Genomic DNA, 67006 nt, shown 5'->3' with positions numbered 1-67006 from the left:
CCTTGCCGCTTTGCTCGCCAGTTCGGCTATGACCAACTGTATGTCGGGAATCCGAGCCGTAGCCTGCGGGTTGAGGGAGGCTTGATTGATGGCGTACGAGCGTGGCTATGGACGATGGTGGGCTGCACTGGAGCCCATTTTGCTCTCCCTTCATATAGGCGTAAGCCGCTGTCCACTTTCCTCAGCTGCAAGTGGTTCCTTTCCGCCTATGAATCCATCAGTGTTAAGAGCCTCTCAGAATTACAGTTCGAGTACGCGGTCCGAGCTGCTATGATGGCTGGTCGCAGGGCTGAGCTTGCTCAGAAGCGGAGAAAAGGGCACACCAAATCTCTTCTCACAGACGAGGAAGAGCTCCTCCCTACGGGTGACGATGACGGGACCTCCGAGGAAGAATATGTGGATGCAGATACCGACAGAGGGGATCTCGATACTGGTTTGTCCTGCCTCTTTGATTTTCCTTTTTCATTAATGACAGCTCTTTTTCATTGAAATGGCTATTGTCGCTTTAGGTAGGACATCCGACGATCATGAGCCACCAGCTCCTACACACGTTGAAACGTGTGATAGGCCTGCGCATGCTCGACCCGTTGGTCCTCGGAGGGTTGGTGCCCCGAAGAGGAAGAAGACCGCCCATAAGCCCCACGACGATCATCGTCTCTATGGAGTGGACTTAGGGAGCACCGCCGATGGAGGAGAAGGTAACATTTAATTGCTCTTGCTTCAAGGTTGTTCACCTTTTGGGATTTGTAACCATGTTTTACGCTCCAGGGTTCTTCGAAGAAGGCGAACTCCCACCGAGTCCGGCATCTCCTGGCGTTGATAACATGGATTGCTTTATGCAACAGATGTGTGACGCCCTTCATGACGGGTCTTTGGGCATCGACCTAAACATCGATCTTGAGCAGATGAATAATGTCGAGCCCACAGTCCCTTATTCAGGTACATCTACATCCAATGTCATTTTCCTCAATCATGGGGAAGGAAGATCTCCCGTTTTTGCAGAAAGTATTTTCTCGAGCTTTCCTCATCTTTCAACATTCAGGTTACCCAGCAGATGTTGCGATGGAGGGGCCAAGCTTCTCGAAGCCCGATGCCGGCTTATTAGCTGACATGCTAGCTGAGCAGACTTCCAGGGGGATCGAGAGACCATTCTTCGGGAACGATTCATCCACTGGTATATATCTGATTCCCTTCCTCTTGCCTGATCTTTTTATCTGACTAATGAACGATTAATTATTGCAGTGCCAACCATTGGGATTAGCCCGATATCGATCCCTGGCATATCCAGCTTGCCTCAGAGTGACGGGCTTGCAGGTACGTATACGCTTGAGGGATATCGTGCTTTTCTATGTTCATCTGACTTTTGACTAATATATGAGTGCAATCATAGGACCAGCCACTGGGACCGATTCTCATATGACTCCTGGCGTTTCTCATATGCCTACGGATGATGGACCTGCAGGTATGCAAATGACCTTATCATCCCAATCTTCCTCATTTATCCAAACATCCATTTGGCTAATGTAAAGGTGTCATTATAGGACCAGCCGCTTGGGCCGATACTCTTATGACTCTTGGCATTCCGGCTGCATCTGAGGACAGGGAGGTTACAGGTATGCACACGATCTTCTTGTCCCGATTCTCCTTATTTGTCCAAATTTCCCTTTGACTGACATAGAAGTTGTAGGCATATAAAATTGCTTATAGGTCCCTTAGCTCAGCTCAGTACAAACCGACAAACCAACGAGGCGACGAGATCGACGAATCGCATCAAGCGACGGAATGCATCCATACACGTGCGGGATCAAGCCAAGTGTTCGAGCTCAGCTCGGCACAAATCGACGAACCAACGAGGCGACGAGATCGACGAATCGCATCAAGCGACGGAATGCATCCATACACGTGCGGGATCAAGCCAAGTGTTCGAAGAGTCAACGAGTCATCCAACCAAAGGCGGACTCGAACGAATTACGATCGAATCAAGATCGGTTTCGGACTCCAACTCAGAAGCGGATTTACTGCCTAATCGGGATCCGGATTTACTGCCAAATCAGATCAGCAAATCGAATCCGAACCAATCAACCGCAGAACCGGAAAACGGGCACAAAGAGGCAAAACGACAAACACCTGGAGGTCGGCTCACCGAGCCAACAAGGAGGCTCGGTGGCCGAGCCACCAAGTGGTGGCTCGGCCGAGCCACCTAGGTGGCTCGGTGGCCGAGCCACCTTGGGGTAAGCCGAGCCACCTTGGGGTGGCTCGGTGGCCGAGCCACCTCAAGGTGGCTCGGCCCAGAGCCGAGCCACCCTGAGGTGGCCGGCCCAGATCTGTGCCTAGGCACAGATCTGAGTGCCTATAAATAGGCTAGGCCTTGGTTCATTTGAGGGGTTGGAAATTTTGGAGAGGCGAAGCCCTGCTGGATTGGAGACTCAGAACTTAACAAGATTCAAGCTTTGGGACTTCGAGGACTTGCACATCCAGATCTGGTGCTCGACGATCATCAACGCCAAATAAGGCAGGAGTTCGAGAGGACCGTATCTCAGATCTACGTTGCTACACTCCGGATCTAAGCTTGGTCTTAGATCCCGAGACTTGAGCGATTGTTTCCTTGGTGAATCAATCCCTCCCGGCTATTATTTCCTTCGTGGAATAATACCCGTCGTACTGCGTAGATCCGACCGGATCTAGATCTCGCGGTGGTCCACGGCAAACAACCCCGGCGCAGGCAAAGAACCCACAAAGCGAGCGACCGCAAAACAGGAGCTCGTGATTCGTTCGACAAACAAGGAAACAAAGTTGTAATTTTTCATTTCTTTTTTATTTGATTTTCGTTGTAACCGGATCTTATAAAAAGACCGGATCTTTGTAATCGATAAACTGTTACAAGAGTGTACAATGGAATCATTAATGAAGAAAGCAACGGTTTTTCCCGCGAACAGAAGTGTCACTGTAGGACCGGGCGTTAGGCCTGATACCGCTACAGCTCCCGGGGCTGAAAGCCTTCATAGCAATAGTGCCTCCCCACCTTTGCCGAGTGGTGCGAGTAATCCGCCTGCAGGGGCTGATATACCCTCTTCTGTCTCAGAGCCTGTCGGACCTCAACCCGATGGGACGTCTGTTGACGTTGGTATGCTCAGAACTTGCCTTTTGACTTTCCTTATCGTATTCGATAATCCGCTGAGCTTCTATGTAGTTCGAGGAATACCTTTCATCCTCGTCTAGATCAACCTCCCCCTGCAAGTCCAAGAAGTCCAAGTTCTCCTCCAGGAGAAAGGTTCGTTGGTATGAAGAAGTCGAAACTACCAACGAAGATCTCGCCCCATTTGATGCCAAAGTCGCATCGGGTGAGATCCCTCCAGTTTCCAACCGCTTCTTCATCGCCTTTTATAATGGCCTGATCGAGAAACTTCTTCACCGAGGAGGCGGCTTTGATCAGTTCAGGCGTTCCTTCTCTCGCCACATGATGATGATGAGGGAAGAAGGATACCCAGAGTTGGCCGATTCCTTCACAGCTGATTTCACTGCCCTGGAGTCAGAGATACGAGAGTTGAAGGAATTGGAGGTTACCGGGGCTTCTTCTTTCGTGTCCTCTCAGTTGGAGCATAGGATGGCACAGTGGCGTGACCTGAGATCTTCCATCGGGTGCGAGCTTCAGTCACACGAGAACTCCATTGTGCAGCTAATGGCTAATGTGGCGAGGAAAGATATGGAGAGAGCTGAGTTACTCCGCTCTTTGGACTCGAATCACGAGGAGGCGACTAGGTTGAAAGAGGCCTTGAAGCGTGCCAAGGAATCCGCCGTTCTTATTGCAGATGACCTGGTTGGACTAGAGCGTTCTCGTGACCAGGTACTCGAGGAGCTCGGATCTACCCAGGAGAGACTGATGAAGTTGAAGATTGAAGCTGCGGAGATTTTAAGCAGTTCTGAAGAATCTGCTCGAGCTGATTTGCAAGCAGAACTCGAGCGGAGTTATGTAGATAGACTCTTTAGCTTAAAGTCTCATATTCTCAGCCGCCAGCTGCCTTCGGGCTAACGAGCTTTTGTTGTATGCTTTTGACTCAGTCTATCAATAGAAACTCCGCATTTGCTTCTTTTGTGATTTCTCTGTATATATTTTTTTTTGAATAACAGATTTATGGGATTTTTGGCAAACCCCCAGCCATCAACGGGTTTGATGTGCCTTTACCGATTACCGTTCCCTAACTTTTATAGGATTGGTCATTTGAACCCAAAGAACTCCTCATTCATTGAGGAGAAAACCCAATTAAAAGGAAAATTAAGAACTTTAATATGAATACAATCTAAAATATGAATACACGAAATTTAAAAGGAAAATTAAGAACTTTAATTAAAATCCTATACATAAATAGGATTTCATAATTGAAGACTAGTTAAACCTACAAATTTCATGCACGCGAAATAATGATTGTCATTTTTCGCGGTGAATTTTGGTGAAATACCCAAAATACCCCCCGTGTTCAAGGCCAAATTCGGGTCAGGGACACGTTCGTTTTGGGTCATGGTCGTCATATTCGATCATCTAGCACCCCAATACCCCCGATTTTGGTTAATTTTGCAAATAACCCCTTTTTGTAAAATTTAGCCGATTTTTGCAAATAAACCCCTCAAACTTTCGGCCAAATGAGCATGTAATCTAGGTCCTAACTTCAGTCCTCTATTACATGAACACCACCCCAATTCTTTGGCCAATTTTGCAAATAAGCCCCCACGAATTTCAGTTCGGCCATATTGCCTCTTTTGCACAAAACCCCCCAAAGCATGGTGCATACACAACCCCTTTGCCTACTATAAGAGTAAAGATGCAATCTTTATCAAAAAATGAGAGGATTGTGAAGGGGAGCTTACCCAAATCAAGAGGTTTGAGAACCCTAATTCCAAGGGCCAAGACTTGAGCTTGAAGGAGGAGTAAGAAACCCTAGCTTAGGAGGAGAATTTCGGCCAAGAGGAAGCACCAAGAAGAATCCGAAATTGTGGAATGGGTTTTGAGTTTTGAAAACAATGGTGTATGGAAGAAGGAGGAAGAAGATGAATTCTCTTTTGAAAAGAGGGGGGAAAACAAAAGGGGAAACAAATTCAAACAAGAAAGAAAACAAAGAGGGGGAAAACAAAATGAAGAAAAAGACAAAACCAAGGGGGGGGACCACGGCTTTGCCAAAGACACCCCAAGGGGTGTCTCGGCAAAACCGAGACACCCCAAGGGTGTCTCGGCAATGCCGAGACACCCCAAGGGTGTCTCGGTGTTGTGGAGACACCCCCTGGGTTGTCTCAATCTAATTTGTACCCCCGAACTCCTTTTGGACTCCGATTTCGCCGATTTTCCGACGGTTCTTGGATATTTCGACGAGTCCCACATTAATCAACGTTTGACGATCCAAAACCCTAGGGTCAACGCCGGTCAACGCGTAACCCTAAGGGTCAACGCCGGTCAACGCGTAACCCCTAGGTCAACGCCGGCCAACGCGTTGCAACCAAAGTCAACGTTCGACGATTCGAAACCCTAAGGGTCAACGCCGGTCAACGCGTAACCCTAGGTCAACGCCAGTCAACGCGTTGCAACCAAAGTCAACGTTCGACGATTCGAAACCCTAAGGGTCAACGCCGGTTAACGCGTAACCCTAGGTCAACGCCAATCAATGCGTTGCGATCAAAGTCAACGTTCGAAGATCCAAAATCCGCACCAATCAACATTCGACGATTCAAAGCCCTAGGGTCAACGCCGGTCAACGCGTAACCCTAGGTCAACGCCGGTCAACGCGTTGTGACAAAAAGTCAACACACGGTGGTCCGAAGCCCTAAGCCAGCACAATGTGGCAGAGGTAGTTCAAAGTCAACTCAATGACACGAGCCAAACTCAATTCATCAGCTGCAGACTCGAGACTCCGACGACGGCCAAGCGATAAACGCAGTGCCGGAAGAACTTCGGCTATTCGTCAAAGCATCGAATAGACTGAAAATCGAAGGAGCCAAGAGTTGAAGCTAACTACAGGTCCTTACGCCGACTGAAGGCTAGACCAATCACATCCAAAGTATTCCAGCCTCTTCTATAAAAGAAACGAGTCCGGAACACTTTGGAGGGGGTATCTGTAGGCATTGAAAATTGCCTATAGGTCTCCACGAACGGTTCAGTGTTAAAGAGCGACGATGAACGTCACTATCCGAGCCACAGGAGTCCAATTGACGTCGATGAATGACTGAAGTGAATCGACGAGCTACGTGAGCGGATAGGATTTCAGAACAACGAAGACCCGGATCAATCGGGAACCCGGCGGTGTTCACAAAAAGGACAACACCATCCATGCCTCGATCACTCTATAGATAATCCAATCACCAGAACAGATCGAACTCTTCGTCAAGCATCCAACGCACTTGGAATCACTCAAATCCGAGTTCGGACGAAGAATCTACGGGGAAAACAATCGAATGCACCTCAACGGGTCTCAGGAATTCCAAAACACCCCCAGGGGTGTCTCAGAAATTCCGAGACACCCCAGGGGTGTCTCGGAATTTCCGAGACACCCCAAGGGTGTCTCGGAAATCCCGAGACACCCTAGGGGTGTCTCGGAAATTCCGAGACACCCCAAGGTGTCTCGGAATTTCCGAGACACCCCTAGGGGTGTCTCGGAAATTCCGAGACACCCCAAGGGTGTCTCGGAATTTCCGAGACACCCAAGGGTGTCTCGGAAAATCCGAGACACCCCTAGGGGTGTCTCGGATTTCTAGAGACACCCCAGGGGTGTCTCGGATTTCTGGAGACACCCCAGGGGTGTCTAAGCCCTCTAGGTGCCCCATTGCCTATAAATAGCAACCCCTTTGCCTCATTTTAAATGATCTGGATTTTTGGAGAGCCTTGGCGAAGCCCTGCTGCAGTGAAGAGTGGTCGAGCGCTTCAACCGAGGAAGAGAGGTCCACATCAGATTCTTCATCACCCATTCTCCCTTTGCCTTAGTATTACCCTTCGCCGGTAATCACTAAGAAGAGCCGATATCTCGTTTTAGCCGAGATAGACGCTTAAAGCTTCTAGATCTCACGCGGATCGACGAAGTTCTGTCCGATTTTCTCGGAGCAGATTTGAGTGCCCGGTGGTCCACGGATATCAACGTCCCCGTCACAGGCAAAAGACCCACGCAAGCAAGAGACCGCAAAACAAGATCTTGCGTTTGTTTGAAGGGAGTTGTAATTTTTTTTTTGTTTTCATTGTGTAAGAGTCTTATAAAAAGACTATCTTTTTTCTGTTCCATTGTAACGATTGAAGTTGTAATGAGTACAGCAATGAATACAACAACTTTCTCCGCAAACAGTGAAGACTGTCTTTCTCAATGGAGACATCACAGAAGAGATCTACATAGAGAAACGAGAAGGACTTGATGCTCCAGCTGGTAAAGTTTATAAACTTATTAAGTCTCTATATGGACTTAAGCAGGCACCAAAACTCTGACGTGAGAAATTCGATGGGGTTGTTCGCAACAATGGGTATCAAGTCAATGAGTCTGACAAGTGCCTATACATCAAGGTCGCTGAAGGAAAGGTGGTGGTTATCTGCCTCTATGTGGATGATATGATCATCGTCGGGAGAAATTTGGAGATAGTAACATCTACCAAGAAATTTTTATCAGCTCAGTTCAGCATGAATGACCTTGGAACTATGGACGTGATTCTCGGAATCAAAATCATATACTCTGAAGAGGGTATTGGATTGTCCCAATCTTATTATGTCGAGAGCATGCTAAGGAAGTATGACTACTATGACCTGTCAGAGATGTCAGTGTCGTATGATTACAACAAGAAGCTTCGACCGAACACTGGAAGATCAGTAGAGCAGCTAAGGTACTCAAAGATAATTAGAAGTCTTATGTACGCGATGAGCTACACAAGGCCAGATATAGCATTCGCTGTAAGAATGCTTAGTAGGTTCACAAGTAATCCTGGAAAGCTTCATTGGGATACTGTTTAGAAATTGATGAGATACTTGAAAGGAACTATAGGTCTGGGCCTATTCTACACTGGATATCCGGCTATAATCGAAGGCTATTCAGATACGAGCTGGTGCTCAGAATCAGATGAGTGCAGATCTACTAGAGGTTTTATCTTCACCATGGGCGGCGGAGTTGCCATCTCGTGGAAATCTAAGAAGCAAACTATAATTGCACAATCATCGATGGAATCTGAGTTCTTCGCATTCTGTGCAATTACAATCAGTTATTGTAGTGTGGTCGAAGCTCAAAAGTTGTTCCATTTGCTTCAGGGAGCTTAATGCAAGAAGGGATTGTATTCCTAGTGGGGTAACACATGTCTTGAAGAACCGGTGGATTATTGTAGGCTATTTCTTGAATTTGTTCAAAACGAATTAAACGATTTGTGTTGTCCCTAATCCACGTTCGCATACACTAAAACAATTTCTTTTTATAATTTTTTTAAGAAAAATAAAAGTTAGTTTTTTAAGTTTTTTTAAAGATTATGAGAAGAAAATGAGAAAAAGGAAAAAGTAAAACAAATAAACAACAATCATTTTTCAATCACTCTAAATTCTAGGGTTAAGCTTAACTCAGCTAGACCAGCTCCTAATCAAAAAATCATTAAGTGAAAAGATTAAAGTTTACTCGGTCAGTTAGCTAGATAAGAATAGTACTAGAGGGAGATTAAAGATCAATTAAGTATCTCATTCCTTACGGAGTGCTTTACACAACCCCTAAATCTTGTCTTAGACACCAACTAATCAAGCTAAGTGGCTCAGCTGTATTCTCTGAGACCTTCTATTGATAGAATTGCAAGGTGCAATTACAATCTATTGTGATAATCAGGTAACGGGTGTTGTGGCAGCGAACTCATTGTTCAATGGAAAGAAGAGGATCATTCCTCTGAAGCATGTCTATTTGAGAGAACTCATTTGCCAAGGAGTCATCTCAGTGATTGACGTTCGGTCTTCAGAGAATGTGGCTGATCCTTTGACTAAAGGTCTGAAAAAGGACATAGTCGAAAGAACGTCTGCTGCAATGAGTCTCAAAGTTTTGTGAGTCTTACAAATACTTACCATGTTCATCCAATTATTAGTTCAAAGCTTACGCTACTAATAATAAAGATAACTGGTTCAAAAGTCAAGTAATATTTGTAAAGTTTGGTGAGTCTTACAAATACTTACCATTTCGTCAAGTTATTAGTTCAAGGCTTACGCTACTAATGACAAGATGATTGGTTCAATAGTCAAGTAAGATTTACAAGTGAAATCCTATCATGTAAAGAGGTTGGCTGTTAAGCCTTAATGAGTCCAAAGCATTTTAGATGCGGGATGTTGGATATGTAACATGCTTAAAGGACTCACCGATAATCCTATCATGTAAAGAGGTTGGCTGTTAAGCCTTAATGGGTCCAAAGCATTTCAGATGTGGGGTGTTAGATAGGAAACACGCCTAAAGGACTCACGTAGAATCTTATCATGAGAGAGGATGGCTCTTAATCCTTAATGAGTTCAAAGCATTTCGGATGCAGGATGTTTGATAGGAAACATGCCTAAAGAACTCACTTATGGCTGGGTGGAGATTTGGTCATCTCCTATGGTGTCTTGTGGAAAAATACCTATAGTCCTAGCAGAAACCAGGACAAACACAGGGCCATAGATGTGCAAAGGCAAAGGCAATTGTGGTTCAAAGTGATAACTACCACAGATGAGTTTGATCATGTGTGATCGCTGGATTTTAGACATGTGCTGGATCAAGTCTCTACGACATCATGCATCTATCTTCTATTCAGTTGATCTAAGGGGAATTCAAGTCCTTGCGACATCTACCTTATGCACAACGATTGAAACAATTGCACCATAAGCACTGTAGGCATATAAAATTGCTTATAGGTCCCTTAGCACAGCTCGGCACAAACCGACGAACCAACGAGGCGACGAGATCGACGAATCGCACGCAAGCAATGGAATACATCCATTCGCGTTCGGAATCAAGCCAAGTGTTGAAGAGTCAACGAGTCATCCAACCAAGGGCATACTCGGACGAATCACGATCGAATCAAGATCGGTTTCGGACTCGAACTCAGAAGTGGATTTACTGCCTAATCAGGAGCCAGATTTACTGCCAAATCAGGTCAACGAGTCAATCAACCGCACAACCGAATCACGGACAAGACCGAAAGGCGGAAAATGACAAACCCACACACCCGGAGGGGCTCGGCTCAAACCGAGCCACCTCAAGGTGGCTCAGGGCCCAAGCCGAGCCACCCTGAGGTAAGCTCGGTGGCCGAGCCACCCTGGGGTGTCGGCCAAGGCCGAGCCACCTATGGGTGGCTCGGCCAGTGCTGGCCACCCTGTGAGGTTGGCCGACCTTCTGACACGTGTGCCACGGGCACAGGTTCGAGTGCTATAATAGGCGACGGCAGTTGGTTCATTTTGCAAGGGTTGAATTTTTGGAGGCGAATGCTCTGCTGAATTCAAGACTCCGAACATTAAAAAAGAATCGAGCTTTGGTGACTCGGGATTCACTCTTACTCCAGATCTGGTGCTCAGCGATCGTCAACGTCAAAAGCAGTGTGTTCGAGAGGACCGGATCTCAGATCTACGGCAGACGTACTCCGGATCAAAGCTTGGTCTTTGATCCCGAGATTTGGGCGATTGTTTCCTTGGTGAACCAATCCCCCCCTCCCCCGGCTATTATTTCCTTGGTGAAATAATACCTGTCGTACTGCTTAGATCTGATCGGATCTAGATTTCGCGGTGGTCCACGGATAAACCCCGGCGCAGGCAAAGAACCCACACAAGCGAGCGACCGCAAAACAGGAGCTCGTGATTTGTTCGACACAAAAGGAGAAAGTTGTAATCTTTTTCTTTATTTTTGATTTTTATTGTAACCGGATCTTATAAAAAGACTGGATCTTTGTAACCGATAAACTGTTAACAAGAATTTGCAATGGAATCAATCACAAAGAAAGCAACGATTTTTTCCGCGAACAATCTGGCGACCACAGTGGGAGCCGACGATCTCGCTGACGAGATCGATGCGTCGCAGCCGCGGATTCCGATCCCGGTCGAGGAGGAGGTCGAGTATGAGTTCGACCAAGCCAAGTTTGAGGAGTACGTGTCCTCGTCTGGATCTACCTCCCCCCGCAAGTCCAAGAAGTCCAAGTTCTCCTCCAGGAGAAAGGTTCGTTGGTATGAAGAACTCGAAGACACCAACGAAGATCTCGCCCCGTTTGATGCCAAAGTCGCATCGGGTGAGATTCCTCCAGTTTCCAACCTGGTCAGATCTGCTCTGGCCAACTCTTCTGCCACAGAGGGCGTGGTGACTCTCTCAAAGAGAGCCCGCCAAAGGCAACACCAACGCCTCGCGAAACAATTCGCCAAAGCGATGGAGTCCACCGACGGAGTCCGCTACAACGCGGATCTGAAGAACAGAAGAAGAGGCAAGCAGCCTCAACAATCAACGAATGGTGGTTCCTCCAAGCCGCCAACAATGGGATGGGTCCGTGTCAAACGGAACCGATCAACGCTGGAGGAGCACATTCGCAAGCGCCGCGCACTATCAGCGCAGGCACGGGCTCAAGCTGAAGAAGCCCGTAGAAAGCTGCAGAAAGAGGTAGCCAAGAAGCCGCCACCAACTCGCAAAGTTTGGAGGCCGAAGTTTGAAGCGGCGATTCAGACCAAAAAGCAGCAACTGCAGCCTCCAACCAAAATTCAACCTTCGGCGAACCAAGCTAAGTCGCTGAGAATTCCCATAGCTACTCCGGGAGATCATGCAGAATCCTCTCGAAGGAGAAAGCCAGTCTTGGAGCGCCTCGGTCCAATTCCCGACGAGAGAGGCAAAGCTCCAGTTCATGAGCAGAACGACTCAACATACTGGGGGTCGCCATCACCTCCAGCATGACAAAGAGCTCAAGGCAGCTGCGCGCACCAATTTGCGCATTGAAGTCCAAGATCACGCCGAAAATTCACGCCCAAAAAGGCATGTTTTGAGGCGGGTAACTTTTGAAAGCCTAAAGAAGGCAAGTCACCCTCAGATGGAAACATTATCATCTGATAGTGATAGTGTTATACCTGAGAAGTCGTGCCCGCACACGATAGGTTACTCCGACTGTCAAAATGACGAGTTATACTATCGTGCTGGGGGTACGAATAGAACCAGGAAGAGGAGTCCCCGAGAACAGGAAACTCAATGCCCCTGTTCCAAACTCATTCGGGCGGTATTGTCTGAATGCAACTGCATTAAGGCAGTCCCCGAAAGAGTTTCAGTTTTTGAGAGACTTAGTGCGGAGACGCCAAACCAAGGCCTAGGCGTTCCCAACGAAGAAGAAGGATGGTTGAAGACGGAGAATTTTCGAGGGTCACCACCAATATGACCAGCAAGGGGACATCGGCACGGGATGAATTCATAACTGAGTGCTTTCTTTTATTAGTGTGATAAGTGTTCAGAATTGTATTTTGATTAAGAATATAGATGCCATTGCACAATGTTCCATAAGCAATCAACTTTTGATTAAATATGATATTCATAACATTGTTCTCCAACTTAAATACATATCCATCTTTATCTAATAAAGATATGGATATTATATTACACATCATAGTTGGTACAAAATAGCAGCTATTTAAAATCAAAACGTTTCCATTTGGTAAAGCTAGATGAAAATCCCCTACTGCAAGTGCTGCAACTATTGCACCATTACCAACTTGCATAGTCATCTCTCCAGCTCCAAGTTTTCTATAACTTTTAAGTCCCTGTAACAAATTACAGATGTGAGATCCTGATCCGGTATCTAATACCCAGGATGTATGATTTATAGAAAAACAATTCTGAGTAACAAACACACCTGTAGATGAAGCAACAACTTGCTTATTCTTGGTGAGTGAGGCTAGGTATTCTGGGCAGTTCCTTTTCCAATGTCCTGACTTATGACAATGGAAGCATTCTGCTGTCATCATTTTTGCCTTTCCTTTATCCTTCTTGACAGCCTTCTTAACACCTTTCCTTGGTTTAGTAGTTTTCTTCATTCCTTTTTTCTTAGCAACCAATTTGCCAGAAGAGGAAGAAGATTGCCCTATAGCCAAGACTGGTGTTTGTCCCTTTTTCAAAGAACTTTCTTCCTGTCTTAACAAATTAAGCAAGGCAGGAAGAGTGGGCTCCAGATCCATCATCAAAAACTGTGATATGAATCGGGAGTATGCTGGTGTCAAGGACTGCAGAATGATATCTGTATATCTATCTGCATCTAGGCCTACGTTCAAAAGTTCAAGCTCATTGACATAGGCGATCATTTTGAGGACATGATCCCCAACAGAAGATCCCACAGTCATTTTCGTCTGGAACAGATTCCTAGACGCCGCGTACTTCATTTGTCGCGGTTGCTCGCCATACAGTTCTTCTGTATTACGAAATATGGATCTGATATCCATATTCTCATGTTGTCTCTGATGGACCAAATCCATAGAGGCAATGGTGAGGCATTGAGCAAGTGAACAATCTTTATCCCATGTATTGCGGATTTCAGTTTCCGCTATAGTGGGTTCTAGGCCTAGAACAGGTTCGGGCGCAGTGAGGACATATGCTACTTTGTCATAAGTTAGGGCAATTTTAACATTCCTCAACCAGTCTTTGTAATTAGGACCGGTTAACTTGTTCTGTTCCAATATGAGTTTTAAACCAGACATAATGGCCTGAAAGAGAGAGAAAAGGTATTTTAGCAGATGTTCAATACATAAAATAGATTTGGTTTATTTTTATCTAAGTTATGCCTCCCACTATTTTTCGAGTCCCTCAAAACCTTATAATAGGTGATCGGAAAACAACTCATTGTTTTCAAGTGGGATCAAGATCCAATTATCATTGAATGCATCAACCTTGGCGTATGTCAACAAATTAACACATTCAATAATTGGTAGACAACTTTTGTCTTTTACACTCTTGTAATTCTTGATATGATTTTACCCCTAGTCTTTTATGACCTTGACGTATGCCAACAAATCATAAAATGCTAGTCAAGTTTGTACCCATCATTTCTTGACTGGCTTAAATTTAACTTATGCAAACTCTTGACGTATGCCAACAAAGTTGCATAACCAACTTAAGCTATCCTTATATCTTATATACAGATGAATACTATTTAGCCATAGAATAGTTATGCCTTGACGTATGCCAACAAACATAGTATTTATAAGCTTAATAGTATTTAACTAAAATGATGGAGGGCTACGGACGATTTCTCAAATCTTTTACCGTAATCGAACTTGATATAGTTTAAAGATGCTCTATATTTATACTTGCAACAATTAAACTAGCCAGGAAAGCGCAAGATTGGTGGGAGGGTTCCGAGCTATTCACCGGGAATATTTATCGGACCTTAATTAAGTAACCACTTCTCTTTAAGACTATAGCGCGAAAGATTGGGCATCACCCCTAATCTTAAGTTGGGCATCACCCCATGAGCTATATCTCATAATTACTTTCCTTGACACTAGTTAAAAGCTCATTCTAAATACATCTCTTTTAACTGCTTTAGGTTTATTTATCTTTCACACTAACACTATGTTAATGTCGATCTCACCACTCTATGGTCAATAAACTCTTATTGCCATGTCTCACAAAGTTTTAAAAAATAAGTTTTTATAATAAAAACTATTCTCTAGTGAGATAGAGATATAAACTTTGCAAAAAATAGCACCCAATTGTATTGACATCTACAATTTGGGGCACAACCAACATATCAACATATGTAATGTAAAACTTATATAGAATGGTAGTGGACAACTAAAGAAAATAAAATGCAACTACACTAATTACATTTTAGCAAGCCATATGCAACTCCTTGCGGTGCTTGTTCCCTTGCAAACTCTGTATTATTACAATCATATAAACATAGGACGTGCAAGCCCCATTTATAATGGAAAAACCATCTCGTAGGATGGGTAATAATATTGCATTAAATATAAAGCAAAAGCTATAAATGAAATAACTAAACTAAGCAACCATACCCCCCCACACCCGAACAAGGGCCTATACCCGTAGGCGTAGCCCATGATCGGTGAGCAAGTGCCTAAACCCGTAGGCGTAGCCCATGCTCGGGGAGGGAAGAGGTCGTAAATAATTATTACATTTCTAACTTTATTACATCAATACAAAACATACAAGAGAATAGTTGTCCACTACCATCCATAAACATAACATCCATACAAGATGATAAATCATATAACTTAATCAACATTAAGAAATATGCATCTATCTAGTTATGCAACATATTGGAAACTAGATAGCATAAGGATTATCCAAACTCAAAAAAGACTAACAAGCTTCTAACATACAACTACACTAGTTGTAATTAATTATTTTATAAAATAACTTGAATTAATTAACTAGTTTCATGTAAACTAGAAATTAGAAGCAAGAACAAGGTCCTCCATGAGTTAGATGTACATGTTAAGATTCAATTAGATAGAACCATAGCTCTGATACCATGAAGGAAATCGTGCTATGTCTACATGCATAATACACAGCGGAAGACATGTATGTACAAAAATACTAAGCATGTAGAGAGCATGAAATATTCATATGGATCGTCTAATTAAATCTAACATGATCCTTATTATTAAGTGAGCATACAAGAGTTAGAAAGTCATACTTTCGTAGCGTGATTCGATGGAAGATCGAATAACCCCTAGCTCTTGCTCCTTGTAGTAGAAAATCTCCTTGTAGTGGATCTCCAAGTCTTCAAGTGAGCTTGATAAAATGGGAGTCTTCTTAAGACACAAGGCAAGATATCCACCCCGGGGTTCTTAAAATCCTACTACTTCCTCTTGCTCAAAGATTGCTAAAGTTTAGTAAGAGGAGAGCTCTCTTTTATTCTCTTATGGAAAAAACACTTAGCCAATTTTTCATTAACCTTTCCATAAGAAAAAGAGCTCATATTTATAGAGTGAAATGTGTTCATGATATGAATGACTCATCCTATGAGTCATGCAATGAATCATCAAAAATTAATGATTAATCAAGTGAGTCATGCAATGAATCATCTTATGAATCATTACATTTCAAAACCATGTGCTAATAAACCATGTGCTCAAACCATACCACTAAGTGACTCATCTCATGACTCATTATACATGGTATGTGTATTTCATAAATGAGAATACCAAATTATTATCACTAATACAGTATTTCATAAATACGGTATATAGTATTATTCCAATCTTTAACTAATTAGTCACTATATGACCAAATAAATCAAGAGTTGACCAAAAGTCAACTGTTGACCAAAAAGTCAACTAGTTGACTAAAAGTTAACTTTATGGGAAAAATACTGGAATTCATTTCCTAAGCACATAGCATTCCGATTTTACCGATATACATAACCGTTTATGTGTATCCGGAAGAAATCATATATGCGTATCAATCATACGCATCACTCCATAAATTGTGTTTCATAGGATTCAAGTACGCGCTTGGTGTGACTCTAGGGCCCAACTTAAAAAACTCGGTAGTGGATCATATCCATAAGTACAACAGAGGTGCTAGCTACACATGAAGACCACCCGGGTATAAGTTGTGATAAAGGTCTGCAAGATGCTTATCCAATTTTATCAGGACCACTCAATGATAATACCGTACAGTCCGGTCTCTTCGTCAAACCATGTCAAACTATTGAGCCTAGGGTATGGCAAACTGTCAAACCCTAATAGCTTGATTAGTGTTTATTGATATTAAACTCATAACCTATAAGATCAAACTGACACTCAGTTTATCTTATTCACCTTGGCCAAGGATTTCCAGGCTATAGTTATATCAAACAATCTTATGACATCAACCCCTATACTGGGAGAGACGAATCCCTTCTTGGCATCTCAATATCTACTTATGTCTCGGGATGTACCCAACAAGAACCGTTATGCACAATTCAATAAGAACTGTGGTTAGGTAAAAGTCTAAATACATCTTTACTGACATATAAGATATTGCACTCATGCCTCAGGTCAAGAGACTACTATGTACTATATCACTTGAGAACTTCTATTTGACAGTTAAGTATATTACCAACTAGATGTTCTCGGCGAGTCGTTCAGTCAACTCATTCACTAATGAGTCACCTGTATACTGTATCTTGATGTCTCACATCAATGATCTAAGAGATTGATCATCTCCTTCAAAAGGAGAAATAAAGCATACACTAGTCTAAACCAAAGTGATGATGTCCTATCTCAACACTTCATCAACTAGGAACATTTTAGAATATACGTTACCGACTAATCAGATCTCTTCATTACGATCACTATCCGAAATGTCTGATAGTCTAGTATTTATTCTAAGGACATTATCTGTATATTTAGAACATCAGATAAATCTGACCAAAATAGCATACTATCATTTTGAACAAGGATGTTATATACATATAGGTCCTGTTACAATATACAATAATTGCCTGCAGGGCACCTATATCTAACAAACTCCCACTTGCACTAAGGCCAATTATAGTATCTAATACCCAATAGCTCAACAAGTTTCTCAAATTGTGAACGAGCAATTGCCTTTGTGAATGGATCTGCTATATTATCTTTTGTGTCTACTCTTTCAATCTTGATCTCCCGGCGATCAACTATCTCCCTGATCAAGTGATACTTCCTCAGAATGTGTCTGGACTTATGGTGAGATCGGGGTGACCCCTAAATCCGCTCCTAAGTGGGCAAAAATCCCTCAGAACGTGGGATAACGGTTTTGAGGCCGTTTGGCTTGCGTTTGAACAAGTCAAAATGCCTCAGATGGCGTTCTGGGCTTTAACTCTGCGTCCAAGGCTTAGGACGCAAAGTTAAATCTCTGTTGGGGATTTGAGACGCACAGGCCGCATGCACTCTGAAATTAGAAACGCACATGTCGCTGGTGCGTTGAAGTTCAACTCTGCATCCAGAGTTTGGGGCACATAGTTGAGTCTGTCGAAGAACGCACGTTACGTGTGCGTTTTGTGCTTCAACTCTGCGTTACAGAGTTAGATGGTTGCTGGAGAACGCACAGGTTGTGTGCGTTTCGAATTTGAGAAACGCAGAAGTGAATTTCTGCGTTTGAGAGAGGTTGTTGACTTGTAACCTCGTCTAATATGACATTGCAAAGGCCATTGCTTATTGATCTTTGCCTGTTATAAGATATGAGAGTCGTCAGATTGTAACTCTCACCATCGATTGTGAAGGCCACTAAATAGAGTTTTCATCAGCTGTCGGAAGTGTCGTCGAATTGTAACTCTTCTCGATATGTATGAAAAGTCTCCCATTTGCCGCTTTCGATTGTCGGCGTGAAAGCTATTTGATTGTAGCTTCCGTTGTTGGAGCTTGACGGGAATCAACATCCATAGTGTCTTCTGGACGAATATTTGCCCACAGCTCTCTACCAAGCAACTCACCAACTAAGTCCAACCTTTTATTTCTGAAATCATTACACTGCTCATCAGCATCTCTCATAGTTGCTAATATAATATTAGTCACGCTGTTGTCACAACCATCAAGATCAATCATCTCAGAGATGAGGCCGTGTTTATAGCGGTTACAAAGTTGCGGATGCCATGATTAGAAAATCATCTGATTGTAACTTCCATTATCAGGGCTTGATAGGGATCGGCTATCTATTGTGATTTTTAGACAGCCTATTGTAACTTCCATTATCAGGGCTTGATAGGGATCGGCTATCTATTGTGATTTTTAGACAGCCTACATACCTATCGACTAAAGAAGCGGAAGAAGTCCTTAAAGAGACGCATGAAGGAGTTTGTGGTGCACACCTACCTGGCCCCAAACTTTATGACCGCATCAGAAGGATAAGATATTTCTGGCCCACTATGATCAACGATGCAGTCGCGTACGCCCGAAAGTGTCATGCGTGTCAAGTACACACGAATTATATACACCAACCCCCGGAGCATCTATACCCTTCGGCTACATCATGGCCCTTCGAGACTTGGGGAATGGACGTTGTTGGTCCTATTTTTCCCCCGTCGACCAAAGACGATCGGTTCATCCTGGCGATTACTGATTACTTCTCCAAATAGACAGAAGTGATTCCGCTCAAAGAAGTGAAGACAAACAACGTCGTTGCATTCATTAAGCATCATATTATCTATCGATATGGCGTCCCTAGGAGAATCAGACATGACAACGGTCCTCAGTTTGTCAGTAATACCTTCATCAAATTTTATGAGAAGTTCAAAATTCAAGACGTCTCGTTGACAGCTTACAATCCTATAACAAACGGATTGGCTAAAGCCTTTAACAAGACTATCATAAAACTTTTGTCAAAACTTGTGAAGAATAATAAACGAGATTGGGACGATAAACTCGGCAAAGCTCTATGGGCCTATCACAACACAGTTCGCATGCCTACCGGAGCAACCCCGTATTCTCTGGTGTACGAGTGCGGAGCGATTCTTCCATTGGAAATCCAAATTCCATCTCTTCGGATCGCTCTTGCTGTGGAGATGACGACCGAAGAACAACATCAGAAACGTCTCGAAGAACTCGAGATGCTCAATGAAAAGCGCTTGTAAGCCCAACAGCACATTGAATTCTACCAAGCCAGAATTTCCAGAGCTTTTGATAACAATGTTCGACAATGGAGTTTTAAAGAAGAAGACTTGGTTTTAGCCGTCCGACGACCAATGATCCTTAATTCTAAGAAGAAGGGCAAGTTCGAACTTAAATTAGAAGGACCATTTGTGGTAGAGATAGTCTATTCAAATGGCGCATATTGCCTTATTACCAAAGAAGGCGCCCGACTTATGAGGCTGATAAACGGGAAGTTCTTGAAAAAGTATTACCCTTAGGGGGGGTTATTCATTGGTGTAATTTGGGGTAAATTAGGGTAAATTGTTCCAATGGGGTAATTTTACCCAATGAGATAATTTGAGTGAGATAAAGTGGGGTAAAATAAGATAATGGGACAATTTGAGTGGGACAATTGGTATGACATATTTTTATAATATTATATTTATAGCTCAATTAAGTTCAAGTTTAACTTGATATAACATTAAATGATTAAATAAATAATAGTTATAATATACAATAATATTATTTTTTTAAGATTATTTTAATATAAAATATTAAAAATAATATAATAATATTAATAATATTAATATTAATCAATTTTTAAATATGTGGCAACACGTTTTGAGTGATGGTATATTTCTTGAAGTTGCCATTATCCATCTTGTTGCCATTCTTCACCTCCTCCACTAAAAGTCTCAGTAGCTCTCTATTCTCTTGCTCTGACCATATTACATAGTCACACCTAGCTTTTTTGGCCCTCTCACCGTCTTGAGAGTCCTCTTCCATAGTTTGAGATTCCGAAGTAAAATTCATCCTACAACGCAAGAGGAATCACTTATAACAAACAACTTTAGCACTTATAACAACATTTATGTTCATGATAACAAACAACGTTCAGACTGTAACAATCATGCAAAACATCATGATAACAAACAAATATAACATCATGTTCATCCATTTATAGCCTATATAGCCTATATAGCCTATATTCAAAATATTTGAACTAAGAGGATTAAACTACGACGAGCCGATCCTGGTGCATGCTGGCTTGAGCCTGATGTCTGATCTTCCTAGTTTAAGATTTTAACTAGTATCAAAGGCCAATTTCTACTGAAGGAGAGAAATGGTTTAATTTCCAAAACTAAAAATGGCTTTGATAGTATATTAATTAGTAAGGAGTGAATCTCATGATATGATCTGGGCTTCCTCACAATAAACTATAAGGTCCTGGTCTTTTGCTAACCAAATCAAGTCAAGAATCAAAAGGAAAATTTGTAAATTTTAGTAACTTGCATTTAGGTATATCCGTATAAGGTCCTGGCTCTTTCACTTGGAGCAAATTTTGTCTCCAGGATCAAGTTATGTTTGCACATTCAACTTTTACTTGGTGTTGTTTTCTTTTTCTTCTCTTTTCTATCTTTCGATTACACAAAACTTTTGGCCATATTGAATAGTTGCATGTGTACTTACATAGTGTACGCTGGTGCACATGCTGCTCTGCCTGATTTTTGTGGGATCAGAATGAGGATGAAATAGATCCTAAAGACAAAGGAACTTGATGGACGGTTGAGTTGATAACATATTCAGGATATATATTTACTTTTACATAAAAAAACCACTCTACTTGCTAAGAAAGAATCCTGATTGCCTATTAATTTGTCTGCTTCTAGCTCCTGGTGTATAGTAGTTTTTACATATAAAAAATCACTCTTCTTGCTAAGAAAGAATTCTGAGAGCCTGTTAATTTGTCTCCTTGTAGCTGCATGTATAAGTATTAACATATTCACACAACAATCCTCTGCAGCTCTACCTTTGCATGAATACAATAATTGATGAAGCAATAGTCACACTCCTGACAAAACTAAGAGATTATGTATTTAGCTGTTGTTTATTAATGAACTCACTAGATAATGAACTCACCCAATAAAGTGCAGCTGCTGTTTATATATCAGAATCATCAAGCTGGAGATGTATTGACTTAAATTTCTCAAACTTTGTGGTGATTTTTTCATCCACAGAGACAAATATTGAAGGCAAATTGACTAAAGATGCAAATTTAAAAGTCACCTTGAGATCGCCGGAGAGGAAAACGAGAAACCCTTGAGATCGCCGAAGAGGAAAACGAGAAACCCTAGCTAGGGTTCGACGATTAGGGGAAAACGAGAAAGGGCGACGGAGCTCGTGAACGGCGACGGAGCGGGCCCATGACCTCCAGAACGACGACGGAGCAAGGGAAAGGACCTCGAGAACGGCGACGGCCCTGCGGGAGTTCGAGCTCGAGAACGATTTTCGTGAGAAAATTTTCCCCCTCTTGTTCCAGGAAACGAAATGGAGTAATTTTGGGGGTGGGGGCTGAAAACTCTTTATATACTTGGGGTAATTTGGGGGGAAGTGGAGTATTTGTCCCACAATTACCCCAACAAACCAATAACACCACAAAGTTGGCTCCAGTTCTAATTACACCAATGAATAACACCAAAAAGTGGTGTTCCAAAAATTATCCCATTATCCCAATAATTACACCAATGAATAACCCCCCTAAGAGTGGGTGGAGCCGAAACGCCTAGTTTTAGCCTGTGCGTCCATGCTAGGCGTTCGGACCACCTAGGGCTAGGCGGTCTGCTTTTTAAGTTAAAAAAAAAAGTGTTAAAACCGGCCCAGCCTAACTCAAAAATCGGGTAAACAAAAGTTTTTAATAAATACCCGACCCACCAAACCCGACCCGCTACAGATTAAAACCCAAACCCTAAGCCCGATCTTTTTTCCTCCCCGTCTTCTTCGTCGCCGCGGCGCCCCACGCCTCCTCTCCTTCGACGCTGCCGGCTCCTTTTCTTCGCCTCGTCTTCTTCGTCGCCGCTGCTCTGCCGGCTCCTCTTTTGAAGGTAAAATTTTCATTTTTTCCGCTGTTTTAATTTTTTTTTCACTGTGATTGGTAAACAAATATAATCAAGACACAAATTGAGCTCTTTACTGCCAACAAATTGTTATTTTACAGTTCAATTGAAACAAATCTTCACGCTATTTACGTCACTATATTGGCTATTTAGTATTTATGCATGGTTGGTTGTGGATCTAAGATTGCTATTTATGTTTTTTGCAATTTTATATGAATTTAATACATGTTTTGTCTATGATTATAATTAAATAATTTAATAAATAACCAAATGCCTAGGCGTTAGGTGCTGGGTCAAACGCCTAGTCAATGTTACATTAAACATTGGACGCTTCTAGGCGTCGGACTTGACGCCCAGCGCTTCGTCGTCTAAGCGGGCGCCTAAGCGGTTTCTGGGCGTTTTTTTTCTTTTTTCTTTTTTTAATTGTGATACTTAAAAATAAATATATATATACTCAATCAAAGATGCATAAATACTAAAATACCAACACTATTAATAAAATTACTTAGTTTACCAATTACAATAGCTCTTTGTATGTTTATACTTCTCAACTCAAATTATAAGTTCATCTCAACAGTAAAAAACTCATTTTTAACTCAAATTACTGTTAACTTATAAGTTACTGTTAAGTTTAAGTTAACAATAAACTTAAACTTAAGTTAACTGTTAACTAAAATATTGTTAACTTAATTTTACTGTTTACTTAAACTCAAGTTTACCATCAACAAAAAACTTAATATTAACTTAAACTTAAACTTAAGTTTACTATTAGCTTAAACTTAAGTTTAACTTAAACTTAAACTTAAGTTTACTGTTAACTTACCCTTCTTAAGTTTAAGTTACTGTTGTTAACTAACTTAAATAGATATTTAAGAAGTACTTTTTACCTTATTAGTAGTTACAGAGATCGGGAGAGCTCGGTGATGTTACAGAAGGCGCTAGGCAGACTAGGAGTTTGAGCGAGCGTCTAGACCCCTGGGCGTACGCCTAGACAACGCCTAGGCATTTGACTATTTTTAAATTATTTAATTATAATAATTGATAAGAATATGTATTAAATCCATATAAATTTTCAAAAAAAGATAGCAATCTTAGTTCCACAATAAATCATGTATACTTAGATACTAAATAGCCAAAATAATAATTAACAAGGCTAGAGCCTAAGATGTTTTCTTTTTTATTTTTAATTACAATAATTGATAGTGAATGTCAACGTTATAGAAAGCTTAGATGTTGGACCGGTGTCTAGGCGAATTTTTTTCTTCATTTAAGTGGTGGTCGATGAGGTTTTGTTGAAGGTCGGAGGAGGTAGTCGAGGTATTCATATTTGGAGGTTAATGGAGTTTGTAGGACGTATAGGCTACAACACATAAAATCACAATCAAGGCCTACAGGGTGCAATCCACGTAAGCAGACAACGCTCCCCTAAACGCTCGTAAAATCTAGGTGGGCAGCCTAAATACCGCCTAGGCGTTAGGCGCTAGTTAGACGATCTAGGTACCGCCTAGGTCTAGGCGTACGCCTAAGTGGACTAGGCGGAGGTTTTTTAAAACAGCGCGCCTAGTCCGCCTAACATTGTATCAAAAGTATGAATATTTGATGGACTAAGTAAAAATACTAATGCTTTAAGGGAATTATACTAAAAAAAACCTATGAATTCATGGTATTAGGAAATACAGAAAAGGAGATTGATTTCTTTCACTAGTGCAATTAAAAGCCTCTTCCAATATTTAAATTATAAGGGGCTTCTTTACCTAATCCTGAGCTCAAAACTCAAAGATTAGTTTCTATGAAAATAAAGGATTTTAGAAAACCCTTTTACTAAAATCAATCCTCTCCCAGACGCAATGGGAATGGATGCATTTCTCTGGTCTCCACCCTTAACCAAACACGTCTTAAGACAGCCCACTGTCAAAATCAGTCCAATCCTAAAATAACCCCAATTCTAGTCCGGTTTTTGAGGTGACTGACCCATTAGCTCTAGATCCAACCATTTAGATGGTTTTAGGGTTTTTAATCTTATAGACCTAGTTGTATTTGGCAAGTCTTCACAAGCCTGGTTGAAAAGGTCTTAACCAAGTTAATTTCTATTCAACACTACCCCAAAAGGGGAAATCATGTGGGTCCACCCTGATCTGTTAGGAGATCAACAATGGACGAACACCACGTCCAAAAAGAAGGGAGGCAAGGCTAAGTCTTTCAACATGATTAGCCCCTCCATTACTGAAGATGATGACCACCTCAAGCCTCTTACTGATTCAGAAGAGGACATGATTAACGGCCTATAATTGAACTAACAAAACTATATTTGGAATTGGCCCAATTTTAGATCATAAGTAGATTAATTGGACTTTTCGCTTTCCTAGGTAACTAGGGGGTTACCAAATACCCTCTTATTTTCGGGTTTTATTTAATAATCTAAGGGATTGTTTGGCAATCACTGAAATTGGATTTGGTACAATCCTGATCCAATTTTATGAATAATTCTGATTGGGGAAAACTGGACCAAAGCTGGCCTAATTTTTCTTAGGTCTAAAAAATATCATTAAACTGGTTCTATTTTGAGCCATCTCTTCACGTGGTTTAAAATAGAACTAGTTTAACTTAAAACTAGGGGAGGACCAATCATGTCCCAAATTTGTACAATTTCCCAAAACAGTAGGCAAACCTCAAGCTAAGACGCTACAAAATTACTTTTTCTATTAGCAAAATAGTTAATACGATATTTGTTTGAAGGGTCATAACCCCCCTAATAACAAACACTACTATAGATTATTTTAAGTTAGTCTGAGTGTTAGTCTATATAAAAACAAACATTGAATTTGATTAAAATAGTCCTAGGATAATACAATTTTAGTACTGTAGTCCAAGGAATATAATACCCCCTAGTTCAGGGTTTAAAAACAAACACGGCCTTGTGGATCAAACCTAACAAATTTACATTCTTCTAAATAAAATGTGCAAAAGTATATGCTAATTATTGAATAATTCATATTTTCAACATTTATCTTTTTCTCTTGTTCAAAAGAAGTGTGGCTTCTAATCATGCATATATCTTCAAAAACTCATGGAAAAGACAAACTTGAAAAATCACTTTCATGTTCCGTTTCCCCCTTGACTATGAGTTATGTCCCAGAATTCCCAGCTTAACTATTTTATTTTGAGTAAATCCCTTCAAGTTTGATAGTGTTGTAGATAATCCCTCTCGACTTTGAAAATTTGAGAAACCACTCCTAAAATTTTCACTTAACCCCCCTAACTAACATTGTTAGGTCGAATGTGTCATGTGACAAACACATTACTTAAAACGACTACGGCACTCCCGAGCTATAAAAAATAGCATAGATTTTTCCGAATGGGAGAAAAGAGGAGAGAATGAGATCTATAGAAGGAAACAAAGCATCATAAATAGCTCATGGTCTTGTTTTCAGTGATCTGAGGGATAATTTTGATTGAAATGAGTTTGTTCCAAAAAGATATTTGGGTCATTTCACATTTTGAAGTAACAACGTCAAGAGAGTTTTCTGAGGGAAATGCAAAGATATGGGTTTTTTTGTGAGACACTGCATAGTTGAGGGGGGTTTGTAAAATTTTCAAAGTTGAAGGATATTATTTACAATGCTCCAAAGTGATGGTTTTTTTTTCAAATTAAAATATTTGAAAGAGGTTTTCTGAGGCAATCCTTATGATTGAGAGGGACTTTGTAGAATTATAACCCTAAAAAATGGGAGAAATTTTGGCTTTTTTAAAGGTGCTTCTGCTTATTTAAAATATCGTGCGTTGATGATGACACATTTATTGGCCTAACCACTTACAATTCAAAGAATGGGCATAGTAGGCTCGCTAAAGCGAGGAATTGAGCTCTGGAATTGAGTCACATCTAGTTCAAACTACATGGTATCCCTGATCTTTTTTCCCCTCACATTTTTATATGCTTTGCTCGCCCTCGTTACTAACTTTGCCTCCTACCTCCAAGAACTCCGATCAAGGTAAATTTATGCATGTATATATATTAAAATGTTGTGTTCCTTCACATGTGAAGAGGTAAAAGCCCAAAGGAATACACTTTATATTAATAATAAAAAATAAGTAACTTGTGTTTTTACCCAAATTTTGTGAATAGACATCAGCTAGGAAATAAGCGCCTTGACCAGGAGGATAAGGGAGAAATTAACTATTGGCCACAAACATGTTAGCCGGGTTGACCCAGTTTATACCTCGCTACATCGGCTCCAAGTATTGCGCTTAGTTTGAGGAAACTAATAAGATTTTGCTCCAGACAAATATGGGCTACTTAGTGGCCCGAAAAGTATGGTGTTTGTAGGAGTGTGTAGTTAACTTTCGGAATAAGGGGCGAGTGACTATCGTGTGTGAGACCCCTTAGATGTTCAATGTCAACGAAGGAGAACATGCTCACACAATCAACCAAAAAAACTCTATTTAGTATTTACTTTTATTATCTTGTTGTCTTTTACCTTCCAATGTTGTTTAGTTTCTTATAATTTTGTTGCTTGAGTTATAATTCAGATTCGCAGATAGCTTTTAAGTTAATTTTTTATTTTAATGTAATTTATTGCTTTCTTATCGGTTTTTCAATCAATCAGGCTTTGAGGGTCACCCCTATTGGATAAGAGTAGTTTAAGTTATTTACTTGTCCTTGAGTTTCTTTCACAGCTCTTTCACTTAAGTTGATATTATAGTAGTAGGAGTAGATTACAACAATATACCGACATTTAGAGCTAATTAAGTAGTAAATTCATATCGCTCTAAAGGTTCAATTCATCGGATCGCCTTCCTATCTTTATCATGTGCGTTTTCTTTAAGATCACACAATCCTAAGCTGTGCTATAGACTTTCCAGTTAGGAGGGACTTCCTCTCATTGGAGTGTATTCTCTTCGATCCAAGTTGCCAAAACCTAGTAGCTAGTGACTGAATCTATATAGCAAATAACTTTTTTTTTTGGCAGAAAAAAATTCATTTTTGATGCACATAAGGGCATATATATTTTCTCACATACATGTACATGCTAGAGAATGATATTCAGGCAAAATTTTTGAATTAGATCTGGCTTATGCTAGACTTTTCTCTTAAGCAGCATTGCAGCAATAAGCTTCCAATTTCATTTGTTGAGACATTGTTAGAAGTGGCTTTCTCCTAGTGTCAGACTATCAGCTTAAACCAAATTTGAGTAGTTTATGATAAGATAAAATCTAAATGTAATTGACAAACCAACATCAAACTTAGGATTATAAGGTGTAGTGCAATAGCCACTTTTAATTTCAATTGTTGAGACATTGTTAGTCGCTTGGTTGGAAAGTTGCAGGTCAGAAAAGATGCATCTAACTACTAGGCAATTAGCAGCTCAGGGTTCTTTCTTGGCCTTATCATAGTTTTGTCAAACTTTTAGTTGTGTTATAAGAGCTAACTCATTGTTTGTTTTGGTACTAACTCCCCAAGGCCCATCCTACTTCGGCCACCATGCCCAATTGGTACATGTCACATTTGATTTAAATATCTGTATATTGCATACGATAGGATGAACCAGTTCAATTTCTTAGGCGTGCTATTTTAATAGAAATTAATAAATTCCAAATTAACTTCAAAAAGTGTAGTATATGCTATGATTTGAGCAATATAGTCACAAGTTGAGACTGCTGTGCTTATGTGGCATTGTTGAAAAAAGCGATAAAAAAGCAGAAGCTGCCTTTGGCCACTTCACTTTGCCCCAAAGCAGTGATATAAAGTGCCAATGCCCTTTTTTGATCACAAAGGCGTGAAAAGGCGGTGAAAAGCGCTTTAAAATGCTTAGTTAAAATGCGAATGATGATAACCATGTCTCAATTTTGCACCGGACCCATACCTATTTTTAACATCTAAAACCACTCGTATTCCATTGTCCCTCTTTCTCTTTCTCTGTTACTAACCCAAAAATAACCTTAAGGCCCAAATCATTCTCCACCACCTCGCACCGCTAAAACCGCCACCTCCCGCTCCAACTTCGCCTTCAGGAGCTTCTCCCGCCTCCCTCCCAACAGCTTTCCTACCGTCTCACCATCTTCCACTATCTCTCTTCAGCTCCTCTCACCATCTGCAGCAAGCTTGACTGCTCTCTCTCCACCACCGTCTCTCCAACCGGCAAGCTGCACTTGCTCTCTCTTATTTTTTTCTCTTCTCCAGCTATCTTCAAAGTCTTGAACTCAGAGTTGCTCCTCTTCTCTTTAACCGCATGCTCTTCTCCTCTTTATCTTTCAATCTCGTCGAGGGTCTTGAATATTTATCTATATTTGAACTGGACAGCTTTTTTTTACTTGGCATTTTTTTCTGCTTTGAATCGCTTAAGCCCTAAAAGCCTAAGCCCTAAAAAGCCTAAGCGGTGCCTCACTGCTTCGCTCCGGTTTCTGTTTTCGACAACATTACTGTGTGGTTAGAAAGTCTATGTTTTTCCTTCCTAGCCTTCTTAGCTATGAGTCAATTCTTTTGCTAACTAGGTAACTTTTTTTAAACTTAATTTTCAAGCTGAAGCAAACTCAAATTGTTCATAATTGGGTTGTGTTGGTAGGATGTGGGTTATTCACATATCTCACGTACCGATATGAGATTAGGACTCTTAAGCAAATATTTAGTAATGTCAAGCTTTGAAGCACAGATTTGTCCTCGGAGGCCACAAATCCGTATCCGACTTGAATCAGACACGGATTTGCGCATGACACGTGTCAGACACGGTCAATCCGTGTCCGACACGGGTCAACGGTCAAACTTTGTTGGACACGGTCAATCCTACACGGGACACGACTCGGATTTGCCGAACAAAAAAGAAAAAAAAACATGTGAAAGACAAAACCCGAAACCCAAACCCAAACCCAAACTAAACTCTAATTTTTTTCACTCACCCGAGTCTCGACGCCGCCACAAAATCGGAATCACCTCGTCTTCGTCGCTGTTGGGTCAGAGAATCGGAATCGCCTCGTCGATCTCATCCTCGTCCTCGTCGAACTCCTCGTCGATCTCGTCCTCGTCCTCGTCAAGGTGAGTTTTCTTCTTCTTCTTCTCTCTCTCTCTCTCTCAGAGTCTCTCTCTCTCTCTCTAAGTCTCTCTCGATCTCTTCGTCTCTTTCTTCGGCTCTCTTTCTCAGTCTTTTCGTCTCTCTTTCAGTCCCTCTCTCCCTTCGTCTCTCTCGATCTCTTCGTCTCTCTCTTAACAGTTTCGTCTCTCTTTCAGTCTCTCTCTCTCAATCTCTCCGTCTTTCTCTCAGTCTCTCTCTCTTTCAGTCTCTTTTTGTTTATGTAGATTCGTGCTGACAAAGTTAGAGAGCTCTAATCCTATTCTTCATTTGGTATTTTGTTTTTTCAATTTCAGTTTCAATTTCAGTTTCAATTTGTTAACATATGAATATTTTTTTTCAATTTCAGTTTCTTAACAGTTAACACAAATGAATTATGAATATTAACATTTCAATTTGTTATGGCAATGATGATGAAGTTTGGTCCATTCCGATTATTTGTTAGTCAATAATTTTATTACGTTCACACCTTTGTATTTATCACATAAGTTTACTTCATAGTGTTAGTTATATGATCTATTACTAAGAGTTGGAATTTATTCTCTCTTTTTTATATGTCATGACACCAAGTAAAACAAGAACTGCATCCTAATTAGAAAATAGGAATACAATATGAATATACATATGGAGATTTTCTAATTAGAATATGAAGATTTTCTAATTAGAAAATATGAATACAATATGAATATACATAATTAATGAATGAATTATGGATTTTTATTTTGGTAGCTGTGTTGGAAAATTTGAGTGATCCTTCATCCTTGCTCGTTGCTACTTAACTCTCAAGTATAATCTGTAAAAAGAAAAACAAAGTCAGTGAGCTTCATCCTTGCTCGTTGCTACTTAACTCTCAAGTATAATCTGTAAAAAGAAAAACAAAGTCAGTGAGCAACAACTTATTAATTAGTATAATTAACAAAGTCAGTGAGCAACAACTTATTAATTAGTATAATTAGAAAAAAGAGCTTAAAATAGTAATTAGCATTCTAACTAATAAATTATGAACATGTAAATATTTAATTGTTAATCACTTAATTGTTACTTAAAAAACATATTTCATATTTTAAATGAAAATACATATTTCTTGCATTGTGATTTGTGGTTTAATATTTTCGTATTACGTTCCATATATGTTATGGGAAAATACATATTTCTTGCATTGTGATTTGTGGTTTAATATTTTCGTATTACGTTCCATATATGTTATGGTTTAATATTTAATTAGTACTTGTTACTTGGTGGTTTAATATTTTCGTATTACGTTCCATATATGTTATGGTTTAATATTTAATTAGTACTTGTTACTTATTTATAGCAATGGAAGCAGAAGATAGTTCTGGTGCACAGTCTGTTCAAGATGATCACACTTCTTTGTGGAAGTATGTCACGAAGTTGGAGAAGATGGGTAAAGGAGGGAGGAATTGGCAGTGGATGTGTAGTTATTGCCATGAAGTGTTTACATCCTCCTTCTCAAGGGTCAAAACCCATCTAATGCGGATTAATGGGCAATGAATTAAAATGTGCAAAGGTGTTAAGCCGCATAATATGAGAGACATGCAAATTGATATGGATCAAGCAGAAGCAAGGCCGATGGCTTCTATACCTAGGACAATAACGTTACTAGGTTCTTTAACTTCAAGTACAGCATCAGTAAGTCAAAGCATGCCTTCTCGTCCAAGTGAGCCAAAGAGGAGGGGAGCCACCACCGTTGAAGAGGCATTCAATACAAGGGCAAGAGATGAATTAGATTCAATTATTGCAAGGATGTTTTATACCGGTGGGTTGTCATTTAATTTGACAAGAAATCCATATTTCTCCAGAGCTTTCACATATGCCGCAAGCAATCCAATTGTTGGTTACAAGCCTCCCGATTATAATTCTTTGAGGACCACTCTTTTGCAACGTGAGAAGGCTCACGTAGAGAGGTTGGAGCCCATTAGGGGCTCATGGAAGCAGAAGGGAGTCTCTATTTACAGTGATGACTGGGCAGATGTACAAAGGAAGCTACTGATAAATTTCATTGCGGTCTCAGAAAACGTGCCAATGTTCTTGCACTACGTGAATGTCGAGGGAGAGCAGAAGAATAGATATTTCATTACAGAGAAGTTTGAAGATTGCATTAGAGAGGTGAGACCTCAAAATGTGATCCAAATCATTACTGATAACGTTTCGACATGCAAGGCCGCAGGGACAGTTGTGGAGGGCAAATTTCCACACATCTTTTGGACTCCATGTGTTATTCACACCCTTAATCTTGCCTTTAAGATTTCCTACGAAGAATACTGAGGCTAATGCAATCGCTTATGCAGAGTGCAACTGGATTACAAAGGTATCTGATGATGCTTTGATGATTAAGAACTTTATCATGAATCACTCAATGAGGCTGGCTATGTTCAATGAGCATTCGAAGATGAAGCTTCTTTTAATTGCTGATACCCGATTTGCTTCATGGATCATCATGCTAAAGAGGTTCACGATGATCAAGAGAAGCCTCCAAGATATGGTTCTTAGCGACCGTTGGAGCTTGTACAGAGATGATGATATGTGGGAAAAGCACAGTTTGTTAAGGAGAAAGTGCTTGATGATTTGTGGTGGGATAGGGTGGATTATATTATTGCTTTCACTGCTTCTATATATGATATGATTCGGCTCACCGATACTGACAAGTCCAACCTTCATTTGGTATATGATATGTGGGATACAATGATTGAGAAAGTGAATGTTGTTATTTATAGACATGAGGGCAAAAGAGAAAATGACCCCTCCTCATTTTATGATGTCGTACACAAAATCTTGGTGGATAGATGGAATAAGAGCAACATGTCACTTCAGTGCTTGGCGCACTCTTTGAATCCAAGGTAATAATTTAGATTATGTTGTCAATTCATTATTTTTGATGTGATTATTTTTATTAATAATGTCTAATTCAATGTTAATCTTTAATAGATATTATCATGAGACATGGCTCAATAAGAATATCCATCGACAAACACCCTATCAGGATGAGGAGATCTCTTCGGAAAGGTCCAAGTGTCTGAGGAGATATTATCCTAATGCCGATGAACGGAGGACAGTTAACTTGGAATATGCTAGATTCTCGACCGTTCTTGACACTTTTAGTGATCCAGATGCTCTTGCTGATAGAGGATTGATGGATCCAAAACTATGGTGGGTGCTCTATGGATCCTCAACTCCAAATCTGTAAGCATTGGCCTTAAAGTTCTGGGCCAACCCTGCTCATTCTCTTGCTGCGAAAGGAATTGGAGTACATACTCATTCATTCACTCTTTGAAGAGGAACAAGATGACACCGATAAGAGCAGAAGATCTTGTGTATGTGCATAGCAATCTTCGTTTGCTTTCTCGGTCATCCCAAGAATATCAAGGAGAATCGAAGCTGTGGGATATTGGTGGAGATGCATTCGACTCATTTCAGGGTGCTGGAATTCTTGATGTCGCCATCTTGTCTCTTGATGAACCCACCATGGAGGCCGTATTATTTGCTGATGATGAAGAAGTCATCGGACTAGTTTCCACTTCATCTTGAGGTATTTTTTGTTTACAAACTTGTTATTTTGTGATAGATTCATATTTTAGATTGTTAGTTGAATTTTATAAAATTTTCTATATATAATAATAATTTAAAAAAAAATCCTTCTTGTATCCCCGTATCCTATTTTTTTGGATTTTGTTGTATCCCGTATCCGTGTCCGTGTCGTATCCGTGTCCCGTATCCGTATCCGTGCATCATAGGTGTCAAGTGCTGGTTAAGCTTGTGCAGGTTGGTCTGAACCTGACTGAGTCGACCAGATTTTCGCTGCTTCATGGATTTGTATGTGTTTCTTTTTGCTCCTCAACATGACTGGTACGATTAGTTGAGTTTTGCTGCAGTTAAATGCATACTTCTAGGTTATACACATAAGAGTACCATGGTGTAATCCTCTTCATCATTTATTCACAGATGTCATCTTTCTTCCAATGTATCCTAATTTACCTATTTACATCTCCTAGTTTTAAATCAAATTGTCTTATGTGTCCTATTACCTTTTTCTACTACCAGCATCTGGAGTCTGAACCATAAGCTATTCCAACAAAACTGAAAGTTTAAATAGGGTAGGCACAAGCATATCATCTCACAAGAGGTGTTTGGTTATATTGAGGTGTGAGTAAAAGTGTGAAAGTGAACTTGTAGTCACACACACACTTTTGGTTAGATTGAGGTGTTTGTTTAAGGGAGGGAAGTGGCTTTAACCACATAGGAGAGAGAGGACGCCTCACTTTGAAAATAGCTTCCTATGTTGGAAAACCATGTTTATGAGACTGCATAAGCCGCCACATAAAAGTATGCCGAAAATGTCTATGTAAAAAAATAAGGTTATGTTTCTATTATGTGGACAAACAACAGAATCACTTTTATACAATCTATGCTCTCATATAGATAATTGCAGAACAAATAAATTGATTTCTTTTTTCTCTAACCCAACTTATGATTGAGTTAAATCCAGCCTTATCGATCTGTTAAACCAATGACACAAAACCTTAGGGACTAGTTTCTAACTTAACCCAAAATCTCAGTAGCCCTCTCTCAGTCTATGGCGATGTCGTTTAAATTTGTTTATTTTTCAATTGTCCTTATTTTCTTTCTTACTGTTGTAAAAGGAAGGCTGTTGTTGTCTTGTGAGTCTTTGAACAAGTGAATAGTTTCACAAAATTACTTCTTTCCATATAACCTGTTTGCATCATATGCAAAGAGTTAGAGGTTATGATTTATGTTGATTTATTATTGATTGTTGTTTACTACTTTTTTTTTTATTGAAATCTGATGTTGTTTATGGGTCATTGAGTTGTGACTTGTTACATGAATAAATACAGGCCATTAGGTTTTTGATCTTTTGAAAAGTTTTAAATTATTTTCTATTTTTCCCATATGCTTAGGAGTTCTCAACATTTCTTTGTATATTGATATTAAAAAAGTTAATTCCATGCAATTTCGCTTAATTCGATTTTGCTGGGCATAATCCAAATTGTGCATCTTGTTGTGCACAACCATACATTAACGTATGAGTGTTTAATGACATCGTAATTTCCTCTCTAAATATTATAAGTCATCGACGAAAGTTTAAATCCTGGGTTAAGAAAAATCTAAAATAATGGGATAGTTCATGATGATGTAGAACGTTAAAGTATTAATGCTATCTGGGTTAAGAAAAATCTGAATAAATGGGATAGTTCATGTTGCTATAGTTATGTTAAAATATTAATAGCACATCTTCTCTCTTTGCTCTTTCCTAGTTTGGCCTACATAAAAACGAGTTATCTTTTTCACCCCTGTTCACTAGGATGTTGGGTCTTGGTCGCAAAGGAAAAGTGATTTTTCACTTCGATCTGATCCTCATCTAGGCAAAATCCCCATATATTTAGACAAGCAAAAATGAGCACTATCATTGTTATCAAATTATGGTCTTATATCTGTAATAACTCTGTCACGATATCCAATAAAATTATGGTCTAAAACTGAAATAGCTCTGTCACAATATCCAACCACATTATTAGATTCTGACCTTCCAGTTGCACTCTACAAGTTAAGCAAGCATGCTCCTCACATCGAATTTTATTTGGTGTTTTCCATAAGCACATTGTCATACCTCACTTTATTACAACATTAGATTATATTTGTTTACTAAGTGTCTACCATAGGTTTATCTTATCCTTGATGGCAGGCCGTCATGGATGTTAGAGATGCTTGCACTGTACTGACTTAATATTAGGTCTTGTGCACTTCTCCTCCTGACAGTTTGTTGTCAGCTGTAATTGGCGATTCACAATAAGAGTTAAAGTTGATCGTTCCATTGCAAAATGAAAAGCTCATGTTGTAGCGAAGGGTGTATAAGTTCTGTAGCCTTGAATATACAGAGGTTCTATGTGGCTAAACTTTTTTGTGGTTATCTTGGGGAGGATGTTTGCATGTAATCTCAAAAGATATTCCATCTCAAAATCTTTATATGGGCTGAAACATTTTTCTATAACATGGTTTTGCATACTTAATTTGATAGTGCTGTGATGGAAACTGAGCTGAGGAGGTTTTTGGTTAGTAATTCAGTCAGATTTTTATGACATGCGAGCTGAAATATAATACTAGTAGTATAAGGATGATATAGTCATAAAAGGAGATGAAAGTAGAGGAATTCATGTTCAGATTTCAGAGTGAGGATTGGGGCCGGTTTATATTTTCTTGGTAATTGAAATGTCTAAATATGGTTTTGGAATCCAAGTGAAATTAGGATGTTAGAGCTCAGGCCTATAGACAGACTTGGGATGTTGGAGTTCAAGCCTAAAGATAGACTATAGTTCCTGATACCTAACTGCTGGCCAATATATGGGAGTTGTTGGGTTTTCCTACTTGCTGTGGGAGTTTTATCACAGAAGTACCAGACTAAGTTTTTCATTGCATTTGAGTGTGGTAAGTCACTTTGATGGTTCCCATATGAGGTGTTTTTATTTTTTTAATATTTTTGTTCATATATTATAACATTACTAGGGTGCACCAGAATAAGGATTGTTATATCAAAACAATCCGAGGTACTGACATGACTAGGATGGATACGCATACACTAGAAGATCAACCAGATGGGCATTTTGGTGTTGGCGATGGTATTCTGGACGAATAATGCCAGGTCAAGTCCTAAATGTAAACAACAAGCTGTCGCAAGTGCCACTATTGAGTTAATATGGCTGAACATACATCTGGTGGCCATCGGCTTGAGAATCATAGCTAGGTAGTCTTTCACATTGCTAATTATCCAGTGTTCAATGAGATGGCAAACCACATGGAAATTGACTATTACTATCTGCAAGGGAGAGCTTAAGATGAAATTATAAAATTATTGAAATAACATGAAATCACTGGTCACTTTATATTTTCCTTGCCGTTGTCGCTAAATAATGAGATGTAGTTGTCCTGTGATGAGCTAGGAACATATTTTGTATAAACTCAAACTCGAGGGTAAATGTTGCAAGTGTATGTTCGGAGTTTCGTGTTAGTTCAATTCAGATGGATGTGGAAGTGATTACAAAGGTAGAACTCTCAAGCCACATTTGTTTTTCATCCTTGGACTGGGGGGTATTGCATTCCCTTGACTGTAGAACAACGATGTTAGTCCAATTCCATGTTTGTTTTACACACGGACTAATTCAGACCGACTTAATATAGTCCATATTAATATTTGTTTTTTGGGAGATTATGACCTTTCGGGCTAATATCATAACCATAAAGACCTTTTTACCCTCAATTCAAATAATATTGTATTAATGCACCAACTTTGGCTTGATTTGTGTGAGCTTTTGACAAAGCATGCTACTCTCAATTTGAGAATTTGTATGATTAGAGGCATGAGTTGCGAAATTCTTTGTTGTTTAGGTAGAATCCTCATAATATAGGGCAATGGCTTATGTAAGCTTCTTGTTAGCCTTAGTTTAGAGTTCATCAATTATCAATTATGATTCATGATAAAATTTTGCTGAATTTTCATTGGTGTAGTCAATTATTTCTATAGATTGCTAAACTTTTTTAAGACTTCAAAGCTACTCTTTTACCATAATCTATGATTCTAACTTCATGTAGCGAACCATTTGTGTTTTGACATCCATATTGTATGATAGATGTGTCTATTGAGATGGAGGAGTGACAACAAGGCAGAATGTAGGAATAAATTAGTATACATTCAAAACAAGTTAGAGGATGCCTTAAAAAAACAAGTTAGAGAGTAGGTTCAATGTGCACAGGTGTAATCGAGTAAAGAGATAAAGCGGCGGAACAATCCTGTAGAAAAAAATGCCAAAAACAAAATCCTCCAACAAATAACGCAGCGAAGAGAAAAAAATGAGGAAAATAAGTGTGAAAGGAAACATAGAAACAATAGAAAGTCTGAAGAAAATTAAAGAGATAGAGGCGTTTTTGTTAAAAATCTTAATATTTCTTGTAGATGATTAGTACCTGGATTGTATAGATGGGGGGTGGGTGGGTTTGAAATAGTCCCCTTTCTAGGGATTAACTAGCCCCTCTCCCAAAATTGTTCGTGTTGAATAGAAAAACAAGCATGGACAAAATAAGTGGGTCCGGAGTATTTTAAAATAATTCCCTCACTATCAGAAAAAGGCTTCAATGTCTTCTATCTTGGACTTATTAATTACTATTTCTCCTGTGCACGTGATGCGTGCATTGTAAATTTGTGCGTAAAGAAAGTTTAACACCTTAATAATCAATACTAATATGAATATATTTTTAAAAGATAATTGCCAAATGTGATATAAAGTATCTTACTATTAGAAAACATGGGGAGTTAGGGGGAATTATCAAGTAGTCAATGACAATTAGGATGCTTCTAGGTCTTTCTAATTTTGTCCTTCTAATTAGTTTCAATGTACAATAAATTGTTGAGAACATATGTAATAGGTTTATGTTTCTTATATATAAGTAATGAAGTTTAATGGTTTCAATGCATGATTTAGGATATAAGTGTTGACACAACTAGCTTTGGTACTAGTTATTGTGAATCAGCGCATGATACATAAGCTTTTCGTGGATCTCCCAATCAGATCTCTATTTTTCTAGGCAATTGATGACCTTGGCAATAAAGAAACAATGAGAGAAACAATGTTTTAACAAAACATGAAAGCAATATACCTCAGAAAAGCAAACAAGACGCAAAGACATGAGATTTGCATGGTTTGACAATTGCCAACATTCATGAGGATAGACTTGAGTCTTATTTTTTCTCTAGAGATTACAAAGATATAAATTTTCTTGCATTCCTCAAAGAACTTGCAAGAAACCCTCTCTCTCACTTAAAGATCCTAACAAATTCTAGATTTCTCTCCTTCGTTTCTTCTGTACAACTCTTTCACTAGATGTAGCTCTCTTTGACTCTCCTCTCAAGCCCTAAACGTGGAAGATCTATATTTGTAGGTTTAAACTCAGTGTTGTAAATAACATTGTTTTAAAAAGCCTTTGCCTACTTTGCATAGGCGTAAGCCTAGGCCTAGGTAGTACCTAAGCTACCTAACTAGCGTTTAGTGCCTAGGCGACAGCCTAGATTTTGGGAGTGTTTAGGGGAGTATTGTCTACTTATGTGGACTGTACCCTTTAGGCATTGATCGTGATTTTCTGTGTTGTAGCCTCCATGTCCTACAACCTCTTTTAAACTCCTTTAACCTCTAAATATAAACACATCCGCTACCTCCTCTGACCTTCACCAAAACCTCTTCGACCACCACTTAAATAAAGAAAGAAATCCGCGTAGACACCAGTCCGACACCTAGGTTTTTTATAACAATGATATTTACTATCAATTATTTTAATTAAAAAATAAAAAAATAAAACCTCCTAGACTCTAATCGTCTTGTCCAATGCTTAGGCCTCTTAGCGCTTTCTATAATCTTGTTAGTTATTATTTTGACTATTTAGTATTTAAGTATGCATGGTTTTGTTATGGATCTAAGATTGCCATCTATCTTTTTGCAAACTTATATGAATTTAATACATATTTTTATTAATTATTATAATTAAATAATTTAAAAAATAGTCAAACGCTTAGGTGCTGTCCAGATGCTAGGCACTGGCTCAAGCGCCTAGTCCGTCTAGTACCTTCTGTTATCGGCCTTTGCCCGTGACGATTTTGGCCATAGCAGTGAGTAAAAACACTGAAGATCGCTATTCATTCGAAATAGCAGAGAAAAGCGCGAAATAGCGCTTAAAAACGCTTATGACCGTTGTTAGCGCTTTTTTGGTTGATTTTTATAAAAAACACAACCCGAATTAAAACCGAACCTGACCCAACTTATAAAACCCACTCTCTCTCTCTCTCTCTCTCTCTCTTCTGTATTTGTTGCATCCGCCTCTTTCTCAAAAAACATTAACCGGATCTCCACCTCTCTTTCTCTTCCGTGTTCAACGAGCTCCAGCTCCGTTGCCTCCTTCCACCACTCCGCCTCCTTTCCAAATTCTCCAACTCCTCGACGAGCTCCATGTTCTCTTCTCGACGCTGCAGCCAACAACAGTCTCCTTGACGAGCTCCATCTCCATCTCTTCTCCTCTCTAGATCCTCCAACTACCTCTGCTCCATCTCCTCGATGAAGCCCTGCCCTCGATGAAGGCCTGTCCTTACATTGATTTTTCTTATTTTTAGCATATTTAATATATTTAAATTGGACCGCTATTTGACTATGCGCTATTTGTTGCTATTTTGCCACTATGGGCGCAAATAGCCTTAGCGGTGCCTCATCGCTACGCGACGCTATCCACTATAAATAACTTGGTTTAAACCCGAGTACAAAACAAAACAGGAACCCTATTCCAATCTGCTTTCCTAAAATACACGATCACATGCTAGGCACCTGTCACACTGCCTAAGGTGGTGTTCTGAAATTCCAAAGCATATTCGACACTGTCAGCACCATCTAAGACTGCTATTATCAACCAGACAGAACTTGAGGCACCATCTATCAACTGGCTGATGTGCCTTTTGCTGATTGTTCCCTTGTTTTGACGCATTCTTTGTCTTTGGTGCTGAAACAGAAGATTAAGTTCCAACAGAAGGCAACCAAAGGGTGTATTGGTTGATATATAGTTGTAATATGCTTAGGTTTTCTGTTTTGAACCAAAATTTCTTGTTGTAATATTATAGTTGTTAACTGCAGCAGAAATGCTCTAAGCATGTGCAAAAAATTAAAATGGTGAGCAAGAAGAACATGATATATGAATTAGAAACTGGGATAGAGATGAAATTTTCTCAAGACAGATATCAATATTATCTCTCGAACGTTGCTCATGGAGAACATTAAATTGTATTTTCTATTGATCTCGAGATGAGTCATGCCATCAGTAAATTTCCCATTTACTTTCAATAGTAAAATAAGAGAAACCATTTCCTTTTTCTGTTTCATTTCCATTAACTATTGAAGTCCTTGTGGCTATTTGGAGTTTCCCTCATATCTGTTCAAATCAGCTTTCAGCAGAAATCTATTGACATTTATATGACCACTATATTCTTGTTTTTAAGGTATATACTTTCATCTGTTTGAGTTATGGAATGCTCAATTTGGTACTCTTGATTTTTGAGAAACTTATATTTTCCAAAATTCAGTTTCATATTTTTCTAGAGAAGCCTCCAATTTTCTATTAATACATGGAGCAATTGTAGATTTTAAGCGTACACTAAAGTGTTAAGTCTTCTGGTGCATTCTGAGGCAATTATCGATCCGGTGTATTCATGGCTACTAGAAGAATTGGATAGGGGACTTTCTCTTCAAACCTTGTTCATCTGCATCATAATTCCGCTTTGCTAATCTAGATCTTTTAGAATTTTTTGCTAGGAGACTCTCTCTTCAAACCTTGTTCGTCTGCATCATAATTCCGCTTTGCTAATCTAGATCTTTTAGAATTTTGCAGCTTGCTTCACAGTCAGGAACTAGACTAAAAAAAAGCTTCGTAGTATTTGAAATTTGTTCGCTGCCTCTTTCTTTATCTCCAGGCATTGGCAGTAATTTCCTTGTACCTTGTTATATATTGGAGGTTTTGTTGCTTGCTCCTACTATTTAACATGGACTAATCATGACAAAAAGGAATTGCTTATTTGTCTAAAACTAACAGCCTTTCTTTTGGCAGGCCATCCGAGCTCTATTTATCTCTTTCCCAATCCGGAAGGGTGATTCCATGCACACGAAAGTTGAGCTGAATTCTGCGGTCTACAAGTAACTATTACCGGCACTGATTGCAACATGGATCCGATATCAGAGAACAGTAACAAGATAAAAGGAAATGGGCAATGCACTCGCCTTCCAAGGAAGCGCTTCTACAGAGCAAGAGCTCACAGCAATCCCCTAAGCGACTCTCACTTCCCAATTCCAATCAGCCCCTCAGATGTCGACTATTCTCAACATTTTCCTCACTTTTTCCCAAGTGGAGGAGAAGATGAGAACAAGAACAGTGAACTACTTCCCAAGATCAGGTTTGCTGATATCGGCTGTGGTTTTGGGGGTTTACTCATCAGTCTCTCAACTCTTTTCCCAGATACACTAATGATCGGAATGGAGTTAAGGGACAAGGTAAACATCTATTGACATTTTGATTTTTACGGGATTGTTTTCATTCTTCCTTTATATCTATATCTCATCGAGATTCCTCCACAGGTAACAGAGTATGTCAAGGAGAGGATATTGGCCTTAAGAGCTACTAACCCAGGCCAATATGAAAACATCTCAGTTGTCCGTACGAATTCTATGAAATACCTACCTAATTACTTTGGCAAAGCGCAGCTTTCGAAAATGTTCTTTCTGTTTCCCGATCCCCATTTCAAGGAGAAGAATCATAGGCGTAGGGTTATCAGCATACAGCTGCTCGATGAGTATGCATATGCTCTGGAAGTTGGTGGGATTATTTACACAATAACTGATGTTGAAGAGCTCGGTGTTTGGATGAGATCTTGCATGGAGGATCATCCCTTGTTTACAGCAGTGCCAGAAGAAGAACTGGATTTGGATCCAGTTGTGAAGCTCCTGACTTCTGCTACTGAAGAAGGGCAAAAAGTTGCGAGAAATGGAGGGCAGACTTTTAAAGCTGTTTACAGGCGCATAGCATTGGAGGACTGATCTACTTCCACCTTTTTGAATTGATCTTGTTTTAGCTGTAACTTTGTAGGTTGCTTGGAATATCTTACTTTTTTTTAATATATTGTTACCATTGTTAAAATTGGTATTGTCCTAGGACATTAAGGTCCTTGTTTTACCTAATAGGGACAGATTGAGTTACTCTCTCTCACTGTTTTAAAAAACCTCCGTCTAGTCCGCTTAGGCGTACGCCTAGACCTAGACGGTACCTAGGCTGCCTAACTAGCGCCTAGCGCCTAGGCGGTATTTAGGCTGCCCATCTAGATTTTACGAGCGTTTAGGGAAGTATTGTCTGCTTATGTGGATTGCACCCTGTAGGCCTTAATTGTGATTTTATGTATCATAGCCTACACGTCCTCTAAACTCCATTAACCTCTAAATATGAACATCTCCACTACCTCCTCCGACCTTCAGCAAAACCTCATCGATCACCACTTAAATGAAGAAAGAAAAAAAACGTCCAGAAACCGCTTAGGCGCCCGCCTAGGCGACTAAACGCTGGGCGCTAAGTCCGACGCCTAGAAGCGCCCAGCGTTTAATGTAACATTGCTCTCTCTAGCGTGGATGTTGGTCAACACTGCGGTGGACTGACAAACTTGTTTAGAGTTCTGATCTTTTGGTGAAATGTTACTTCGTCCAGCTTAATGAGATATATCAAGACTATATTCTGAGGCAAGTTTATGTTTTAGATAGGGGACAGCTCCCTGCATCAACTTTAATCGAGTGAAATCAACAATGGGAATCCGCTCAGAACCGTGCACATACGAGCGGGTGGTTCTAAGCCTTACAATGGGGAGGGCAAATGACCCATTTGCTCTCTCTGTTCCTTCTTAGAGAATTCAGACTTGAAACTATAGGACATCCTTTTGATTACGCGCACATATTTTTCACTCAAGGGAGAAACAATGAAAGTGAATCCAGTGAACCTGAGTTGAAAATCAAAATTTATGCCACATTGGGAATTATCCTCTGGCTAAACTTGGATTTTTGACTATCCTGACAAGTAACTAAAAATAAATGTGAGCACTTTAAAGATCTATAAAGCGTGAAAGTATTAAATTACATTTAATTCCAGAAGCCCAGTTCACATTACTACCATATATAAGCATTTCCAATGAAAGCCAAGACGCTGCTTCGAACAAATTTTGTGTTGTATCAATTGGGAATTTGTCTTACTTGTGTTACTCATCCCATCAATTGCTGACGTCATCATACCCTGAATGAAGGTTCATTTTTATGCAAGTTAGCCTAGTTTTGCTGGATCTGATATCTACAGAAAAAGTTTCGACAAATTTGTGGCTTCCTTGTTTTGCTCAACATTACTACTTGAAAGGATTTCTAATATCTGATGTTGGTTTGCAAGGAATATGGATGATGGAAAAATGATGGAAATTGGTCTCCATCTCATAAACATCCTATAAAAGTAATGTACCAAAATAATGTATTTGGCTAGGAAAGAGAAAGGGGTGTGTAGGAGAGGACGACGGTGGGGCATAAATTTTATCACAACACCTTACATAAGAGCAGCATGATGTTCCGAGTCATTCACGGGAAGGATAGATGGATAGTTTGGAGATTTCAGTTATCTTCTATGGTTTAAAAAACTTTTCTAAGCATTTTCCACCAAAATAAGCAATATATATTTCCCCCCAAAAAAACCGAGATAATGATCACTTTTGTGTTATTTTGCTTCTTAGGTTCAGGTTTTGTATTCATTCAGCCAAACAGGTCATAGAGGATTCTTTGGAGGTTTGTACTGTCAGGTAATTCTAGGGGAAGCTCGTTAAACGGAAATCTGTCAGATAACCACAGTGCAGTCAATTATATAATTTCAAACGAGCTCCAAAAATAGACCTCTCAGGCATCAGTTCTAAGAAGTGCTATTGCGTACATGAGCAGGAGAATTAGCTTTTTCGCTCCTAATAAAATATCCGATAAAACTCTCAACATAAGCGACCAATTCTACGCAATTCCAGGTGTTCACCAATCTTAATACGTTCCTAGCTCAGACGATGTGCAACACATTCCAGATTATAGAGCAAACTTTATTCCAGATTATACAGCAATCTTTGCAGAGATTTAAGAAGTGATAGCCTACATTTCTGACAAGGAAGCTAAATAACGCTAGCTAGAACACCAAATAATGAGACAACCATCAAACTGATAAAACAAATCCAAGATTAAGCCCTCTCTTCCTGATCCTCCTGGTGAGCTGTATGTCCTTGGGCATGAAGTTCTGACATTGGTAAGACTAGAAAACTACAATATCTCTATGAATTCATAAATTCTGCATCATCTTACACCTCGAAACCAAACTTGTAGTACCCTCAGCTGAAACAAAACAGCAAATTTCAGAACATCATTCTACCTGTACACACACACACACACACCCCATGCTATGAGATCTTCAATCATATATTTAGCAGCTCGTATGATTCATACAGCCCATACGATTTCAATCTCTTACAATCACACATAAAATAGGTCACTCTAATACAATAACTGCACATTATTCAAAATTTGGAAAGCCCTGAAAGCATTCACTTCTTTCCAAATGACTTAAAAGGCATGAAGCCACGAATTTCACCGGCCAAACCAGAATCTATCTCCTTAAACCTTTATTATATTCTCTATATTGTTACAACAGTCAGCACACAATCCTGCACGCTCTAGACACAATTAGATCTTAGTCTACTTAAAGATATGATATTGGCACATCCATAACCTCGAGTGTTACAAAAGCATTACTATAACAAGCATCTCCATATTACACACGAGCTGAGACGAAGTGGCAGTAAGCCTACTACAGGGAACCATAACTACATATATACAGAGAAGCGTGGAATCTCGCAACCTGCCCTAAAAGTCAGACCCAGCTGTTTGGAAATGAGAAATCATGAAATCTAAAGGAGATGTCACCAGCTGTATCCCTATGCAGCGCTGCCTCAGATGCATCATCACGTGCTAAATTCTGAGAAAGCTGAATTGGCGGTTGTGGTAGAGGCAAAGGTCGTGGAGCATCTGTAGATTGTTCAATCCCCCTGCTGAGAGATGCCAATGGTTTCTCCCACATGAGCACATGGATCAGAATTGGTTGCAGTGCGTGGCGGTGAAGCGAGAGCTTATGACTAAGTGAAACTGTGTCATAGCAGCGAATGGCTCCAGAAGATGATACCATCCAGGGGAGAACCTTCTCATTTGATACCCTTGAGATCACCAATAGTTTTGATGCCCTTTCTGCTTCTTTGTATAGATATCTGAGCCCTGATCGAATTGAAGCTGCTCCTCGATCATCTTCATCAATCACAGAAGATATGTAGATGAAGCCCTGTACACAAGAGAAAAAAAACTTTTTGCATGATGTATAGATATGATTAAACTATCATTCTTATATGCTGCATGAATTTCATAACACCGCGGAGAAAACATTATTTTGGTCAATATCAAGGTGATATGCAAAGCCCAAACAAATTGAAAGCCCAAAACAGCTCCTCCTTGGGGACCCTCAAGGGGTAAAGGGAAGAGAGCCAATTTAAACAACCCCCCATACACTAACTTAGCCCATGTGGGACTATTGTTTGAAGGCAAATTGCCTTTTCCTCACAACATAGCTAACAATGGGTTCACTATAGCTGATTTCTATACAAATCCATAGATCAAAATCGATGGACAATAAAAAGGCTTTCATACATGCTTGCCAATAGGTGTAGTTTGACCCATCAAAAAATAGGGTGGTTCACAGCATGTCTCTCAGAAAAAGCCGTTGGAGTGGTTAAACTTGACATCTCTACTTAGGTTGTGAATCCTAAAGATGGGTAGTGAAACTCTGATACCAGTTGTTGTATCTAGATGCAAGTCTAGAGAGATGGTGAATAGGTTTACTATATTTTTTCACTAAATTACAGAATATGTAGCGGAAAAATAGAAAAATAAAAGCGAACAACCAAACTAAAAATCAAAGAACACGCGAGATTATTATAGTGGTTCGAAAAACAATCCTACATCAACTTCTTCACTATGACTAGAGCTCACATGAATCACAACTCGATTCAGTAGGCTTACAAAAACCTCACCCTAAAATCTATTCGAAACTAGTCGTCTAACCTAACTCCTCATAGATGAGTAACACCTAGCCCTAGCGAGCCCTAACCCTCAATTATTGCCGGCTTGAGTGAGCCATAAAATAAGATGAAGCACAAACTACCAAAACAATTTAAGCACAAATTGAAATATACATTCCTTTTTCTAAGCAAACCATTCTTTAAAGGATTGAAGCAAAGCTTGATGAAAAAACGGTGATGATATCGAATCCAAGGAAAATTCTCCTTGCTGATACGATCAGAAGATGCTGAGCGCGACCATAAAGAGTTTGATGAGGCTTACGAGGATCACAAAATCAAATCTTTTTCACAAACCCTAGAATAAAGTGTCTCAAAAGCTCTCCTTTTCTCAATACATAGAACCTCTCCAAAATATGATCTCTTTCTATCTTATATAGCCTTTGATAAATAAGAAAAGAGATATTGAAATCATAGTAGAAGTTGGAGATGAAAAGGATTAACAAACACTTGAGATTAAATCACAAAATCTACCAAAAAGCATCATCACCGTCGATGGTCAATCCTGACCATCGATGGACCATCGATGGTCCATTGATGTCCCATTAATGGTTCCCTATAAAGAATCAATGGTTGAAAAACTAGTTTCTAGGATTTATCAATTGTTCAGTGTACAACATTAATTGTGGTGTTAACCATCGATGATTCCCTGACGACTATCGATGGTGTCAAACCTAGTTTCTGAAATTCTTCGATTGTGTACTATAGTCCATCGATTGTTCATAATTATTGAAGGTGTGTCAATGATCATCGATGATATGATGGCGAAAATCAACATAAATATTAATTTTTGCATCTTTTCGCGTTGTATCTTTACCTGTTTATACCTGTAATATATCATCTTAAACAATCATCAATAACAAATGAGTTTGTTATTACTCAAACAAGAGATATTGTACTAACTCTGTTCTAACAAATATTTTAGTATCTTAAACTGTAACTACTACAAGAATAACTAAATCATCTAGGAGCTTGAAGAGAACTAATTGGCTTCCCCTCTTATTTCTAAGATGAAAAAGAAAAAAGATAACACATACAAGAGGTAATTTCTGTCTGTAAGAATAAAATGGTTGAATGTGGTTTTTTCTCAATAATCATTTATGTTCTAGCCTTAATAACTTACAAAACATCAAAGAGATAATAGACCAAAGTACGAGAAAATATTCTCTTAGATCAAAGTATTAGAGACCGATTCCTAGATGATTGAGAAATGGGACCTAAAGTTGACATGAAACTTTAAAATTTATGGAGACTGTTCTCTAATTGCCATTTGACATGTGTATTATATTCAATCTTTCTTGGTTTATAGGTATAATCAAAGACTAAAAAAAGTTTTGAGGTTTTGAAGCATATACGATCAACTGTAATTGAAGGACCGGGAATAAATGTGCAGGAAAAAAACATGACCCGGGACATGCATAGCAGTAAACATAAAAAGATAATGTTAATAAATATATTTCTGATATCAAAATCTAGTACAAATACCTCCTCAGTGCGGCTAACGGCGAAGCCCAGCTTGTTGTCACCTTCCTGCAGTTTAATTTCTATGGCTAGTTCTCCAGCAGCAGGAGTGTACCAAAGCCGAACTCCTCTCACTACTCCTATGTCCACTCCATGGTAGTCTTCAAAGCCATAAAGGCTTGCATTTGCAAGATTTGAAAGGTCAGATAGTGATCCTGTGTACACTGTCGATGTAGCCGTCTCTCCAGATATCTATTGCAATTATTATGTTCAGTTTAACAATCATTGCAAAAAATAAAAAAAAAAATAAAAAAAACCTAATTGCTCATTAGTTCAGACCTACCGGGCACAACAGGACAGACTATTTGAGAAGATCCTAATTTGCTTTACATTTTAGATTTTCATTTTAATCATGCTCTGAACATAATGATCTGTCAAACTAGCCATCCCACCTGAGAATTATCTATCTACCAACAAGCTATATGCATAGGCCTTTTAGGTTTTTCATCAAAGTATGGTTCCCAAGTAATTAAATCAGTTTTCTATTTTTTCGTATAAGTTTTGCACTTTTTGCCAATCATTTCTTAAATTAAGTTTAGGTGTACCACAGGAATTAAACCTAAGAAATCTTGTATTTCATGAAACACATCTATCGACTCCTAGGGGCTTTTTTCATAAACTACAGGCTTAAAGTGGAGTTATTTGCATTCTGTCAGGCAATTTGTTTCTTCTGCAAGTGAAAGAGAAATTTTGAACCAAGTGTCTGTAGTAAGTGTTAACTCTCGGATAAACTATACTATCTGGATCTACAAGCAATTGTCCTCTGCAGAAGCCTTTTGATAAGCTCTTCAGCAGATTAATACCCTAAAGAAATGGGTAGTATTGTTACTGAGGCACATCCTCTTGCAGTTGCATGAGCTGGGTGTATAATCTCCCCTACATTGCCTTTTGGAGAACATCAGAAGAGAAAGATCCATACACTTAAGAAACTCAATCACGTCTGCTTGAAATCATCATGTAGATTTACCTTGGATAGAAGTGCCTCAGTCTGGACATTCATGAACATAATGGGAACTCCAGAGGCCTGGGCTGAAATGAGCCAAGAGTTTGCCCTGGCCAAGGTGTCTTCAAGGGAGTTATAGCTATAGGAAGAAGGATCGGATGCCATAGGAAGGATAAGCATCGAGAGGAAGCTGCTTGAGTTTGGTATAGGAAGTGATTCCTTCATCTTCTTTTCCCAGGGATATGATACATAACCATCCTGGAGATGGGCTTTGCTCAGGGCACGGACAACCCTTGAGCTCCTTGAACCTTTAGACAACAGATTGAAGTATTAGTTAGGGAAAACAGGAGAAAATGTCAAATTTGAAATTGTCATTTGATTTTGTATCTAGTAACAGGATTGCTAACGGCGGTATATTACTATACAAGTGACAAGGATCAACTAGTCAGCTAATTTGTCGTAACTGATTTAGCTCATCCTGCCCCTTGGTTCTAGTACAGTTTCCAATATTGTAAAACCTTGGTAGATAGCTCTTTCATTTTACATATTGCCAAGCAACCTTAGTGGATGGTAGGCGTTCAGATTTAAGGAGATTTTCTTCCCTAAAATCTCCTCATGTATAGTTGATCTGTGTAAGAACCAGTTTAGGCCTTCTGCCATTAAAAAACAAGGCCTGTCATATTTCTAACTTCCTCTACTTTTATGTTCATCACATCTTATAGATTTGGGCTTGCTCTAGCTATAAATTTATTTTAGAGACTGTTCTAGATGACCTCCTCTGCATTTTGTCCTTTGAATTGTGATTAAATAAACTCTTCAAGGCCCCGTTTGGCAAATGATTAAGCTCGAGGGATTAAAGAGAATGATTAATATAGTTAGCTCATTCGATAATCCGAAGGACTAAATTATTAACCTATTATGTAAGTTTTATTTTAGCCATTGTGATCATTTTTAGCGTTTGGGAATAACAAGGATTTTGACTATTTTCTTTATAATTAGAGGGGTTAACTCTTAATCTTTCTAAATAGAAGTATTAGTAAACCTCTCATTTTGAAGGGTTAACTCATTTTAATCCCTCTAGAGGGTTTAGCTTAACCCTTCTATATTTTTTGCGTATGGCAAGTTAATAGAGAGTTAGCTCGCTTTAACCCTTCTGTAGATTTTCTGTGTTTGGCGTGTTAAGAAGGGGTTAAATCTTCTTAACCCCTCGCCTAACCCTTTGCCACACGGCACCTAAGGGTTTTGGCATGGGTTAAGATTTGAATTAGAGTTTGAACAAAAGAAGAACGGTATCAAAATATAGAGTTTTGGTCTGATTAGAAATAGATATAGAACCTGTTAGCTTAAGGAAAAAATTTAGCTTAGCTATCTTACATTGTGTATTAACTTGAATTGATGGAAAGGCGTCAAATGTCAACTTCAAAGAAATAGACTTATTATTACTTTGCTATATGGAGAAGTTATTTGATTGATGAAAAAAGTACAGTGCGTTTCTAAAATTTCAGACTATCTGCGGAAATTGCTATACTCTGGGCCCTTCTTTTGGCATATATTTTACATACACAAATTATCCCAAAGGTTGTGAGCTAGTTTAAGGTTCTAGATAAAATCATTGGCTGAAAAGAAACAAGATTTGAATCCCGCTCTCATCATTTTTATATTGTACTTGCTAGTTGAATGGTTGTTAATTCTTTGTTTTCATCTCTCTACAAAAGTTATATTTTCTTCGCTTTTGGAAAATCATGTATGGAAATTTTAAAAAAAGACATTTAAAAATTAATCATAAAAACTGACCAAGTTACTATATATTTACAAAAAACTACCAACTTTCAGCATGTTAGAAATGCTGGCAAAAAATTGATCACCATTTTAATGTTTGATTTTTCAACAACTCGTTGACTTTGTCAAGTAACTATCTTTCTAATCATAAATTTACTCTAGGTTGTCAACTCCAGATATATTTCCAACTAAATATTCGGTCTAATCACCAGGATGATTGTCAACAGAGGCGAAGGTCATATTGGTGTTCGTGCTCACGAGGAAAACTGTGATCAGGGTCCAGTCAAAATCCTTTTCTCCTTCCAAACCCTCAAATGTTGCTTGAAAAAATTCACATTTGCCGACAGCTTCACAATCACCGTGTAAGAAAACACATCCAACAAGCACATTCGACCTCATCCATTCAATATCCTCGTTCGAGGATTACATTCATCCATGTGTTTGATTGATCGATATTGCATTCGCCATCCATAGATGTCTTGTCCTTCGTCAAAGATGCTTCTGCTAAAGGTCAACTAATACCTTGGTCGTGTTCCTATTTCTAACCTTAGTGTTGATCCTCAATGTTACTATGTCTAAGCTTGAACTGTTGATCCTCAATGATCCATCAGGCTCTTCACATTTACATTCTAGAAACTTTAGTCTTGAAATGACTTGAAAAATATTCCCTAGTGCATAGTATCGCATAACAAGTTTTTCTATCTTTTTTTAATATTCTAAACCACTATTTCCTCTTATGAATTGACTCCCTATTCTTCTACTCTTATGCCACTTTCAAGATACAAGCCCTAATTATCTTACCCTACCAAACTTGTTACAATGGGGCTACACAAACACAGAATGTCTATACACAATGGATAATAGCACGGTACTATGTCAACACAGTGAGATAGAAAACAACAAATAAGAATTTAACGTGGTTCGATCAGTATCACGTACGTCCACAGGCGAGAACAACAGAAAAATTCACTAATCACAAAATAGAAGATTACAAAGAAGATCACTCTTTAACCCATCAGAGAATCATACAAAGAAAGAAAATAACTCTCTTTGTCTCTCTCTTCTCTTGAACTCCCCTCTTTCTTTTTCTATGTCCCGATGCTCTTTCCTCATCCTTCACAACTACATTTCTTATTTGAAAGAGAGAACATGATAGATGGAATAGAGGGGCTAAGATTATCAATAGGTGCACTAGGCTAAGAGAATTGTGAGTCATAAAGTTTGACTTCAGTGGTACAAGTGTACAACAATTTTAGAATTGGTGGCCGCATTTGTTGATCTTATTCAAGTCACTCTCACAAATTTCCACCTTACCTTGAATATGATAATTCTTCTATTCACTCTTGCTGTCTTGCTAGAAGTTCCTTACGGGCTTAACCTCTATTTTGTTGAATTCTAAGCAATGCTCAAACTTGCGAGAAAATACGAGCTTCGTCATCATATAGCTGGATTATCTGCAATATCAAATTTTTTACTCTTAATGACTTTAATTTCTCTAATAAAATGATGTCTGACATCTAGTGTTTAGTTATTTCATGATACATCTGATGCTTTGTCGAATGAATGTCACTCTCACTACAACAAAACACTGTAGTAACACCTTAGTGTAAGCCGAGATCTTTAACCAAACCTCTCAACCAAATGGTTTCTTTCATTGCCATATACTCTGCCTCTGTGGTAGACAAAGTAACCGTCAACTGTAGAGTCACCTTCTAACTAATGACACTACCTGAAAGAGTGAATACATAACATGTAAGTGATTGTCTTTTACCCAAATCGCTCGTATAATCTGAATCAGAATAGCCAAGTATTCTGCAATCTAAATTTGTGTTCTTGCCAAAATATAAAGCAATATTAGCAGATCTTCTTAAATATCTAAGTATCTATTTTACAACCTGCCAATGGACATTTTTCAGGCTTATCCATATATCGACTAACATTGTCTGTATGTGAAATATTTAGATAGGTGCAGACCATAGTGTACATAATACTTCCTACTGTACTGACCTAAGAAACACAAGACATATACTGCTCCTACTCTTTAGTCTGAGATGACAAATCTGCTGAAAGACGAAAATGAGCAACAAGCGGAGTGTTCACAGGCTTGACATCAAACATGCTAAATCTCTCCAAAACTTTGTTGATGTATCCTAAGATAAAAATATCGTCTGTTTCTGTGAATCTCTATCCCCAAAATCTTCTTCGCTGCCCCAAGTCTTTCATCTCAAACTCAAGCTTGAGTTGAGATATCAACTCATTGATTTTTGATATTTATTTAGCTGCAATCAACATATCGTTAACATACAAAAGCAAATATATAAAAGAACCATCATTGAATTTTTTATGATAAACACAACTATCATATATACTCCTAGAGTAACATGCTCAAATATGAAAATATTAAATCTCAGATACCATTATCTCGAAGAATGTTTCAACCCATAAAGAGATTTCTTTAACCTGCACACATGATCTTCTTTACCTTCAACAATAAACCCTTCTAGCTGATGCATAAAGATCTACTCCTCAAGCTCATAATGTAAAAAGGCTATTTTCACATCAAATTGCTCAAGCTCCAAATTATAATGAGTAACCATGATAAGCAACATGTAGATTGAGGTGTATTTTACAACTGTAGCATTTAGCTACCAAGCATGTCTTATATCTTACAAAATCTATATCCGGAGTTCCTTATTTCTTCTTGCAGACCCATTTGCGACCAACGATTGAGTTCCTTATTTCTTCTTGCAGACCCATTTGCGACCAACGATTTTCTGTCTCCTTGGTGCCTTCACTAACTCCTATGTCTGGTTCTTATAAAGAGACTCCATCTCTTCAGTCATCATAACAGTCCAATCTGCAGCCTCATTGCTACTAATAGCCTCCTTAAAGGTAGAAAGCTCTGAAATCTCAATTGATTCTACTATAGTCAAAGCATAAGCAAGCATGTCTGCATAATATTAAGGAGGTCTTGTTTTCCCGATGGTAATATTTTACTGTTGTTCTTGGGTGTATCAGTATTTGAAGTTAAACCTTTTGCACTATCAACTGGTTCAATATAATGGCTCTCAAGTATTCCCTTTGAAGCGGAGTTCTTTAGCTCCACCTGCTTACTAGACTCATTTTTAGTATTTTTGGTATCAATAACAAACTCTTTTCTTGGGTGAAACATAAATTTCTCATCAAAAATAGCATCCCTACTAATAACAAACTTAGGTTGAGATCAGAATACCACAACCTATATCCCTTTATCCCAATAGCATATTCTAGAATATTGCTTTCTTTACTCTAGGTTCAAGCTTACCATCATTAACATGAAAATAAGCAGAGCAACCAAATACTCTTAAATGAGAGTAATGAGCATGGACACTGGAACATACCTCTTTTGTAGTTTTAAAATCAATCGTTACAGAATGAGATCTATTTATCAAATAGCAATATGTATTGACTGCTTCGGCTCAAAAGTCTTAGGACAAATTGGCATTAGAGAGCCATGCACTGAGCTCTCTAAAAGTATTATGTTCATCCTTTTTGCAACTCTATTTTACTGTGGTGTATGTCGAACTGTACGATGACGCACAATACCTTCATATTTGTAGAATTGCTCAAACTCCATGGAACAAAACCCCATCCTATTATCAATTTTAAGGCACTTCACTTTCTTTCATGTTTGCTTCTCAATCATAACCTTTCATTGCTTGAAGAATGCAAACACATCACTCTTATGCTTCAAAAGATGCGCCTAAACTTTTCTGGAATAATAAATAATCAATGTTAGCAGAAAACGAGCTTCACCTTTTAACGGAACCTGAGAAGGACTCCAAATATCTGAATGAATATAATCTAAAGTATCCTTAGTTTTGTGAACACTGATACTAAAGGAGGCTTTATGGTGTTTGCCGAAAACATAATGCTCACAAAAGTCTAGCTTGCTAGTTTTCTAACTACAAGACAGACCTTGTTTGTTCAATATATTTAGTCCTCTCACTCATATACTCTAATAGCACACGCCACAAACATGTAGTATCAGTACCTGAATCCTCTGAAGATGACACTGCTGCAACACCTGTCATTATACTGCCTTCAAGAATATAAATGGCATTTACCTTCTTTTCTTTCATCACAACAAGAGACACTTTACTAACTCTCAAAACTCCACATTCAGCCGAAAACTTAAAACCATCGAAGTCAAGGGTGCCTAAAAAATAAAGTTCTTCTTTAACTTTGATATACGTCGGACATTGCACAATGTTGTAACAATACCATCATGCGTTCTAATCTTAATTGACCCGATACCAACAGTCTTGCAAAGCATATTATTTCCAAACAAGATATTCGCTCCATCAATATACTGATATGTGACAAACTAATCCCTATGAAAATGTATGGTTGGAACAACCTGAATCAAGAACCCACTCATCTTGTGAATGAGTATTAACACTAACTAAAAGAACTACATGTGAACTAAAAGACTCTTCAATTATAGTGGCAATTGAAAATTTCATCTCCTAAGACTTTGACTGAGAAATATCATTTGCTTTGAGTGCTGGAGAATTAAGTTTTATATGCCCAAACTTATGACAGTAATAACATTCAATATTTTTCTTGGACTTGACTTTGATCTAGACATGTTTTTAGATTTACCTCTACCACCAACACCCTTTTCAGGACAATCACAAACGAACAAGCCTTCAGGTTGATCCTCACCTCCTACGATAGACACTTTCCGTCTTATTTTTTTTTGAATGTAAGACTAATTGGTATCCTCCAAAGAATGTGTATCTCTACTATATAATGTGTTATTGACAAAATTTTCAAAGGAGTGAGGCAATGAACATAATGTTAATGTTTGGAGAGAAAAGAGATTATTGGAGAGTTATCCCCTCATTCTATACTTTATTTATAGAGATGGATTAGTTACAAGTTAGTCTCACATGCAATGTGGGACTAAACTAATACTCTCTTCTTCTAACACTCCCTCTCAAGCTGGAGCATATATATCATGCATGCTCAGCTTATCACAAATAAAGTTAACCCGTGTTCGACCAAGTGATTTTGTAAGAATGTCTGCCAACTGATCTACTGTCGATACATGTTTTGTCGTGCTGATTTTATCCTCAAACTTTATACGGACTACATGACAGTCAACTTCAATGTGCTTGGTTCTTTCATGAAACACGGGATTCTTAGCAATGTGAATTGCTGCTTTATTATCGTCAAATAGATCCATGGGATATTTGGAGGGAGACCAATTTCTGTCAATAGATCTCTGATCCAAACCATCTCTAGTATCACATTTGCCATAGCTCTGTATTCTGATTCTGCACTGGATCGAGATACAACATTTTGCTTCTTACTTTTTCATGACACTAGATTTCCTTCAAGAAAGATACAATATTCAGTAGTTAATCTCCTATCAAAAGGACATTCAGCCCAATCTGCATCAGAGAAGCCTGCAACTCTGGTGTGTCCTTGATCCGAGTAGAGAATTCATCGTCCTGGAGCCTTTTTCAAGTACCTCAAAATTCTCATTAAAGCATCCAAGTGAGTACTTCTTGGTGCGGATAAGAACTGACTCACAACACTGACTGCGAATGTGATGTCAGGTCTGGTCACCGTCAGATAATTTAGTTTCCCCACCAATCTTTTATACTGTCAATATCTTCAAGAAGCTCCCCCTGATCTGGTAGTAGTTTTGAGTTCACATCTATTGGAGAATCACTGCTTCTGCATCCTAACATCCCAGTTTCTGAAAGTATATTCAGGACGTACTTTCTTTGTGACAGAAGAATATCATTCGTTGACTTTGCGACTTCAATGCCTAGGAAGTATTTTAGGAAACCAAGATCTTTGGTTTGAAAATGTGTCTGTAAATGCTTCTTCAGACTGTCAATACTAGAAGCATCATCCCCTATAATTATAATGTCATCCACATAGGCAACAAGCATAATTCGTTTCCCATTCTGAAATCGTCAGAAGACAAAATGATCTTTTTGTGCACGACAAAGCCCAAATTCCTGAATAACCGATGCAAAACGTCCAAACTAGGCTCTCAGAGATTGTTTCAGACCATAAAATAATTTCTTCAGCTTACACACCTTTGCATTCTCCCCCTGAGCAACAAAACCTGGTGGTTGCTCCATGTAAACCTTCTTATCTAGAATATCATTAAGAAATGCATTATTGATGTTCAACTGATGAAGTGACCAGTGATTTGTCGCTGCTAATGAGATAAAATCCGAACAGATGTTATTTTTGCCACTTGAGAGAATGTATCTAAGTAATCTAAGCCATACACATGCGAATAGCCTTTAGCAACCAGTCGGGCTTTCAGGCGTGCCAAAGTTCCATCAGGATTCAATTTGACAGTATACACCTACTTGCAGCTGACGGGCCGTTTTTCTTGTGGAAGTGGGACCAAATCCCAAATCTTATTTTGTCGCAAGGCCTTTATTTCATCTTGCATCGCTTGGTTTTAATTTGGAATAGACAGGGCTTCTGACACATTCTTGGGAACCAAATATGAGTCGAGGAAAGTAACAAAAGATCGAAAGGTGAAGGAGAGGCGATCATAAGAGACAAAGTTAGAAATAGGATGTTGAGTACAAGTTTGTGTCCCTTTTCGAAGTGCAATAGGAAGGTCTTCCGCAAAAAGAGGTAAATTTGCACTTACTAATTATGGTTCTTCTGGCGGAGGACGTGGTGTTGAGACCGACGTTAGCTTAGGAGCAGGAGCAGAGCGACGATGATAAACTTGAATTGGGTCGTTAAACCAAGCAGAATCTTTACCAGTAGCGCAAATAGTATTGTCAGTGGATGAACCATCACCGTTAACCAATGACTCTTGTAGAATTAAATAGTCATACTCATTCGATGATAATGGAGTTGGAGTACTAGAATAACCAGGTTTATCTTTAAAGAATGTTACATCAGCAGATAACACAAAACGATTGAGTGATGGACATAAACACTTGTAACCTTTATGTTTTCGGGAGTAGCCAAGAAAAATGTCTTTAATAGACCGATAGTAAAATTTTTGTTTGTTTGGACTGTGATTATGAATAAAACACAGAGAGCTAAAAATCTTTGGAGGAAGGAAAAAAAGATCATCGTTAGGGTATAGAACTTTAAAAGGAATTTTATCTTGTAGAACAGAAGAGTGCATTCAATTAATCAAGTAACATGCTGTTAGGATAGCTTCCCCAAAACTCTTTGGGAACGTGACGATGAAATAATAAGGTTCCAGTAATATCAATGAGATGTCTATTCTTTCGTTCAACAACTCCATTTTGTTGAGTGTAAACACAAGAAGACTGATGGAGAATTCCATGTTATTCAAAGAAACTAGTGAAGTTATCATCTAAATATTCCTTTGCATTTCAAATCGAATTTTTTTTATCGAAGTCTTGAATTGATTGACTATTTCAGAATAAAAGAGTTTAAATATAGAAAATACTTCAGACCTAGACTTGAAAAGATAAATCCAAGTAACACGAGAGTGATAATCCATAAAACTGACAAACTACCGAAATCCCAATTTGAAAGTTATTGGGCACGGCCCCCAGACATCAGAATGAACAAGATCAAATGGCTTTGCAGCTCTCTTATTGACTCGATTAGGATAAGATACACGATGGTGTTTGCCAAGTTGACACAACTCACACTCTAAAGAGGAAAGAGATTTAAACTGGGGTTTTAAAAGCTTGAGAACAGAGAATGAGGGATACCCTAGCTGACAATTGTATTGTAGAGCTGATGAGTTTCCGATACAAGCTAAATGTTTGGCGTCCAAGTCTAGTTTATAATGACCATTCTGCTCATGCCCTGTCCCAATCGTTTTCTCTGTGACCAGATCCTGAAAGACACAATATGTGGGGAAGAATATCACAGTACAGTTTAGTAATTTAGTAATCTTACTAACAAATAAAAAATTATAGGAAAAACTAGGAAGATAGAATACGGAGGAAAAGGAGAGACTAAGTGTAGCCGACACCCTGAACAGGTGTACATGAACCATCAGCTAATATAACTGAATTAGATGTAGGAGAGAAAGAGGACATGATATCTTAATTCCCAGTCATATGATCAGTGGCACCTGTATCTATAATCCAAGTATGAGACAAAGACGATGTAAGTAAAGATAAAGAGATACCTGTACTTTTGAGAGTAGTGGATAAAGAGAATGATGGTTGTGAATTTTGGTACTGCTGGAATAATTAAAATTGCTGAAATCGACGCTGTAGTTCCGCATCCTGAAAGACTGACTGTAGTTGACTTTCACTATCAGATGAGGTGAAGTTGTCCTGAGCGGCCATGTAAGCACCATTGGCCTTCTTCTTTTCCAATTTAGGATAATTATATTTGAGATGTCCTGATTGGTGACAGTAGTTACAAGTCTTTACTGAGTCATCGCTATTAGTATGTCTGCCTTGAGATGGACCTCCACGACCACCTCGTTGACCATCTCGACCCCTAGAACGACAAGTGTGATAACTTCCTCTCCCTTCAAAGTTGCATCTACCTCTTCTAGGACCACCAGTATGACCTCCTCATCCATAACACTGCCAACTCTGAGTGGCAAGCGTAGAGCGATCCGCAGTGGATGTAAGTGGCTGTGCAGGGATAACGTTCTTCAAAAAGTGATAAGTCTCAGCCAAAGAACCAATGGCAAAACTCCCCATGATTTGTAGTCGAGCAGAGGAGTAAATAGAATCTAAGGTACCCACTAAAGCCAAAGAATAGGAGGCTATAATACCATGTTAATGTTTGAAGAGAAAAGAGATTATTAGAGAGTTATCCCCTCATTCTATACTTTATTTATAGAGATGGATTAGTTACAAGTTAGTCTCACAAACAATGTGAGACTAAACTAATACTCTCTTCTTCTAACACATAACAAAATAAGAGCTTAATCTTCTTCATCAATTTTAACATCTTCTTTAAGTCCAAAAGAATAGCGTTAAGTTCATCTAAGTGGTCTTCAATTCGCATACATTCCTTTATACGAAGGGCGAAGAGGTGTTGCTTCATATAATGCTTGTTTATTAGAGATTTTATCATATACAAGCTTTCTAACTTGAGCCATAAACCGGAGGCAGTATCTTCATCGACATCCTCTTGCAGGACTTCGTCAGCCAAAAAGAATTGTATGACACTAGCACCTTCATCTCTAGCTCTTCTTTCTCATCATCGGGCATAGATTCCAGCAACTTGTCCTTTCCGGACAAGACTTTGAACAATTCTAGTTACACTAGGAGAGCCCTCATTTTGACTCTCTACAAACTAGAACTGTTTCTACCGTTGAACTTTTCTATTTTGTATTTAGCAAAAGATATCTTGAAGCCTATTAGGATAACATTGTGGCTCTGATACCCATTTGTTATAAGAGGCTACACAGACATTGAAGATGTCCATACAAAGTGGATAATAACACAACACGATGTAAACACAGTAGAGACAGAGAACAACACATAAGGATTTAACGTGGTTCGGTCAGTATGACCTAGGTCCACGAGCGAGAATAACAGATAAATTCACTAATCATAAAAAAGAAGATTACAAAGGAGATCACTCTCTAACGTCACTAGAGAATCACACAAAGAAAGAAAATAACTCTCTCCGTCTCTCTTCACTCTAACTCCTCTCTTTCCTTTTCTCTGTCCCGAAGCTCTATCCTCATCCTTCACAACTCTTCTTATAGGAATACATTTCTTCAGTGAAAGAGACAACATGATAGATGGAATAGAGGAACTAAGATTATCAATATGTAGGCTAGGCTAACAGAATTGTGAGTTGCAAAGTTTGACTTTAGTGGCGCCGCAATTTTAAAATTGGTGGCCGCATTTGTTGATCTTATTTAAGTCACTCGCATAATACCAATAGAGGTTATTATCCATTCCAAATGATATCTGAAGCTAATGTTTTATATATATAACAATATTTTCAACAAGTGTTTCATGTTATAATTGAGAGGATCGACGAAAGGGTATGGCGAGTTCTGGGAAGGGAGGTGGAATGTATTTTTTAAGGTATTCTCATAGAATCATCGACAATGTTGAGTTATTAGGTACTATCATAGCTTTGTGTCAAAGGTAAAACAAAACTCCAAACTTATGTGGGGGTTGAGAGTTACTTTTATACTATGCACACACAGGTTAACCACCCTATTTATAGGTTGATTCACTCCTAGTCTCCTGGATACATTGTATGGAGGATCACCTTGAGTATTGATAGGAGAGAAGTCAATTTATTTAAACAGTTGTTATGTTAAGAAAGTTATTTAGTTTCTTATGTGATTAGGATTTGGATTAGTGTTTGATTATAAAAGTAGAGAGGAGAGTAAATCAACTCTCTAATCTATCTGATTCTCTCAATTAGTATGGTATTGAGTCAATTTCTTGATCCTAGAGCTCTCTTTCTTCTTTGTCAACCTCGAGGCCGCCAAGGGGGATTTCGCCTATCATCTCTATGCTTCCCCTTTGCGGCTTTGACATCTCAAACAATTTCATTTTAGTCTTCAAATTTGTTAAAAACTTCTATTAAATATTATTTCCTCTTTCCATCCTCACCTGTCCCTGTCCTCATCTTACCTTAGCCGTCATCATCGGGAACTTGTTCTCCTCACCTCTAGAAACTCATATCTCTGTCATCGATTAAGAACCATGTCATTAGCTAGCTGTTCTCGATGTACATGCCCTTATCGTCACGTCAGCCACCCCCAAATTGCCTTCGTCCATGCCACCCTTTGTAACTTGTTGACATCCACAATCACTATCAAACTTCTATAATCCTGAGCTAACATTATCTAGGATTCCAAGAGCACGGGTTAAAAAAAACAAAAGAAGAAAGAAAAGGAAAGAAAAAAAGAAAGGAAAATAAAAGGAAAGAAAAGAAAGAAATAAAGAAAGGAAAAAGAAGGAAAAAAAAAGAAAGGAAAAGAAAATGAAAGAAAAAAGGAAAATAAAAAAGAAGTTTTGAACATACCCCTCAAATCTTTTATATTTATAAAATTACCCCTAAATCTTGGTATTTGCAAATTACTCCCTCACTCACTCATATTGATTTTTTCTACCCCTTCCACTAAACAATTTTAGGTTTTAAACAGGAAATTGTTACGAACCAATTGGAAAATATTGGAAATTTTGACATTGCCTTGTTTAAAAAGCAATATTCTTAAGTTAGAGGGGTAGAAAGATCTAATATGCAAGTTTTGAGGGGTACTTTCGCAAATACCAAGATTTGATGGGTAATTTAGCAAATATTAAAGATTTGAGGGGCATATATGTAAAAACCCCAATTAAAAAAGATTTTGACTAATTTAGGATTTGGGTTTGGGTCTTAGTTTGTGATGATTATAATTAAATTTCATGTTGATATGTTTAGATCAGTGCTATCAAAAGCGCATGCTTCATTATGCCTCATGCACTCTATGGAGTAGCGACGAAGTACTTTGCATCTGAGGTAGTAGTACCTTACCTCGCCTCGTAGGTGCCTTGCGCAATGGGACTTTGTACAGGACGCATGCAAGGCATAACCTCATATACTTTTGTTCTTTAACATTTTAATCGGGTCTTTATACCCAATAACCTATATCTCAAAAAGGAAAAACCCATCAGGCCATTTTAGTACTCTGATTGAGGATCCTAACTAATCTTGATTACTATTTAATTTTGTGTCGATACTTGTCTTCATTTGAGTTTTGATTTGGAAAATTATGAACTTTACTACTATGTTGGGTGTGTTAACATTATAAATTAAGACTTAACTTTGTGATTTGGTAGCAAATACTATTTATCTTGACATACTTTTTAGATGAAAATTCATAAACATGTTCTTTCATGCTTGATTTTCAATCTTGAAAAATTATATATTTGGTGTGTTGCTCGCTTCACTTAGTGTGCGCATCACATTGTGCCTTGGACATGTGGGCGTGTAAAGTTTGCACCTTGCATTGCTCATCGTGCATTGATAACACTAGTTTAGTTTGATTTTTGAAGTCTTTTTGGAATTTATTATGTAGTAGTTGGCTGAGGATGAACGTGAGGGGTCTTGTATTTTGTTTTGCTTGAAGGGAGGTAAGAGGAAGCTAGTTTTTGGCATATTCTAAAATTAGGTAAGGGGAACCTAGTTTTGGAGATTGGTTCGGTGAAGATAGTTTTGTTTGGATTATGTAGAAGATTTTGCCCACGATTGTTCTATTTGTCTAATTTAGACAATGGTTTAGTGAATATTATTCCGTTTGTTTTGTAGATTGATTTGGTGAAGGTTGTTTTGGTGGTTTATTTTGGAGATTGGTTCCATGAAGATTGGTTCGTTGGTCCATTTTGGAGATCAGTTCATTGAAAATTACTTTCATACTTTATTTAGGAGATCAATTAGGCTCATTCAGATTGGTTCAGGTGAAGATCATCGTGTTAGTTTAATTAGTAGATTATTGAAGAGGATCATTGCTTTGATGAATTCCAAGAAGAACTATTTCTTTGGTGAATCATTGCAGATAATTATTTGCATCGTAGATACGTAGAGAAGATTAGTTGATTTGAAGATTTTTTAAGTGGAAGATAAAAGGATTACAACAAATATAAAGATGAAGGTAACACATAAAATTTTGATTCTTTGAGTTTGCTACAAATTAGAGAGCATGCATTTTATTTGTAACAAGGTGGACATGTATGACATGAATGCTCCAACTTGAGGTGAAGTTTTATGAGAGGACTTAGTTTATTTAGAAACTGGTTATATTTAGAACGTTATTTAGTTTCTTGCGTAACATGACTTGGATTACTCTTCAATTAGGAAAAAAATGTGTTTAGCTCCCAAATTGAGAACCCTGTGTGACTAAGCTCCTTGCTTTTCTGGGCATAAGACTAGACCCTAAACTTAAAGTTTTCATGTGTTTAGTGCGTCATCAACCTATATTTTTCTCTCATCCCCAAGATACCAGTTCATCTTCTTCATCCTTTCCTCCATTCTCCTCTTCTGCTCTTTCTCCACTCCACCTCTCTTCTCTCTTCTCTGTTTCAACTCCACCCTTTTCTCTACTCCTCTACCCTACCTCCATCCTCATACATCCGTTTTCCTCTCTCTTCCGCGCCCATTCTCCTGCCTCATTTTCACTCACCCAAACTTCATTTTCATCCATCCTCTCTCATCCATCTAAACTCTATCTCCGTCCTTCTTCCTCTGCCCCCTCATTCCACTCACTCTTCTCCTCTATATCGTCTCCACTCCCCCCCTTCCCTCTGCCCCTTCCTCTTCTGTTCCACTTCCACCTCCGCTCTCCTCCTTTTTCATATTAATCTCCATCTCCACCTTCTCCTTTTCCATATTCATCTACATCTTCACCTTCCTTGTCGGTATATCTCTTAAAGGTCATCTCCTTCCACAATTGCCATCGTTCCTATAGTTAAAGTTAGCATCTAAGCTTTGCACTTATTTACACTTAAAATCTAGTTAGGGATTAACAAATATATATATTAACTATATGAATTAGATATTAAGTTTAATAGATAAATGTTAACTATATAACTTAGGTGTATATTTAGCATCTATTCCTTAAGGTTATTATGTGGCTTGAATCATTAACATGTAAAGTTTAAAATTAGCATCTATTCTATAGAAGTAACATGTATCATCAAAGATTAACTATGTAAATTATTAGCATCTTCCCTCAAAAGTTAACGTGTATCATCTACGATTAAAATGCGCATTTCTAAAATTAATTTTAAAAACCTTAGACGTTAACTTTAAATATTAATAGTTAACTTTGGCATAACTTTAGGAAATGAATGTTTCAGCAAAAAAAACAGCTTTTGAGAAATAGAATGACGGATGTGGAAGGAGAAAGAAGAGATGGAGATGGAGATGGGGAAGGAGAAGAGACGAGGGTGAAAGTGGATGAAAGAGGATGGAGAGAGGAGATTGGAGGAAACTGGAGTTGATATAGAGGAGAGAGGAAGGTGAGTGGAAGTAAGGGCAAAGAAGGAGGGACGAGGATGAGTTGAGATGAAGGAGAAAGCAAGAAGGATAATGACGCTCGGTGAAAAGAAGACGAGGATGGAGGATGAGCATAGGAGAGAGCAGGGTGGATGTGGGAGGGCGGAAATGGGATAGAGGAGAGAGAGGATGGTAGAGGCAAGAAAGAAAAGAGTGGAGCGAGGGGGGGAAGGGCCACCGAGGGGGGCGGGGGGGTGGAAGGAGAGGAATAAAAAAGATGGAGGAGATTTTGGGATGAGAGAAAAATATGGGTTAAAGATGCTTAAACACATAAAAACTTTAATTTCGGGGTCTAGTCACTGACACAGAAAAATGAGGGGTTTAGCCACATTTGCTTATTAAATTTGGAGCATAAACACATTTTTCCTTTCTATTATATATAAAAGTACAGAAGAGTTGAACTAATTCTCTCTAATATCTCTAAGTTTCTCAGTTAACATATATAAATAGTGGTACATCTGTACAACAAGATACACAAGAAAAATACAACAATCATTCTACAAATTCTCTGCTCTTCTTGTGCGATTCATTCATGGTATTGAAGCCAAAATTCTAATGGGATTCTTTGCCTACATTCTCCTTTTCTCTCTCAATGTCATTATTTACGTCTTCAATTTCCTCTTAATCTTCACTTAAGTCTTCTATTCTCTCCACAATTTCTTCTTCTATATTTTCTTCTCTAACATTAATATTCCGCTCCATGGTAATAATAATCTTATTGGAAAATAAGGTTTGTCTTATTGGAAAATAAGGTTTAAACAATTTTTCTATGCATATCAATTTGCTCGGTCATGTAGAAAGAAAGAGCACTTGCTGCAGTATAGTTTACCTTCCTCCAACTACAGGCAGAGGCTTCCAATCTAGCATAAAAACTGTCGATAGCTCATTGGTCCGTGATCAACTTCCATTAGGTTGGACTCTCAGACTTCCTGATGATGTCATTATTCCCCAGCTAACTGAAATTGATACTTCTCATGATGTCTGGACTTAAAGACTCTTGAGCACTATTGCTCGCAGTAAAATCGAGCCCAAGTGATGTCGTTGCGCACCCAAGTTCGCCAACTTACAAAAGGCTCTTTCTCTCTATGGAAAAATATCTCAGTCGTTCAAAGATGATTGTTGCTCACATAGCTAGTATTGGTCATCCTCTTTCTAGTGACGAGATTCTCTCTCATCTACTTATGGCCTTAGTCTGGGTTATGCGCAATTTCACATAGCACTTATTGCCTCCAACGACATAGACTATTAAGTCTCTTCATCGTGTGCTTTGACACGATATCTCCTTGATACTTGATCTTATGTTTTTGATAATCGACAACAACTCCAATGACGTTTCTCACTAACTTTCACCATTAAGCTGCATCAACATCTTTCGGATCTCGACCACATGCACCAATGATGCCAAATGGTAGACAATTTTCTCAGTCATCACAACTCTACTTTGAAAATAAAAACAATCGTGTAAATCGAGGGAACAAATGTCAAGTTTGGAATCAATTTGGTCAATCTGCTCTTGTCTGCCTAATCAATACAATACAATAAAATACACAATAACATACAATAATCATTCTACTAATTCTCTTATCTTCTTGCTATTATTTCACCAGTTGTTCAGGGTCTCTAGCGGCTAATTGTTCTCAATATTGTCATTTAGTTGCCCGCTTATTGTGCTTAACCATAACAAAGCAAACTCTTTATTAGTTAGTCAATATTCAAAGTCAGTTTAAGCAAGACCTTAACCAACCCCATTCTCACGCTTCTTAGGGTTCATCATTATCTTAAGTCCTCTTCATGGCAAGAGTTTTTTTTCTTCAAGTAGTTTGTTAAAAACTTATTGTGATTTTGACTGGATTGTGTGTCATATGACAAGGAGATCAAATCACTGGATCATGTGTCATATGACAAGGAGATCGACCACTAGCTATTCAACCATGTTGAGATATTCTCCAATATAATCAAAGAAGCAAACCACTATTCAAGATCGCTCTATCAAAGAAGAGTATTGAGCCATGTCCAAAACCACTAGCAAATTACTTTGACCGACTCATCTTGTTCACCTTCAAGTTCCTCATCCACAACTCATGATGTTGTATTGTGACAACTAGGCTATGTCAAATATTGCTGCAAATCAAGTATTTCATGAATGAACCAAACGCATTGAATTTGGTTGTTGCTTCATTTGTGAACGCATAGGGTCCAAGGCACTTTCATTTAGGCACTTTCAATTTGTGAAATAATCAAGTTTTTTATGTTGATACTCTATGTTGGGCATGACAAATCATCATGCTTCAACTTGTGGGGAAAGAGGGGAAGGATAGCGTAATTTGAGAAGATTAATTACAGGATTCACAATAATTCTAGGAACGGAAGTATTGAGAGCGATTGGAGGATTGATTCTAGGCTAAAGAGTATACTTGTGTGGGCTAAAGAATTGCACAAGTGGTTTGTACTATATATGGTTGTCCTAACCCTTTGTTCTTTGATTATCGGATCTTGATTTATTTCCCAATCAAG

At 38.8% G+C, this 67006-nt stretch overlaps 3 protein-coding genes across 5 annotated transcripts in view; 2 read left to right on the top strand and 1 right to left on the bottom strand.

The window, feature by feature from the left end:
• Positions 22264–42283, top strand: LOC109843204 (tRNA (guanine-N(7)-)-methyltransferase). 3 transcript variants are annotated; one of them, XM_020412141.1, is made up of 3 exons: positions 22264–22401; positions 41136–41575; positions 41660–42283. In XM_020412141.1, the coding sequence occupies exons 2-3, from the start codon at positions 41249–41251 to the stop codon at positions 42116–42118; spliced, it is 786 nt and encodes a 261-aa protein (XP_020267730.1). In that variant the 5' UTR covers positions 22264–22401; positions 41136–41248; the 3' UTR covers positions 42119–42283. The 3 variants fall into 3 exon arrangements, with proteins under 3 accessions (XP_020267730.1, XP_020267732.1, XP_020267731.1); XM_020412143.1 differs by having other exon boundaries at positions 22270–22401; positions 41121–41575; XM_020412142.1 differs by lacking the exon at positions 22264–22401 and adding an exon at positions 32434–33021.
• LOC109841825 lies at positions 30993–32679 on the top strand. Its single transcript, XM_020410763.1, has 4 exons — positions 30993–31601; positions 31753–31977; positions 32034–32332; positions 32421–32679. Exons 1-4 carry the CDS (start codon positions 30993–30995, stop codon positions 32677–32679), a joined length of 1392 nt encoding a protein of 463 aa, XP_020266352.1.
• The window catches only part of LOC109843768, a 24167-nt gene continuing 1751 nt past the window's right edge, over positions 44591–67006 (bottom strand). The window contains exons 2-4 of the mRNA XM_020412723.1: positions 48743–49026; positions 47740–47967; positions 44591–45464 (exon numbers count right to left, since the gene is read on the bottom strand). Of these exons, the coding sequence (XP_020268312.1) occupies positions 45003–45464; positions 47740–47967; positions 48743–49026 (974 nt within the window). The 3' untranslated portion in view covers positions 44591–45002. The remainder of the gene's footprint in view (positions 45465–47739; positions 47968–48742; positions 49027–67006) is intronic.

This window comes from Asparagus officinalis, chromosome 5 (genome assembly GCF_001876935.1).
Source record: "Asparagus officinalis chromosome 5, Aspof.V1, whole genome shotgun sequence".
NCBI lineage: Eukaryota > Viridiplantae > Streptophyta > Magnoliopsida > Asparagales > Asparagaceae > Asparagus > Asparagus officinalis.
Note: the sequence above shows the minus strand (reverse complement) of the source record. Positions and strands in the feature narration are given on the sequence as shown.

What these genes read in the sequence shown, in the direction of transcription:
- LOC109841825 (XM_020410763.1), top strand. Translation starts at nt 30,993, where the DNA reads ATGTGCAAAGGTGTTAAGCCGCATAATATGAGAGACATGCAAATTGAT. An exon ending in TTGAAGATTGCATTAGAGAG is followed by an intron (nt 31,602 to 31,752) that starts GTGAGACCTCAA and finishes TTTCCTACGAAG; the next exon opens with AATACTGAGGCTAATGCAAT. An exon ending in AGAGAAGCCTCCAAGATATG is followed by an intron (nt 31,978 to 32,033) that starts GTTCTTAGCGAC and finishes GGAAAAGCACAG; the next exon opens with TTTGTTAAGGAGAAAGTGCT.
- LOC109843204 (XM_020412141.1), top strand. Translation starts at nt 41,249, where the DNA reads ATGGATCCGATATCAGAGAACAGTAACAAGATAAAAGGAAATGGGCAA. An exon ending in GAATGGAGTTAAGGGACAAG is followed by an intron (nt 41,576 to 41,659) that starts GTAAACATCTAT and finishes ATTCCTCCACAG; the next exon opens with GTAACAGAGTATGTCAAGGA.